Below are 71,386 nucleotides of genomic sequence, written 5' to 3' on the forward strand. Positions count from 1 at the left end.
AAGGATTTTATACATTAGCAACAGCATCAAAATTCTGACAGTCTCGAGTGGGATGGTAATGCTTGGGCTTGAGGTTACAGGACACAGTGTCAAAATTTTCAGATGGCACCAAACTCTCCCTCCCTCTCTCTCTCTCTACCTATCCCTTTATTCTATCACTCTGTTCCTCCCTGGATGCTGTCAATCTGCAATATCCCCACAGCAAACCAAGGGCTCTCTGTGACCAATTTTACTTCCTGTACGGATACACACTGACCAGTCACCATTTCTTGCTCATTTACAGCTCCTCCCTGGCAAATCACATTGCTGTTAGAGCCTCCCTGACAACTCACATAACTGTTCATTAACAGACCCTCCTTGAACTGTCCCAATTCTCCTCCATTTATAGATGATCTCTGACCAGTTCCAATTTCTTCCCCATTTACATGTGCTCCATAATCAGTCAAAAATTTTCCTTGATGTGTATGCACGAGAACAGTTTTAAAGGAGTAGCGGATCAGAGAGTAAAGTGGCGGGTGATTCCAGCCAACAATTTGTCTCAGTAAATCAGTAGGTTTGACAGTCCAGTGTCAGCAATTTAAATACCATTTTAAGAAATGCAAGCTGATCAGATTCTCTGTTCTCAACTGCATAGAGTCATAGAGTTTCAAAGCACAGGAAGAGGCAATTGGGCCATCGTGCCCACGCTGGTCATCAAGACCATATGTACACTAATCCCATTTTCCAGCACTTGGCCACAGCCTTGTGTGTTATGGTGTTTCAAGTGTTCATTTTACTTTTTAAATGTTGTGAGAGCTCCCACCTCTACCACCCTTTCATGCAGTGAATTCCAGATATCCACCATCCTCTGGGGAAAAAATCCTGAAATCCCCTCTGAGCCTCTTGCCCCTTACCTTAAATCTATGCCCCCTGGTTATTGACCCCTCCATTATTGATGATATGTGGGCTTCGCTGGGAAGCAGTGTATTTATTGTCCATCCCTAGATGTCTTTGAGAAGTTGATGGTATGCTGCCTTCTTAAACCACCATTATTATTGAATAATATACTAACAACCATCCGACACCCACCGGAACCTGCAGCTTGGAACTGGGAGTGGGAGAAGCAGGAAGAATGAAGAAAAATAAAATAACCTAACACTCACAGCAACCTCCAAACCACCTCCATTCCCGGGATAGTGAGAGAGTTTAGAAACACTCACCAACATGACTCCAGTGAAACATCCACGAGGAAAAGGGGAGCAGTGATTGTGCCTGCTCTGATATAGCCCCAGACCTGTCACTCAAACCCTCCTAACTCCATCCAGTTCACAGCTCAACCTACCAGCTGGCAACTTTTTGCACCTTCACCCCGCCATGCCCAGGTATGGGACAGCCCAAGGTGAGTCGTTTGTGTAACCACGAGAGTGGAGGAAGGGTGACCTCCCGTGATGTGCTCTGTCCTAAATGGTTCAATTCTCCCCTCCCCCCAGGGCCCTCTAAACACTGCATGCAGACGGCTGATGAACTTTGGGGATCCTCACTGACCAGGTCAGCTACATTATCCTACACCCCACTCCCGATTCACTGTGTGAAGAAGTTGTTTTCCTTTTTGCTGTTACTCTTTCCTGTAAACATCTTGTTTTATACAAATCTTGGTTAAGACTTGTTTAATCTGGCCAAGCCGTTCCAGTACAGCTACAACACTGGCATCTACCCAACTATGTGGAAAATTGACCAGGTATGTCCTGTGCACAAAAAGCAGGTCAAACACAACCCGTCAATTACCGCCCCATCAGTCTATTCTCCATCATCATTTAAGTGATGGAAGGGGTCATCAATAGGGCTATCACGCAGCACTTCCATCGCAATAGCCTGCTCACTGACGCACAGTTTGGGTTCCGCCAGGGCCACTCAGCTCCTGACCTCATTACAGCCTTGGTTCAAACATGAACTCCATAGATGAGGTGAGAGTGAGTGTTCTTGACATTAAAGCCACATTTGACCGAGTGTGGCATTAAGGAGCCCTAGCAAAACTGGAGTCAATTGGAATCGGGGGGAAACCCTCTGTTGGTTGGAGTCATACCTAGCCCAAAGGAAGATGGTTGTCGTTGTTAGAGTTTAGGCATCTCAGCTCCAGGACGTCACTGCAGGAGCTCCCCAGGGGACTGTTCTCGGCCCAACTATCTTGAGCTACTTTATCAACGAGCTTCCTTCCAACATAAGGTCAGAAGTGGGGATGTACGCTGATGATTGCGCAATGTTCAGCACCATTTGCAACTCCTCAGATATTGAAGATATTGATTATTTGTCCAAATGCAGCAAGACCTCGGTAATATCTAGGCTTGGGCTTGACAAGTGGCAAGTAACATTCGCACCATGCAAGTGTCAGGCAATGACCATCTTCAACAAGAGAGAATTCAACCATCGCCCCTTGATGCTCAATGGCATTACCATCACTGAATCCCCCTCTATCAACATCCGGGGAGTTGCCATTGACAAAAAACTGAACTGGACTAGTCATATAAATACTGTGGCTACTAGAGCAGGTCAGAGGCTAGGAATCGTGCAGTGGGTAATTCACCTCTTGACTCCCCAAAGCCTGTCCACCATCTACAAGGCACAAGTCAGGATTATGATGGAATACTCCCCACTTGCCTGGATGAGTGCAGCTCCCACAGCACTCAAGAAGCTTAACACCATCCAGGACAAAGCAGCCCATTTGATTGGCACCGCATCCACAAACATTCACGCACTCCACTGCCAATGCACAGCAGTAGTCTGTACCATCTACAAGATGCACTGCAGGAATTCACCAAGGCTCCTTCAACGGCACCTTCGAAACCCACAATGACTACCATCTAGAAGGACAAGGGCAGCAGATAGATGGGAACATCACCACCTTGAAGTTCCCATCCAAGCCACTCACCATCCTGACTTGGAAATGTATCGCCGTTCCTTCACTGTCCCTGGGTCTAATCCCTGGAAAACCCCTCCTAACATCACTGTGGGTGTACCTACACAACATGGACCGTAGCGGTTCAAGAAGGCAGATCACCACCACCGTCTCAAGGGCAATAGGGATGGGCAATAAATGCTCACCCAGCCAGCGAAGCCCACATCCCGAGAATGAATTAAAAAAGAAAATTATCAGTGCAAAAGATAAAATAAGCGATTGTCCCTTTCTATGTATATCTTAGAACAACAACAACTTATATTAATAAAGCGCCTTTAACCTAATGAAGCATCACAATGCATTCCCCGGGATCATTACATAACAAAGTGTGACACCGAGCCACATTTTCGGTCAGCTGACTAAAAGCTCGGTCAAAGGGGGAGGCTTTAAGGCCTGTCTTAAAGGAGGAAAGTATCGATTTCATGTTCCAGCTAATAGTAATGGTTGAAGAAGTCACTTGTGTTCAACATAAACACAGAGAAATTTGTCTCTGGTGAAGAGATCGGGAGTGGGAAAAAAAGTCAAAAGCAGCCTTCATAAGGCAAACGTCCAGCCTTATTGATGGTTTCCCTGATGTCCAGTGACTGGGAATCAACAGTGAATATGTTGGAGGGTTTTGGAAATTTTAAGTTGCACATGAGCAGTTTGTGGGGCGATTTCATCTCACTGTCGATTTCATGTTCCAGCTCACAGCAACTGTTGTTTTCATTGGCTGAAGAAGTCGTTTGTGTTGGACCTAAACAGGCAGTTTGATGGTGAAGAAAATCTGAAATGGAAAAAAAAGGCAAAAACAGCGTAGTTAAGCCAAATCGAAAAATAGGTTTCAAAGCTTCCCTGGTGGTCGAGTGGTCAGGATTCAGCACTCTCACCACTGCGGCCCGCATTCCATTCCCTGTCAGGGGAATAAGAGTTTTGGTCTTGTGAAATTGTTAAAACGAGTTTTGATTGTTCATTAATTGAAAGCATTTAAAGAATCAATGGAGTTTGAGTTGAATGTGAGTCTCACAGCTGGAATTGTCACACTTGGAACAAATAGAGAACAAACACACAGGCTGGATGAGGGAATGAGAGAAGGGAAGAGCAAATCTCTGACCGCAGAAATGCTGGTGCGAGGTGAAATATGGGTGGGAGAAGGATAAGTGTTGCTGCGTCCTATTTGCACTGGCGCAAATATTACTCCTGATGGATCAACCAATCACAGCTGTTCTTTGAATGCAGACCGAATGGCCTCGTTCTTTGCTGTAACTTTCTATAAGTTTATGTTTCCCAACAGCACGGGACATTCTGCTATTTTCTAACCCACTCGAGCAAGATTTACTTTCTTACCTTGTATTCGGCTCTTTTAAAACCAAAACACGGAGTAAATTCAGTGAGTTTTCTTGTCATTTCTAGCTCGAGATTTTGTCACGAGACTAACTGAGGGACACATTAATGGTGCCAATCCTTCCCTGGAGCTCACCGCATCCAAAGAGCACTGTTACCATCAGCCTGTTCTGTACCTTCTTGCAGAACATCTGCTGAACAATATAAGCTTAACACAGCTCTGCTTTCTTCACACTGAAATCCAGTGTGAAAATATGAACAATTTCAAAGCTGACCAGCGTACACAAGACTGGAAGGAGGGTGTGACTGTCAATAATCGGCACTTTGCACATCCCTGTAATCAGTATCTGGGAGAATCAGAAAGGTGAGATCCTGGTGTCTCTTTACCTTGTTGTCTGCAAACCTTGTGTCTTACATTTCCACGAACTGACAGTGACTGCATCAAGTAGCCCATTGACCCGGGAGCTGGATGGGCAGAGGGAGCTGGAGGCGAGGCAGGGACAGAAGCAGAAAGAGATCCAACATGAAACTGCTTTGAATTTGATGCCTGTTAGTTGTGTTCAATGGTGAATGTCTGCCTTGTACGTTTCACAGGAAGATGTTGTTTTCTTTTTATTGAAAGCAGCACGATTTTAAGTGAGTACAGCACCCAGCATGGGGATCTAATCCACGATCCTAAGCTTAGGATGTTTCATGCTGAACCAACTGAGCTCGCCGGGAATGTGAAAAATACAACTCCATATCCCAACATACATGGAGACAAACTTTGTTTTCCACCTGGTACCTCAGCTTGTTCTGAATTTCAAAGTGTAGAATGTAATCGATCGACAAAAGCCCCTGGGTTGCAATGCATTCCTCTCAATCATCAATAACATCGTTCACATTTTCCTCTTCTTAGCTGCACCTTCTCCAAACAATTCAAACTCTCTCTTGCATCTTTCATCCTGATTTTTTCCTCTGTAACATTTTAATATGAAGCTGCACTACTATTGTGAATAAAGTTTGTGTTGGTAAAAATGTGTTCACCCCCTCGGGAACTGAATTACATTGACACACACTAGAGGAACACGCACAGGCACATACACTGAGAGTGACAGAGGGCACGGGCTTATCTTTAATGAGAGACAAACACTCAAAAAGCAAGCATGAAATAAAGTTTTCTTTCAGTTCCAGCCGCAGGTTTCGTGACTGTTTTCATGGATAAACATAAATAGGAATACTCCCGAGTGTTTGGATGGATTTTATTCAATTTAACCGATAATTAACTCTGTAGATCGATAGTTAAAACCAGTAATAATGAGAAGCGGAAAACCCCCAATGGATTTGGGCTCCATCGCTTAAACCACTCGGCCACGACAACTGGCCCTGTGCACAGGGTAATGTCGTTGGCAAAAAATTATACATGGCTACAGCAGAGGAGGAGAGCATTTGGCCCATTGTGTCTATGCCGGGTTATGGCAAAGGAATTCAACTAATTTGATAACCCTGCCTTTCTTCTGCTGTAATTTATATTTGTATTGCCTTTCCTGGTTCTTCCTATTAAAATGAAGCATGGCATGCATCTATTTTGACAGTGAGCTGGCACCTTTTTGAAAGCTCAATTCTGATAGTGGTGGGACTTAAACACACACCTATATTGAAAACTGGAACCAGAACATAGAGGCTTAGACCTCTCAGCCATACTACAAAACTCATGTTCTGTTTTCCCATCGCCTTGGCTGGTGTTGCTACTGAAACAGAACAGAAGCAAAGCAGCAACAATACGTCATTAGGCCCCACAAGCCTCCTCCGTCACTGAATAAGATCATGGCGGATCCCCAGCCCCAGCACTTGCCTCAGAAGGTGGCGGAGGCGGGGTCATTGAATATTTTTAAGGTAGAGTTAGATAGATTCTTGTTAGGAAAGGGAATAAAAGATTATGCGGGTTAGATGGGATTATGGAAATCAAAACACAAGAAAAGATAGTGTCTCAGAATCATAGAGTTATACAGCACAGAATCAGGCCCTTCAGCCCATCGTGTCTGTGCTGGCCCGTAAGTACCTATTTATTCTAATCCCATTTTCAGGCACTTGGCCTGTAGCCCTGTATGCTATGGCGTTACAAGTGCTCATCTAAATGCTTCTTAAATTTTGTGAGGGTTTCTGTCTCTACCACGCTCTCAGCAGTGTGTTCCAGGCTCCATTCGCCCTCTGGGTGAAACAAAAAAATTCTCAAATCTCCACTAAACCTCCTGCCCCTTACCTGAAATCTATGCCCCCTGGTTAATGACATCCACACTAAGGGGAAAAGTTTCTTTCTATCTATCCCCCTCATCATTTTGTATACCTCTATTAGGTCCCCCAAGATCAGCTATGATCTAATTGAATGGTGGAGCAGGCTCGAGGGGCCGAATGGTCTACTCCTGTTCCTATTTATCATGTTTTTTGGATCTCTCCAACCTCAGCACCAATTTCCCATCTGATCCCGATAGCCGTTCATTCCCTTAGAGTCCAAAAATCATGAGAATTTTTGGATAAAAACATAATACTGTGGATGCAGGAAATAGGAAATAAAAACAGAAAACGCTAGAAAAGCTCAGCAACATCTGTGGAGAGAGAAATAGAGGTAATGTTTCGAGTCTGTATGACTTCTTCAGAGCTAAGGAGGATTTTTGGATTGTTTTTCTTCCTTTGTCGGATAATTCATTCTGTAGACATCTGGTTGAAATCAGTAATAATGAGAACCACAGTCATTAAGATTTGAACCGACCTGGGGAAATCCCATTGGATTTTGAACCATCCATTTAACCACTTGGCCATGATAATTGATTAAGGGCCCAATGCTTTCCACTCAATCATCAATAAGCTCATTCAGAGCTTTCGCTTCTTCATTGAACCTCCTTCCAAACATTGGGATCCATTTTCCTCAGGATTTGTTCCTGGATTTAATATTTACCTGCTTGTGTCTTCATTTTGAAATCAGATTCGCTTCAACATCCAAGACAAATGAGACAAAACTGGACCTAATCTTAGGGAATGAAGTCGGGCAAGTGGTAGAAGTGTCAATGGGGGAGCTTTTCGGGGATAGTGACCATAACTCTGTAAAATTTAAGGTAGTTACGGAATAGGGCAAAGATGGGCCGGAAATAAACGTCCTGAATTTGGGGAAGGCCGATTTCAATAATGATAAGAGAGGATCTGGGATGGTTGGGGTGGGGAGCTGATGGAGGAAGAAGGTAGGAAGAAGCTTTCCCCCTTGGTGTAGGTGTCAATAACCAGGGGCCATAGATTTAAGTTAAGGGGCAGGAGTTTCAGAGTGGATTCCTAATCAAATACCCAGAGTTGTTCTCATTTGGATTTTTCACACAGTGGGGGGTGGTATATGGAACTCACTACCTGAGGGTGTGGTAGAGGCAGGAACCCTCACAACATTTAAGAGTATTTAGATGAGCACTTGAAATGCCACAGCTTTCAGAGCTACGGGCCGAGTGTTGGGAAATGGGATTAGAATAGATAGGTGCCTAATGGCCAGCACAGATGGGCCGAGGGGCCTGTTCCTGTGCTGTATAATTCAATAACTCTCTGGCTCTATGACCTACTGTGTGAAAAAAATGGGAGCTGTGGTTATGATCTGAAATTGTTTAAATGAGTGCTCGGTCTGGAAGGTTGTAAATTGTCTCATCAGGGATGAGCTGCTGTTCCTCGAGCTCCCATTGAGCTTCCTTGAAACAGTGCAATATCTTTCAGGTTAAGCCAATTAAACCAAATCAACAAAATGAGGACAAATCAAGCACAGCCCCTAATTCAGGTCAGCTGTAGAACTAAAGACAAAATTTAAAGGAAACTTACAACTTCACACCAAAATGTGATTAAAGGGGTCAACAAAACACCCCAGTCCCCGCGGTGCCCACCGGGCATGGAAGGCCTCGAGAGTGCCAGCAGACACCGCGTGCTCCCTCTCCAGGGACATCCGGCTGCAAATGTAGCCGTGGAAGATGGACAAACAATCGGGCGGGACTCCCCCATCGATCGCCCACTGCCTGGACCTGTTAATGGCCAACTTGGCCCTTGGAACAGCGCAGGAGGCCGAGGTGGGAGTGGGTGGAAATTAAACTAGTAAATGGTTGGAAGCTCAGGATCATGATTGCAGCCCAAATGGCAATGATCCACAAAGCAGTCACCCAATCGGGATTTAGTTTCCCCAGTGTAGAGTAGATCACATCATGAGCAGCAACTACACAATACAAAAAATCATAAAGTGTAAGTGAATCACTGTGTCACCTGGAAAGTGTGTTTGGGGTTCTGGAATGTGGGAAGGGAGGGGCTGAAATGGTGGGTGCTGCATCTGCTGTGCTTGAATGGAAATGATTCTTTGTGATATTCAAAAGAACACAAGAAACTGGAGCGGGGTAGACCATCCGGCCTCTTGAGCCTGGTCCGCCATTGAATGATCTTCCACCTCCACTCTACTCTAATTTATACTCAAAATGGAGATCAATAGATTCAATTGAAGTTTTAATCTGGAAAATGCACAAACAAGGTGCACATGAATTGCAAATTCACTTCCTCACTGCTTGGAAATCACATTAACTGTACTTTCCACTGGCCCCATGCTGAAATCTAGTCATTATGAGATTGTTTAAAAATAAAAGGTCACCCATTTAAAACGGAGATGAGACAATTTTTTTAATCTCAGAGAATCGTGATTATTTGGAACTCTCTTCCTGAAAAGGTGGTGGAAGCAGAGTCTTTGAATATTTTTAAGGCAGAGGTGGATGGATTCTTGATAAGCGATGGGGTGACAGGTTATCGGGGTGGGCAGGATGCAGATTTGTGCTTAATTTCAGATCATCCATGAACTTATTAAATGGCGGAGGATGCACGAGGGGCTGAATAGCCTTCTCCTGCTCCTTGTTCATTTGCGCATATGTTCACATGTTACTGACAAGACAGAATTTCAATATTCTGTGTATGGGAAGAAAAATCATTTTTTCACATCACCTAGTGAGACTCCAGTGAGCTCACCTCTAACTGTAGAGGGTTGTTCTGCGGTTATTTACACCTGGGACAGAACTATGGCAGAGGGCCCATGAACTTTGTTTGTCATATCATAGAGTCATCGAGGTCTACAGCACAGAAAAAGGCCCTTCAGCCCATTGAGTCTGTGCCGGTCAAACAAGCACCTCACTATTCTAATCCCATTTCCAGCACTAGGCCCATAGCCTTGTATGCCATGGCATCACAAGTGCACTTCCAAATACTTCTTAAATGTTATGAGAGTTTCTGCCTCTACTACCCTTTCAGGCAGAGTTCCTGATTCCCACCACCCTCTGGGTGAAAAAATTCTTCCTCACATCCCCTCTAAACCTCCTGCCCCTTACCTTAAATCTATCCCCCTTGGTTATTGATCCCTCCACCAAGGGGAAAAGTTCCTTCCTGTCTACCCCATCTAAGCCCCTAATAATTTGATACACTTCAATCATGACGCCCCTCAATCTTCTTTGCTCCAGATAAATAACCCCAGTCGATCCAATCTCTCCTCGTATCAATTCACTTCATAACGTTATATCTTGGCCCTGGGCTCCAATCACCATCGGATCACAAATCATGATATTCTGTTTAAAAAAATTGGCCTTCAATGGCAGCCGCGCTACCCAGCATTCAAAGAGGTGCAGAATGTGCTCCATCTTCACAGCAGCTCCCCCGCACATGCGCATTACGATGTATATTTGAGGCATGCGCATTGCGTTCTGTTCTATGAGCATGCGCAGTGCTGGTCTGTGACTGAAGCTGCTCAGAGCGGTTGAGAGAATGTCGAGCGGAGCAAACTAACAGAGTTAGTGGGTGTGTGAGGAGGAATGGAGCCAGCGGAGTGGGCAGAGAGCTTCACAAAGACACAGTGCAGGCTGCTGACCCCCAAATAACAAGGTACCGGTCTTGTGTTTACAGAGAACGGGCTGGAAAAATCTGGATTTCTCCCTTCGCCAGGCCCAGTGTAACGGTCGCCATCTTTATAGGGGGCAATGTGCAGCAGGGCGCATGCGCAGTCATCTGGTCCAGATAGCAGGAGGAGAGAATGTTGTGAATTTCTATCCTGTACTGACAGGGATGGATTTTGGAATCCAGCTCAAACTCAAACCAAGAGAAATGTTTGTCTGTTCTCAATTTCTAATCTTGCACTGACAGTGATGGCTTTTAAACTCCTTTTACAAGGGGGTTGTAAAACTGAACACAGCCAGAGCAGAGGGAGATAGAAAACTAGGAGAGGAACAAAGAATTGCCGGAGATTTATGATGGGTTTGGATTTCATCACAGAGAGGAGAGAGAGTTTGTGACACTGTGATTTACAGCTTGGGGCGGGAGGGCGAGATGAGAGGAAGAAATATTCCACGGCAAGTGGATTTGTCAACTATTAATTTCCATGCTGGACTGACAGTGATTACTTTTGTTAACCCCTTTTACAGGGTATTGGACGGGAAGGATTTTCAGATCCAAACATCATGAAGTATTAAGATTTGTAGATTCGAAACTCAAACCAAACATCACACCAAGATCAGACAGTCACTCGATTCATCAGGACCTAAATATCATTGGCCTTTGGATGTGGAAGGAGAAATGTTTGACTGTTCTGTCTGTGGGAAAAAATTTCAAACATCAGTGTTCCTCCAAGTGAGACTGTTCCTGTGAACTCACTGCAGAAAGAGCTTTACACAACCTGAATAAACATTGCACCATTCACAGTGGGGAGAAACTATACACGTGTTCTATGTATGGATGAGAAAATGTGAAAATGGTGTGAAGCTATTCAGTTAAAAATCCCAGCTGGAAATTCATTGACGCACTCACATTGGGGCCAGCACCATGGTGAAACCGTGGAAATATGGGGATTGTGGGAAAGGATTCAATTATCCAACTCTGCTGAGAAGCCATCGACATATTCACCCTGGAGAGAAGCCGTTCACCTGCTTGTGTGGGGGAAGGGATTTACTCAGTCATCCACTCTGCTGACACATCAGTGAGGTCACACTGAGGAGAGGCCGTTCAGCTGCACTTACTGTGGGAAAAGGTTCAGGTCTTCATCCCACCTGAGTGGACACCAGTGATTTCACACTGGGGAGAGGCCGTTCACCTGGTCCGTGTGTGGAAAGGGATTCACTGTGTCCTCCAACCTGCTAAAACACCTACAAATTCACGCTGAGGAGAGGCCATTCAGCTGCAGTTCCTGTGGAAAGATGTTCAGGCATTCCTCCGACCTCACTGCACACCAGTGAGTTCACACCAGGGAGAAACCATTCACCTGCTCTGTGTGCGCGAAGGGATTCACTCAAGTCAGCCAGCCTTCATTCACACCAGCGAGTTCACACTGGGGAGAAGTCATTCATCTGCTCTGTGTGCGCGAAGGGATTTACTCAGTCAGCCAGCCTTCAGTCACACCAGCGAGTTCACACTGGGGAGAAACCATTCATCTGCTCTGTGTGTGCAAAGGGGTTCACTCAGTCAGCCAGCCTTAAGTCACACCAGCGAGTTCACACGGGGGAGAAGCCATTCATCTGCTGTGTGTGTGCAAAGGGATTCACTCAGTCAGCCAGCCTTCAGTCACACAAGCGAGTTCACACTGGGGAGAGGCCGTACACCTGCTCCGTGTGTGGGAAGGGATTCACTCAGTCAGCCAACCTGCTGTCACACCAGCAAATTCACAAGTGACTGCAGGGATTGGATTTTGCTGTTATTGCTGCTGTTAGTCACATCCAGGACTGATAGTTAGATAGTATCAGCTTTGATTCTGCTGATATTTACAACCCTATAACTGGCTGGAGTTTAATTTTCTGGATCTGTCACTGATTATCTGAGCTGCAGTGTCCCTTTTTAAAAGCACCATCTGTGATCTTTCCTCTTAATTCAAGAACTCTCAACAGGAACTTGATTACAATAAAATTATGAATTTTTACTTCAATCCTAAATTGATCTTTGCAGCAAAGTCTACAATTCAGTGTCTGAGAGGGTCAACTGATTAACATCTCCAGTTAGAGAATACTGATTAATCCTTGCTGATAATTCTTACTGACTTGTACATTCCACACAGAGATACCTCCATGATGAAATTAATTTATCAAGGAACATAAAACAGTAAAATATTTTACAGGCACATCAATAAAAGCTTCATCAGTCAATGTTGATATTGCTGAATCTTGGAAGTGGCTGAGTTCAATCATTTCTGATACAGCAGCAGCAACATTTGGGAAAGGTGGAACCCACAACAAAGTCTGGTTTGTGACCTACTCAGCAGAGATGAATCTGTCATTGAAGCAAAAAGCAAAGCCTGCCTGATTACAACATAAACCCAACAACTAGAACACTGTGTAACTTGAAAGTAGCTGAGACAGTTGTGTAAAAGACAGGGAGATACTGTGTAAATAAACACTGGATCAGCCCACGTCAAGAAATCCAAACTGCCTGTGACAATGGAAATCTACCTGCTATATATGATGGGATCAGGAGGGCGTTTGGTCCAACCATCACCAAATGGAGGGTGAAGTTCTCACTGACAGACGTAAACAGATGTCCCACTGGGTTGAAACTGCTGTGAGCTGTACTCCCATGAGAATGACATCTCCCAGTCTCTGTTTGACTCTCTCCTGCAGCTTCCTGTCATGGTTGGATTGGACGAGGACCCCTCATCACTTGAGCTCGAAAAGGCGATTGACTCCTTAGCAAGCGTAAAGACACCTGGCAAGGATGGAATTCCAGCTGAACTGCTTAAGCCCAGAAAGACCCATCTACTGTCACAGCTTCGTGACCTCCTCCTTCTCTGTTGGGAGGTAGGATCCATTCCACAGGACACGTGTGTGATTGAAGAATGATCACAATATACTAAAATAAAGGTGACAGAGGAGATTGCAGCAACTACAGGGACATCTCACTCCTCAGCATCACAGGGACGACCTTCACTAGGGTCAGGCTTAAAAGATTCCATCCTCCATCTACTTGCAGACCGAGTGTATCCAGAAGCACAGTGCGGTTTCTGTGCTGGCAGATCTACAGTGGACTTGATCTTCTCCATACACCAGCTACAAGAGAAGTTTACGATTGGGATTGAATCTAAAATGCTGCAAGCTTCTGTGCTGAGAAAAGTGGAAGGTTATAATGACTGAGTGAAAGTGAACCTTTTAAGTATGAATTACAATGAACTTGTACAATTGTAAAAGGCATCGAAAAGTTTGATTCCCTAAAGATAAGCTTCAGCTTTGAGGTTCTGATCTGGAGCTCACAAGCTGTGGGAAGCTCCACCCTCTTTAACTCTTTTCAGTCTCAGAAGATTGAAACTCCTTTTGCCTGTGAAAGTGAACTTTTTCAGTTTTATTTTTCTTCAGTTTTATTACAGTCATTTGGACAGGTGCCTGAAGGAAGAAGACAAAAATAACATTTGTGAAAAGCTGAGAAAAATACCAAGAGAATTGGAAAAACAAAGATTGAAATGGGGTTTGGTTCATCCTTGATCTGAAAATGAAGTTACATAAAGTTGACACAAGTGTGCACATTTGAGAATGTTTCTTCAGCCCCTTTGCTAACAAGCTGAGAAGTTAACCCTTTCCACTGACAGCACGGTGACAATTTAAACAAAAGGCTTTGCTTTTTAAACATTTGGCTTCATCCCATTTGTTATCATTCAAGACAAAGTGCCTGAGAACAGGAGATATGGGAGTGATCTACAATCTGATTGCAAGTCTCTGTACTTCTGTCTCTGATCTGCAAACACCATATTATGTGAGTATTAAATGGGACAATATAGTTCCTCCAGTGCTCCTGAATGAGATAGAATAGTAATTCATGAAATGATGCATTTAGAATAAAAGATAGAGAAAATCACACCACCAGTTGGGAAATGGAATAATTCACCTGGGTATAGTTCAATGGAATAGTTCAATCTAATGTACATGTCCATTCTAGTTAAAGTCAGGAAAGTGTAGATGAGAACAGTAAACAGATTTCTCTTGGTGATGTTTGTGTCTTTGCCTCTGTATTAAAAGAAACAGAATTTCATAGTCTGGCCACTATCCAAGGCATCAAAATCATGCAGGGTTAGCTCAGTAAAGATCTTCAGACAGACATCCCATTGATATTTTGATAAGATCACCTGAAAGGCCAAGATTAGTTTGCATAGGTTCACACATGATAATGGGATACAGCGTGAGTGTGCAGATGTGATATGTTCCATGTGGTGTAATTAACATGTGGAAATGCATGGTGACCCTGCACTGAAGAACAGGTCCCAGACATGCTCAGCTACTTGACAACAGAACATGAAGTGATTATTGTGAAAAATTGAATGAGACATTTTAAATCATCAGGACATTAACTCACACTTCATAGTGAAACCAAATATAAAACAATCAGCATTGAATTAAACACACTGGTACCTATCAGAGGGAATGAAGTTAAATTGAAGAAGGAAATAGAATCTGGATTTAGAAAATATCCACAAGGTGGACGCAAGTGAACAGAGAGCTGGAGAATCTTTAAAGTCCATGCATGAACTTTTGTTTGAACCAGATGTATTTATGACATGCCAATAATTTAGAATTGTGTGAGATAATCAGCAGGCGGGGAGGATGAATCTAAGTCGATAGTTATCAGATTTTAGTGGAAAAGTTTTGACATTTATTCTTGGTGGCAGCTCAAGGGTTTGTGTTACTGATTCTGATCATTCTAGTAACTTTAGTATGTTATCTACAGTTTGTCATCAAGAAATTAGGAAAACAAGCTCGGAGCTTAGAAATAGTGAGGTTAGTCAGAAATTAGTTGTGAGAAATCAATAAGGATATTCCCTTCTCAAGCTGGAGAGATCTGTAAGAAATCAATGTCCAATCACTTTATAAAATCTCCTGTAATGTACTGAATATTATAGGAATAGCTCTCTCCCTCTCACTTAGGTATAAAGATTTGTGGCTTTGCAAACAAAGAACAACATATCCCAATGTTACCTCATAAGGATGGACTGGGTAGTTAGGGAACGGAATTTGTAGCGGTGACTGAAGACAATGGCTTTGGTCTTCCCAATTTTTAAAAGGAGCAAATTTCTGCTCATCCTGTACGGGATGTGGGATAAACAGTTTGATAATTTAGTAACAATGGAGGAATGGAGAGGGATGGTGGTGAGGTAGAGCTGGGCATTTTACATGTGAAAACTAACACGGTGTTTTTTGGATGATGTCACCTCATGACTGCACTTGTGTCGAATAAGGTCCCTTGATGGCCTGAACCCAGTCCCACAGTGACAACATCTGAACGCTCTCTCGTCAGTGTGAACATGTTGATGGGACATCAGTTTTACAGCACGGAAAGAGGCCTTTCGGCCCATCGTATCCACTCTGGTCATCAAGCCCTGATCTACTCTCATCCCATTTTCCAGCACTTGGCTGGTAGCCCTGTAAGCTGAGGTGTTTCAAGTGTTCTTCTAAATAGTCCTTAAATGTTGTGAGGGTTCCTGCCTCTCCCACCCTTTCAGGCAGTGAGTTCCAGAGTTCCACCCTCTTGGTGAAAAATATGTTCTTCAAATCCCCTCTAAAACTCCTGCCCCTTACTTTAAATCTATGCCCCCTGATTATTGACCCCTCCACTAAGGGGAAAAGTTTCTTCCTATCCACCCTATCTATGCACTTCATAATTTTTTACACCTCTATCAGGTCCCCACTCTGCCTTCTCTGCTGTAAGGAAAACAACCCCAGCCTATCTAGTCTCTCTTCACAACTGAAACGCTCCAGCTCAGGCAATATCCTGTGCACCCTCTCCAGTGAAATCACATCCTATAGTGTGGCGACCAGAACTGCACACAGTATTCCAGATGTAGCCTAAGTAATGTCTTATACAGCTCTATCATAACTTCCCTGCTATATATTCAGTGCCTTGGCTAATAAAGGCAAGAATCCCATATGCCTTCTTAACCACCTTATCTGCCTGTCCTGCTTTCAAGGATCTATGGACATCATCTGCGAACTTACTGATCATACCTCCTACATTCGTGTCTAGATCATTAATGTACACTACAAACAACAAGGGACCCAGCACCGAATCCTGCAGTACACCACTGGACACAGGCTTCCAGTCACAAAAACAACCTTTGACCATCACCCTCTGCCTCCTGACACTGAGACAATTTGCCAAATTGCCCTGGATTCCATGGGCTCTTAACTTCTTGACCAGTCTCCCATGCGAGACCTTGTCAAAAGCCTTACAGAATTCCATGTAGACAACGTCAATTGAACTACCCTCATCTACACACCGAGTCACCTCCTCGAAAAATTCAAATTGATTAGACATGATCTCTCACTGACAAAGCCATGCTGACTATCCTTGATTAATTCTTGCCTCTACAAGTGTCCCTCAGAATGTGTTCCAAAAGTTTCCCTACCACTGATGTTAGACTCACTGGCTGATAGTTCCCTGGTTTATCCCTACCACTCTTCTTGAATAATGGTACCACAGTAGCTGTCCTCCAGTCCTCTGGCACCTCTCCTGTGGCCAGAGAGGATTTGAAAATTAATGTCAGGGCCCCTGCAATCTCCTCCCTTGCCTCCCACAGCACCTGGGATACATCTCATCTGGGCCTGGGGATTAATCCACTTTTAAGGCCCAATAAAACCGTTAATACCTCCTCCCTCTCAATGCTAAGTTGTTCAAGTGTATCACAGTCCCCCTCCCTGATTTCTATATCTACATCGTCCTTCTGTATAGTTAATACAGATGCAAAGTACTCATTTAAAACCTCACCTACATCTTCTGGCTCCTCACTCAGATTGCCATTTTGGTCCCTTATGGGCCCTACTCTTTCCCTGGTTATCCTCTTGTCCCGAATATACTTACAAAATGCCTTTGGACTTTAACTTATTCTACCCAGCAGTGTTTTTCATGTTCCCTCTTCGCTCTCCTAATTATTTTTTTAAGTAGCCCCCTGCACTTTCTATACTCCTCAAGGGCTCCTGCTGTTTTGAGCCCTCGGTATCTACCATAAGCTTCCCTTTACTTTCCTTATCTAACTTCTAAATTCCTCAACATCCAGGTTTCTCTGGACTTGTTGGTCCCACCCTTCACCTTTACAGAAACATGTTGGCCCTGCACTCCCTCTATTTCCTTTTTGAATGACTCCTACTGCTCTGATGTAGATTTTCCTACAAGTAGCTGCTCCCAATCCTCTTTGGCCAGATCCTGTCTTATATTAAAACTGGCCTTCCCCCAATTCAGACCCTTTATTTCCGGTCAATTTTGTCCTTTTTCATAACTATCTTAAACATTACTGAGTTATGGTCACTATCACCGAAATGCTCCCCAACTGACATTTCAACCACTTGCCCAGCTTTGTTCCTGAAAAGCAGGCCCTGCACCGCCCCCTCTCTTGTAGGGCTTTCTAAGTGCTGGCTTAAAATGCTCTCCTGGATACATTTTAAGATTTCAGCCCCCTCTAAACCTTTCACACTTTGTCTATCCCAGTTAATATTGGGGAAGTTGAAATACCCTAGTATTATCACTCTATTATTTTTACACTTCTCTGAGATTTGCCTACATATTTGGCCTTCTATCTCTCCCTGACTGTTTGGGGGTCGATAGTACACTCCCAACAATGTGATTGCCCCCTTTTTGTTTTTAGGTTCTACCCACATGGCCTCATTTGAGGAACCTTCTAAGATACCATCCCTCCTTACTGCAGTAATTGATTCCTTGATCAATATTGTGACACAACCACCTCTTTTACAACCCCCCGTGCCCCCCCCTTCTCCTCCCCTCCTGTCTCGCCTGAAGATTCTATACCCTGGAATATTAAGCTACAAGTCCTGCCCCTCCCTCAACCATGTCTCCGTGATAGCAATGATATCATATCCGCATGTGTTAATCAGCATCTGCAACTCAACTGCCTTACTCGCAACACTCCTTACATTAAAATAAATGCCATCCAGCCTTGCTATGTTCCCTTGTGCCTTAACTTTTTATGTACACTCTACCTTCCAGACTGACTTGTTTTTTCTTATATACCTGTCTGTACATCACCCCCTACAATACCTTGACTCGGTATCCCACCCTGGTGCCAAATTAGTTAAAACTCCCACCAACAGCACTAGCAAACCTCCCCGCAAGGTTCCCCACACCTTTCAAAGCACTTCTCACACCCTGGTCCTTCAAAAGGTTTCTCGCCAGTGTGAATGGTGTCCCAGCAGGTGGGATGATGTCCTGAACCTTTTACCACACTGTGAGCAACTGAATGGCCTCTCCCCAGTGTGAATTCACTGTGTTTCAGCAGGTCAGTCCAAAGAGACAAATATTTCTCTTGAACAAAAACAAAAATACCTGGAAAAACTCAGCAGGTCTAACAGCATCTGCGGAGAGGAACACAGTTAATGTTTCGAGTCCGTATGACTCTTCATCAGAACTAAGGAAAAATAGAAAAGAGGTGAAATATAAGCTTGTTTAAGGGTGGGTGGGACAGGTAGAGCTGGATAGAGGGCCAGTGATAGGTGGAGATTGCCACAATTTCACCAAGCTGGAATCTGGGTTTTATATCTTTTGGCAATCTCCACCTATCACTGGCCCTCTATCCAGCTCTACCTGTCCCACTCCTCCACCCTCCTCCCTCCTGCCCCCCTCCTCCCTCCTCCCCCACCTCTCCCCGTCCTCCCTCCTCTGACCCTCCTCCCTCCTACCCCCGTAAACCAGCTTATATTTCACCTCTTTTCTATTTTTCCTTAGTTCTGATGAAGAGTCATTCGGACTTGAAACGTTAACTGTGCTCCTCTCTGCAGATGCTGTCAAACCTGCTGAGTTTTTCCAGGTATTTTTGTTTTTGTTCTAGATTTCCAGCATCCGCAGTATTTTGCTTTTAACGTTTGGTTTGAGTTTGCTGTGTGTAAATCCTCCCCTTCTAAACCCCCTGGAAAAGGAGTTTCCAAACACTCGGTGTAAACTGGGCTCCAGGAGTTTCTAATCTGGATAAAAGCAAAAAACTGCGGATGCTGGAAATCCAAAACAAAAACAAAAATACCTGGAAAAACTCAGCAGGTCTGGCAGCATCTGCGGAGAGGGACACAGTTAACGTTTCAAATCCGTATGACTCTTCAACAGAACTAAGGAAAAATAGAAAAGAGGTGAAATATAAGCTGGTTTAAGACGGGTGGGACAGGTAGAGCTGGATAGAGGGCCAGTGATAGGTGGAGATAAAATTGTTGAACTCAATATTCAGTCTGGAAGGCTGTAAAGTGCCTGGTCAGAAGATGAGGTGCTGTTCCTCCAGTTTGCGTTGAGCTTCACTGGAACATTGCAGCAGGCCAAGGACGGACATGTGGGCATGAGAGCAGGGTGGAGTTTTGAAATGGCAAGCGACAGGGAGGTCTGGGTCATGAGACTGTGACTGGCTTCAATAAGATGATTACATATATTTTTTTAAGTGGAAAGATTTGAAATGAAGCCAGGGGCAGTGCCTCAGAACTCATTGGACAGAGGAGCCCACTTCATCAATGCTGCTACCATAGGACCTGATCCCCATCTCCCTCACCACTGCTCCATTCATGTCTGCAGGATATGTGGCCTATGAGGGTGACCAAGGACAGACTATGTGGAGTGGAGGGTCCAGCAGCAGAACTGAGGGAAATCTGAGCACAAAACAGTGCTCAGGGGGAAGGAGTTAGGGGATGTTTCTCAGATGGAAGAAAGTGAGAAGTGATGTCCTGCAGGGATCCATGCTGGGAGCATCTGCTGTTCATCACTTGGAATTGGAAATATCTTTATGTAATTTACAGGTGATAACAGTTGGGTTAATAATGGGGAGTCCCTCACAAAAATCTAGGAAGATGGAAACAGACTGGCAAACTGGACAGATCAATGGGAAATAAAATTCAATCTGGTGAAATGTGAGGAGGTTCATTTTGGGAGGAGCAATAAAGAGGCAGTTTTTGGTTAGAATGTAAGAAATTAAATGGGGTAGACGATCAAAGAGTTCGGGAAATAAAATACACCCACATAAATCACTAAAGAAACAACAGAATTGATAAGAGAACAAAGATAGAGCTGATGTTCATTTCTAGAGGAGTTTAGTCCAACAGCAGTGAGGGAATCTTAAATTTCCAGAGGATATTGGTGAACTTGAAGGACTGTGTGCAGTTCCAGACTCCATATGGAAAGGATACTTAAGCACTGAAGAAAATGCTGAATAGATTTAAACATACTCTGTAGGATATGTATCAGTGCCTTGATTATTTAACATGTTGCCTCATTCTACTGTCCACATTAATCCCTCAATGTTGTTCTGTTGTTGAGTAGCTGAGCATGTCTGGGAAATGTTCTTCAATGCAGACTCACCCCTGTCTTTCCACATGTTCATTAAGTCACAGGTAACAAATCACATCTGCACGCTCACACCGGTATCCCAATATCATATTAAATATGCCATCTGATACAAGCAAAAAATGAAACGACCCCCAGAAAGGCTGTAACTACCAACAACTTATAAGCTATAAAGCACCTTTAATGTAATAAAATGACAAAAGACGCTTCATACTCACATTAGAAAACAAAATACGACACGTAAAGAGATATTCAGTCAGATGATCAAAAGTTCAGTTGAAGAGGCAGGTTTTAAGGAGCATCTTCCAGGAGGAAAGACAGCGAGAGAGGTGGAGATAAAAGCAAAATACTGCGGATGCTGGAAATCTGAAACAAAAACAAAAATAGCTGGAAAGGTTCAGCAGGTCTGACAGCATCTGTGGAGAGGAAAACAGTTAACGTTTCGAGTCCATATAACTTCATCAGAACCCTGTTGAAGAGTCATATGGACTCGAAACATTAACTGTTTTCCTCTCCACAGATGCTGTCAGACCTGCTGAGCTTTTCCAGGTATTTTTGTTTTTGTGAGAGAGGTGGAAGTATTTGGGAGAGGATGTAAGAGACTGGGGCCTAGGCAGCTGAAGGCGTGGCCACTAGTGATGGAGAGATTAAAATCAGGAATACTCAAAGGACCAGAATTAGATGAGTGTAGAACCCTCGAGTTAACAGAGATGCCAGAGTTAGGGAAGGGTGAAGCCAAGGAGGGATTAGCAAACAATGATGAGAATTTCCAAATCAAGATGGGAGTCAGTGTAAGTGAGTGAGTGGGTGAAAGGTGACTGAGACTTTGTCCGAGGCAGGGTCTGGGCAGCAGAGTTCTGGGTGACCTCGAGTTTAGGGAGAGTGCAACATGGGAGGCTGGCTCAGACTGTGTTAGGATTGTCAAGTCTAGAGGTGACACAGGAATGAAGGAGGTTTTCAGCAACAGACGAACTGAGACAGGGTGAGGAAAGCTGATGTTCCGGAGGTGGATATAGGTGGTCTTTGTGATGGTGCAGGTATGCGATTGGAAGCTCATCTCCGTGTCAAATATGACAATAATGTTGGGAAAAGTCTGGTTTAGTCTCAGACCTTTGCAAGTGAGAAGGATGGAGTCAGTAGCTGGGAAACAATGGATTCAATTTTCACAATGTTTAATTCAATGACATTTCTGCTCATCCAGTGCTGAAAGTTTCATAACTTGTCTGATAATTTAGCCGAAGTGCTTAAGTCGAGGGAAATGATGGTGAGATAGAGCCGCTTCTCATCAAATGTTCATGTGAAAACTGATGCTGTGTTTCAGTTGGGGACATTACTGGACAGCAAGTAATGAGGAATAGGACGGGGTCAAGGATATATCCTTGGGATCACCAGAGGTAACTGTGAGAATGAGAAGGGAAAACATTGCAAGTGGTTCTCTGACTATGATTAGATAGAGCAGAATGGAACCAGGAGAGAGCAGCCCCACCCAGCTGGACGACAGTGGAGAGGTGTTGGAGCAGAATGGTGTGGTCAACCTTGTCAAAGGCTGCAGACAGGTCGAGGAGGACAAGAAGGGATAGTTTACCTTTGTCACAGTCACATAGGATGTCACTGGTGGCTTTGATCAGAGCTGTTTCAGTCCAGTGGCAGGGGCAGAAACCTGAATGGAGGGATTCAAACAGGGAGTTCTGGCAAAGATGGGCACGGATTTGGGAGATTACAGAACTTTTTAAGGATTTTAGACAGGAAAGTGAGGTGGCAGATGGGGCAGTAGTTTGCAAAGACGGAGAGTTGAGGGTTTGCTTTATTGTTTTGAGGACAGGGGTAATGATAGATTCAAAGGAAAGCGGAGTGGTACCTGAAGAGAGAGAACTATTAGCAATATCAGTGAACATGGGGAAGTTGGGTGATCAGAGATTTAGTGGAAATAGGGTCAATGGAGCAGGGAGTGGGTCTCATGGACAAGATGAGAACTGAGGGGAGCTGGGAGAGAAACTAAAGAAAGACGTGGGTTCAGGACTCGGACAAGGAGGAACTTTAGAGACAGTTTGTCCTGGTGGGTTAGTGGAAGGGAGGGAAGCAGCAGAGGCAACTGATCAGATTGTCTCAATCTTAGTGACAAAGAAGCTCCATGGAGGTGAGGATGGAGGAGACAGGGGAGAGGGAGAGCCCTTCAAAAGGAACTAACTTGTCTTAGAGATATTAAAGGCTCAACACACTGTGTCTAACACAAAACTGATTTATCTGAATTTTATCCAGAATTTTAACCCCTATAACTGGGTTGGAGTTTATTAACATCAGCAAAAACAGATCAGATAGATAGGTTCTTGATTGGTAAGGGGATCAAATGTTACGGGGAGAAGGCGGGAGAATGGGGTTGAGAAACTTATCAGCCATGATTGAATGGCGGAGCAGACTCGATGGGCTGATTGGCCTAATTTCTGCTCCTATGTCTTATGGTCTTATGATCCCAATGAACATGGATGTGATTAACAGCAAAATCCCATCACTGTAGTTCCTTGTGAACTTGCTGATGTCTCAGCAGGGTGGATGAGTGAGCAAATTCCTTCTTACACTTGGTACAGCTGAATGGCCTCTCCCCAGTGTGAACTCGCTGGTGCTCCAGCAGGTTGGTTGAAGTAGTGAACCCCTTCCCACACTTGGAGCAGGTGTATGGCCTCTCCCCAGTGTGAACTCGCTGGTGTGTGAGCAGAGTGGATGATTGAGCAAACCTCTTTCCACAATCAGGGCAGGTGAATGGTCTCTCCCCAGTGTGAATTCGCTGGTGAACAGTGAGATCAGACGATCGCTTGAACCCAGTCCCACAGTGAAAGCACTTGAATGGTCTCTCATCAGTGTGAACACGTTGATGGCGCATCAGTTCCCTGGAACTTTTATAGCACTTCTCACAGTTTTGGCACTTAAAAGGTCGCTCGTCAGTGTGAACCCGTTGGTGAGCTAACAGGTTGGATGACTGAGTGAATCCCTTCCCACACTCAAAGCAGGTGAACAGCCTCTCCCCAGTGTGACTGCGTCGATGAGTTTCCAGCTCAACTGGAGAATCAAATCCCTTCCCACACTCTCCGCATTTCCACGGTTTCTCCCCGTTGTGACTGCATTTATGTTTCGACAGGCCAGATGATCGGCTGAAGCCTCGTCCACACACAGAACACGTGTACGGTTTCTCTCCACGGTGAATGGTGCTTTTTCCTTCCATGTTCAAAAGCCGATTATAAGGTTACAATAAATTGGGCAACTCTGTCAGATCGTGCGGTGATATTTGGTTTCTGTGTTTCAACTGCGAATCCTCCTCTTCTAACACCCTGTGAAATTGATTTAAAAAAGAAAAAGGGAGTGAGAGAGAACCCACAAATACACTAAGGCAGGTTGTGATTGAATTGAATTGAGCTGAATGAATCTGGGAATTTGTGGGGCCGGCACAAGGAAAAGTGACCACGAAAACTTCTGGATTGTTATAAAAACCCAACTGGTTCACTAATGTCCTTCAGGGAAGGGAACCTGCCACCTGGTCTGGGCCTACACAAAACTCTGGCCTCTATGAGTGCAGAGAGAGATTGAGGGAACAAGAACATGAGACACATAATCTTTCAAACCCTCAACCTCCCACCTAGAAGGGCCAGGGTAGCAGGTGCATGTGTACACCATCAACTCCAAATTACCCTCCAAGTTACACATTGTCCTGACTTGTTGGACATCCAGTTCTGGATGAACAGAAATTTCCTCTATTTAAATATTGGGAAGACTGAATATATTGTCCTCACTGACCCACACAGGCTCCCGGTGAAGCAGTTCCTCCATTTAAAATTCTCATCCTTGTTTTCAAATCTTCCTCTTCCTTATTTCCAGTCACACAAATGTTTGAATCTTTTTCCACAGGCAAACATACCTTCAGGTTCTGATGAATCAACTGACTCTGTCAGGTTTTGATCTCATGTTTGGTTTGAGTCTTCCACCTTCAAATCCTGTTCTTCTAATATCCTGTGAAAGAAAAATCATTATCAGTCTTATATAGAAATTGAGAAGAGACAATGAGTTTGCTGTGTGTAAATCCTCCACTTCTAATATTTTGCAAAAGAAATTTACAAGACCTATATCAGAAGAGACAAACATTTCTCTTGGTTTGAGTTTGCTGTGTGTAAATCCTCCCCTTCTAACCCCCTGTAAAAGGAGTTTCCAAAATCCATCTCTGTCAGTCCAGGATAGAAATTCACAACATTCTCTCCTCCTGCAACCTGGACCAGCATTACCGCGCATGCGCCCTGCTGCACATAGCCTCCTATAAAGATGGCGGCCGCTAATTCCGGCCACCAACCTGGTGATGCAATCGCGCAGCTGTTGACGTCTGGTTCTTGTGCAAACGCGGAACCAGAAATTTCTTATTCGGATTTTAAGATTCCACCAGATGTTTATGAATCCTCCCCATTCAGTCCGCGTCCTCCATTACTTTCCTATAATTGGCCGTTTCGCATCGTTTGCACAGTCAAGATGACTACCTCGGGACAGCTGCAGCACCCACACTGCGTATGCGCCGGCTGTCTCCCTCAATGCGCATGCTTCATTTACAGCCCGTCAATGCGCTTGCGCAGGATGCTCCTGCCGTGAGGATAGAGCACATTCCTGTTCGCTATGAATCCTGGGTAAGCGCCCCGCCATTGAACATTGGTATTTTAGATTAGAAAATTATCCTTTATGATCCGATTTATGATTGCAGCCATACCGCGAAGATATAAACTTATTAAATCAATGAATGCAGCAGCCATTAACAGGAGGACAAAGCCCTATAGTTAGATGTGAACTCATTGGAGTCTCAGTAGGTGCGCTAACAAGTGATTATTTTTGTCTTTGGAACATTTAAAACGCATTTTGTTAGTAGTAATGCAAAAGCATGAAACCCTTTGAACTTTTAGAGCTGGACTGTTCACAGATATGGAAGCTGAGTAAATCCCATTGTGCACATGAAGTACCTGAATGGTCTCTCTCCAGTGTTGCTTTGTTTTCATTTTTTATTCACGGGATATGCGCTTCACTGGCTTGGCAAGCATTTATTGCCCATCCCTAGTTGCCCTTGAGAAGTGCGATGAACTTCCTTCTTGAACCGCTGCAGTCCATGTGGTGTAGGTACACCCACAGTCTTGTTAGGGAGGAAGTTCCAGGATTTTGACCCAGCGACAGTGAAGAAACGACGATATATTTCCAAGTCAGGATGGTGGGTGTCTTGGAGGGGAACTTCCAGGTGATGCTGTTCCCATCTATCTGCTGCCCTTGCCTTTCTTGGTGGTAGTGGTCCTGGGTTTGGAAGGTGCTATCCATGGAAACTTGGTGAATTCCTGTAGTACATCTTGTAGATGCTACACACTGCTGCTACTGTGCGTCGGTAGTGGAGGGAGTGAATGTTTGTAGATATATGCTAATCAAGCAAGCTGCTTTGTCCTGGATGGTGTCAAGCTTCTTGAGTGGGAGCTGCATTCATCCAGGCAAGTGGGGAGCATTTCCTCAGTCTGCCTTGCAGATGGCGGACTGGCTTTGGGGAGTCAGGAGGTGAGTTAATCTTTGCACTATTCCCAGCCTTTGACCTGCTCTTGAAGCCACTCTCAGTCTGACCTCCCTGTCTTTGGCCTTCCACATTATTCCTTTGGAGTTCAACGGAAGCTCAGAGAACAGAACCTCATCTGTCACTCAGAAACTCAAGCATGAGATGCTCACCTTTGATCAGACACTTTACAATCTTCCAGATTTAACATTCATTTCAATGATTACAATTCGGAACTACCACTCCCTTTATTTCAGACAGCAGGTGTTTGTAATCGTTTTGCTGTTACCATTTATTCCCCTTGGGGCATGTCTGTTGTTTCTTCTCTTATTAATTAGTTTTCTGTCTTGTCACAGTTCTGTCATCATCATACTGTTTGTCATTTAGTCATTCTTGCCTTCCAACCTATGATAATGTTTATTGCTGATCTTGGTCTCTATTTCTCCTGACTCTGTACTTGTTTGTAAACTATTAAATCTCTAAATTCTTCCAGTTTGGATAAAAGGTCACTGACCTGAAACAGTCACTTCATTTCACTCTCCATGGAATCTTTTTGACCTGCTGAGTATTTCCAACATTTTCTGTTGGAAATCAAACAGGGAATTGCATATGTCAAGGAATCGGTATGACTACTGCACTATGGAAAGCAGTGTCAAACCACCCTGGACTGATGGGAACTGAACCATACATCTCTCACTCCAATTCACAAATGGAAAAAAACTGGAAATACTCAGCAGATCAATTGGAGACTGTGGAGAGCAAAACAGTTAATGGTTCAGGTCTCTGAGCTTCCATCAGAACTGGAATTAAAGGTGAGAGATGCAACAGATTTTCAGAGTTCATAGACAAGGAAAGGGAGAGAGGGAAAGGACAGAAGAGAAGGTTTATGACAGGTTGGGAGGCAGGTGAGTTTACTTAACACAAGGGATGAGGTTGTAAGGTAAAACTGATGGTGACGGAACTAGGAAAGAAACTAAAGGTGGCAGAGCTATTCTGTAACTACCATCTATTTTGGCTCTGATTGGAAATGTGTTGCTTCTCTTTTGACCCATTTCACTTGTGTCCAACGTTGAAAACTCTCAATCCTTCTTTACTGTAACCTTTTACAAACAGGGGAGGTGATGGTGTAGTGGTATTGTGGCTGAACTAGTAATCCAGAGACCCAGAATAATGTTCGAATTCTGCTATGGCGATGGTGGAATTTGAATTCAATGGCAATCTGGAATTGAAAGTCTATTGATGACCATGAAACCATTGTCGATTTTTATAAAATCCCACCTGGCTCACTAATGTCCTTACCTGGTCTGGCCTACATGTGATTCCAGACCCGCAATGTAATTGACTCTGAATTGCCCTCTGAGACCACTCAGTTGTATCAAACCACTACAAATTCTCAAAAAAGGAATGAAACCGGGTGGACCACCCAGCATCGACCTAGGCACCGGAAATTACAACGGCAATCTCAGCCTTGTCAACCCTGCAAAGTCCTCCTTACTAACATCTGGGGCCGAGTGCCAGAATTAGGAAAGCAGTCTCACAGACTAGTGAAGCAACAGCCTGATATAGTCATCCTCACGGAATCAGTCCTTACAGATAATGTCCCAGACTCCACCATCACCATCCCTGGATATGTCCTGTCCCCCCGGCAGGACAGGCCCAGCAGAGGTGGCAGCACAGTGGTATACAGTCGGGAGGGAGTTGCCCTGGAAGTCCTCAACATCAGTTCCAGACCTCATGAAGTCTCATGGCATCAGGTCAAACATGGGCAAGGAACCTCCGGCCGATTACCACGTACCATCCTCCCTCAGCTGATGAATCAGTGCTCCTCAATGTTGAACACCACTTGGAGGAAGCACTGATGGTGGCAAGGGCACAGAATGTACTCTGGGTGGGGGACTTCAATGTCCATCACCAAGGGTGGCTCGGTAGCACCACTACTGACCAAGCTGGCCGATTCCAAAAGGATATAGCAACCAGACTGGGTCTGCAGCTGGTGGTGAGGGAACCAACAAGAGGGAAAAACATACTTGACCTCATCCTCACCAACCTGCCTGTTGCAGATGCATCTGTCCATGACAGTATCGGTAGGAGTGATCACCGCACAGTCCACGTGGCGACGAACTCTCACCTTCACATTGAGGATACCTTCCATCGTTTTGTGTGGCACTGCCACTGTGCTAAATGGGATAGCAGCTCAAGACTGGGCATCCATGAGGCACTGTGGTCCACCATCAGCAGCAGAATTGTACACAAACAATCTGTAACTTCATGGCCTGACATATCCACCACTCTACCATTACCACCAAGCCAGGGGATCAACCCTGGTTTAGTGAAGAGTGCAGGAGGTCATTCCAGGAGCAGCACCAGGCATACCTAAAAAGTGAGGTGTCAACCTGGTGAAGCTATAACACAGGATTACTTGTATGCCAAACAGCATAAGCAGCAAATGACAGACAGAGCTAAGCGATCCCACAACCAACGGGTCAGAACTAAGCTCTGCAGTCCCGCCACATCCAGTCGTGTATGGCAGCTCACTGAAGGAGGAGGCTTCACAAATATCCCCATCCTCAATGATGGAGGAGCCCAGCACAAGAGTGCAAAAGATAAGGCTGAAGCATTCGCAACAACCTTCAGCCAGAAGCGCCGAGTGGATGATCCATCTCGGCCTCCTCCGGACATCCCCAGTATCACAGTTGCCAGTCTTCAGCCAATTCAATTCATGCCACGTGATATCAAGAAATGGCTGAAGGTGCTGGATACTGCAAAGATTATGGGTCCTGACAATATCCTGGCAACATTACTGAAGACTTGTGCTCCAGAACTTGCCCCGCCCCTAGCCAAGCTGTTCCAATACAGCTACAACACTGGCATCTACCCGGCTATGTGGAAAATTGCCCAGGTATGTCCTGTACACAAAAAGCAGGAGAAATCCAACCAAGCCAATTACCGCCCCATCAGTCCACTCTCGATCATCAGTAAGGTAATGGAAGGGGTCATCAACAGTGCTATCAAGCGGTACTTGCTTAGCAATAACCTGCTCAGAGAATGCCAATTTGGGTTCTGCCAGGGCCACTCAGCTCCTGACCTCATTACAGCCTTGGTTAAATGAGCTGAACTCCAGAGGTGAGGTTAGAATGACTGCCCTTGACATGAAGGCAGCATTTAACCGAGTGTGGCATCAAGGAGCCCTAGCAAAACTGCAGTCAGTGGGAATCAGGGGGAAAATTCTCCACTGGTTGGAGTTATACTGAGCACAAAGGAAGATGGTTGTGGTTGTTGGAGGTCAGTCACCTCACTGCAGGACTTCCTCAGGGTAGTGTCCTAGGCCCAATCATCTTCAGCTGCTTCACCAATGACCTTCCTTCCATCATAAGGTCAGAAGTGAGGATGTTCGCTGATGATTGCACAATGTTCAGCACCATTCGTGACTCCTCAGATACTGAAGCAGTCTGTGTCCAAATGTAGCAAGACCTGGGCAATATCCAGGCTTGGGCTGACAAGTCGCAAGCAACATTCACACCACATAATTGTCAGACAATGACCATCTCAAACAATAGAGAATCCAACCATCACCCCTTGATGTTCAATGCCATTACAATCGCTGAATCCCCCACTATCAACATCCTGGGGGTCACCATTGACCAGAAACTGAACTGGACCAGCCATATAAATACTGTGGCTACAAGAGCAGGTCAGAGGCTACGAATCCTGCGACCAGTAACTCATCTCCTGACTCCCCAAAGCCTGTCCACTATCTACAAGACACTAGTCAGGAGTGTGATGGAATACTCCCCGCTTGCCTGGATGAGTGCAGCCCCTGCAACACTGAAGAAGCTGGACACTGTCCAGGGCAAAGCAGCCCACTTGATTGACACCACATCCACAAACATTCACTCCCTGCACCACCGACACATAGTCTGTGCCATTACAAGATGCAATTCAGGAATTCACCAAGGCTCCTTCAACAGCACCTTTCAAAGCTACAACCACTACCATCTAGAAGGACAAGGGCAGCAGATAGATGGGAACACCACCACCTGGAAGTTGCCCTCCAAGTCACTCACCATCCTGACTTGGAAATCTTTTACTGTTCCTTCACTGTCGCTGGGTCAAAATCCTGGAACTCCCTTCCTAACAGCACTGTGGGTGTACCAACACCACAGGGACTGCAGCGGTTCAAGAAGACTGCTCAACACCACCAAGGGCAACTAGGGATAAGCAATAAATGCTGGCCCAGCCAGCAAAGCCCATATCCGGAGAATGAATTTTTAAAAAGTATCAGCGTGAAAGATAAAACGGGAGATTGGCCCTTTCTACGTATATCCTACAACTAGCAACTTATATTAATAAAGCGTCTTTAACCTGTTGAAACGTCACAATGCATTCCCCGTGAGCATTATATAACAAAGTGTGACACTGAGCCTCATATTCGGTCAGGTGACTAAACCTCGGTCAAAGGGGGAGGCTTTAAGAACTGTCTTAAAGGGGGAAAGTATCGATTTCATGTTCCAGCTAGCAGCAATGGTTCTTCTCATTGGTGAAGAAGTCGCTTGTGTTCAACCCAAACAGACCATTTGGTCGGAGAAACTTGTCTCTGGTGAAAGAGATCGGGAATGAAAAAAAAGACAAAACTAGCCTCCATAAGCCAAATGTCAAACATTCTCGGTAGTTTACTGATGTCCAATTATTCAAATTAGGCGCTTTCATCGGACCATCAGCGAATAGGGTGGAGGGCTTTGGAAATTGAAAGTTGCAAATGAGCAGCTAGTGGGGCTATTTCACCTCATTGTCAATTTCATGTTCCAGCTCACAGCAACTGTTGTTTTCAATGGCTGAAGAAGTCGTTTGTATTTCACTTAAACAAGCAGTTTTGTGATGAAAAAGATCTGAAATGAAAAAATATACTGGCAAAAGCAGTGTAGATAAGCCAAATCAAAATGCTCTTTTACAGTTCCCCTGGTGGTCTAGTGCTTAGGATTCGGCGCTTTCACCACCACGGCCCGGGTTCGATTCCTGGTCAAAGAAGGAAATTTTATTGGTCCTGTGAAATTGTTAAAACGAGCATAAATTGATTGAAAATATTTAACAGCTCGACCAGAATCAATGGGGTGAGAGTTGAAGTTTCGCCTCAGAGCTGGAAACATCGCACTTGGAACAAGTCGAGAACGAACACAGAGGCGGAGTGAGGGAATGAAAGGAGAGGAGAAGAGAAGTCGGTTTGCAAAGTTCTGACCATAGGAATGTTGGTGTGAGGCAAAATATGGGTGGGAGAAGGATAAATGTTGCTGCCTCCTGTTTGCACTGGCACAAATATCACTCCTGATGGACCAACAAATCACAAGTGCTCTTTGAAAGCAGCGCACCCGGCCGAATGGCCTCTTTCTGTGCTGTAACTTTCTATAATTTTATGTTTCCCAACAGCACGGGTCATTCTGCCATTTTATAACCCACTCGAGTGAGATGTCCTTTCTTATCTTGTATTTGGCTCCTTTGAAACCAAAACACGGAGTAAATTCAATGAGTTTTCTTATCGTTTCCAGCACAACATTAGTCACGAGACTAAATGAGGGACACATTAATGGTGCCAATCCTTCACTGGAGCTCACCGTGTCCAGAGAGCACTGTTATCATCAACCTGTTATGAACCTTCTTGCAGTACATCTGTTGAACAAATATAAGTTTATCACAGCTCTGCTTTCTTCACATTGAAATCCAGTGTGAAAATATGAACAATTTCAAAGCTGAACAAGGTACACAAGACTGGAAGGAGAATGTGACTGTGGATAATCGGCACTGTGCACATTCTTGTAATCAGTATCTGGGAGAATCAGGAAGATGAGATCCTGGTGCCTGTTGTCTGCAAGCCTTACATTCTTACAAGTCTTACATTCGCACGAACTGACTTTGTCTGCATCAAGCAGCTAATTGACCCGGGAGCTGGAGGCAAGGCAGAGATAGGAGCAGAAAGAGATGCGACAGGAAAGTGCCTTGGATTTGATGTATGTCAGTTGCTTTCAGTGGTGAATGTCTGCCTTGCAGCAATTAGTTGGTGTTTTTTTTTAATCAGCAAGATTTTAGAAATATTGCAGTGCCCAACATGGGGATCAAACCCACGATCCTGCGCTTAAAAGTGTCCTGCTGAGCTAGCCAGTCATGTAAACAAAACAATTCCAATATCCCAACACACCTGTTGCTTTCCACTTGATACCTCAGCTTGTTCTAAATTTCAAACTGTCGAAGGTAATCGATGTACAAAAGCCCCAAGGCTGCAATGCATTCCTCTCAATCATCAATAACATTATTCATATCTTCCACTTCTTAGCTGCAGCTCCTTCCAAACATTGTGATCCATTTTCCTCAGGATTTGTTCCTGGGTTTAATATTTATCTGCTTTGTGACCTCATTTTTAAATGAGATTCGCTTCAGTATCCAAAACAATTTGAATTGCAAACCTGACGGACAAACAATGGAAAACAAATCACTCGGTAACACAAATCCCATGGTGCTCAGTTTCAGATTCACAACAGTCGGCTTTTCAATAAAATGAAGGAATTTTACAGTGAAATGATATAGAAAGTTGGTGTGACTTTTATTTGTGACTCACTCACTCAGGTATTCTGTAAAAGCTGCTCAGAGGTTTAGTGAGCGTGATATAATCTACCTGTGTTTTCCTGAGCCTGTGCTCGGTGTATTGGGAGGTTTGGCCTGGGTTGGAGTATCTCGTGTCCCAGGGATGGGCAGTAACCCGCTGATTGAAGCTGCAGTCGCTGCTTTCTGCTGGTAGCGGGTGATTGGAGAATGCGGGGTCAGAATATTACTGCTTTTCTGCTTTTCCCTGTCTCACTCACTGTGGAGCTGAGGAAGAGATAATAATTGATGGGTTTGTTTGAATCCAATATTTTCATAGACTTCTAATGAGTTAGAAGTTGGTCCAAATCTTTACTCACTATATTTGACCGAAAAATAATTTTTAAAAAAAGCGGTGTGTTTGGGAGCTCACTAGATAACAATAGATCTGGCACCGTTTTGGGGCGATTATTTTACAGCCCAAGTACCCAATGACAACCTGGAACTGTGTGACAATGAATACTGATGGGGGTAAAACACTAAAAGCTTCACCCTTAGATGGTTTTGAATCAATAAACCTTTCAGTTAATAGACAAACTGACCAATTGCACCACAGAGACTTACGCAGAGACTTATACAAGTTTGGTCTACAAGGTATCCTAACCAGGGTGTCAGTGAGACTAATCTTTAGATTCTTACTACCCAGATGATCATCAGTTTTCATCTTCTAAAATAAAGGTTGGAGCATTCACTGTGGATACATGGAAACAGTCTGATCCCACCCACTGCAGACACATGCATATCACCGGGAACCAGCTCTCCTACAACTGGTGCTGTCTCCCTTTTTGAGCCTTTCAGCATCTTGTCTGTTTCCAAGTATTCTGATTGTCTTGAAGCTGATGTTATGTTTGAATTCCTGATGTGCAGAAATGAGATTCCTTTCAATATCTCAGATCAGTTAATTTCACTGATAACATCAGATTCAATGCTCCAGCGTCTTAAAGAAGGGAAAGGTGCCTTGACTGTCTCTGGTCAGTCGGACAGTTCACCCTTCTTTCTCCTCGGATTCCATTCCTCAAAGGGGATTTTCTTTTTCTTCTTGAGTTCCCTGACCACATCTGGTAGCATCTTTGGATTGAGAGGCGTAATTAACAATTCAGATGCAGTACAGTTCTGACGAAAGGTTACAGACCTGAAATGAAAACGATGCTTCTCTCTCCACAGTCACTACCAGATCTGCTGAGAATTCCAGCATTTTCTGTTTTTAATTTCAGATAGCCAGCATCTGCAGTATTTTGCTTTTCTTCACCTGATTTCTGAAACATATAAGATCCTGAGAGTACCTGACAGGGCCGATGTGGAGAGGATGTTGCCTCTTGTGGGAGAATCTAGAACTCGGGATCGCTGTTTAAAAATTAGGGGTCACCCATTTAAAACAGAGATGAGTAATTTTTTTTATCTCAGGGGGTCGTGAAACTTTGGAACTCTCTTCCTGAAAAGGCTGTGGAAGCAGGGTCTTTGAATATTTTTAAGGCAGAGGTGGATATATTCTTGATAAGCAAGAGGGTGATAGGTTATTGGGCGTTTGCGGGATACAGATTTTAGGTTACTATCAGATCAGCCATGACCTTTTTAAATGGCAGAGCAGGCTTGAGGGGCCTAATGGCCTACTCCTGCTCCTTGTTCTTTCGTAGTGCTAAGAATGTGGATCCCATTACCAGTAAATTCGAGATCCATGTCTGAGCTGAAAATGTGTATGAAATCTCACACTGTAAACAGATTGTTCATCAGCTGGAAATGGAATGGGATTCGCTCTATCATCCTACTTACTGACACAGCAACAGAGCCTCGCCGGTGGGAGACGATTCAGATACTTCACGTGTGCAAAGGGCTTTATTCAATTTGACCACATGTTAACACCCCAACTTTAAAAGTTCAAAGGATTTGATCCACAATCACAGCATTGCTACTCACAAGATACGGTTTAAATGTCCCATGTATAGGAGTGGGCGGAGAAGTCACTTGCTCACCACATCTGCTGAGACTCCACTGAGTTCAGATCGAACTGTAGGGGGTGAGCTACAGTTCATTACATTCAGGAGAGAATTGTGGTTGAGTTCAGAGCAATGTGGCCGTTGCATCAATTGATTTAACAATTTTATCTCTTGTCCCTATGACACCTGTCATAATCTGATTACAGGGTACAAATATTCTACAATTTGGCCTTTCAATGGCGGAGTGGTCACCCAGCTTTCACTACAGGACAGAATGTGCCCTATCCTCACAACAGAAACTCCCTGCGCATGCGCGTTTCTGTGTGTGTGTGTGTGTGCGCGCGCGCGCGTGCGCGCGCGCTGGGGCATGCACATTGCGGTCTGTTGCATGAGCATGCGCAGTGCAGATCTGTGACTGAAACTGCTCAGAGCTGGTGAGAGAATGTCGAACGGAGCAAACTAACAGAGTTAGTGGGTGGGTGAGGAGGAATGGAGCCAGCGAAGTGGTCAGGGAGTCTTCATAAAGATACAGTGCAGGCCGCAGACCCGAAATAACAAGGTACCGGTCTTGTGTTTACAGAAAACGGGCCGGAAAAGTCTGGATTTCTCCCTTCGCCGGGCCCAGGGTAACAGCCGCCATCTTTATAGGGGGCAATGTGCAGCAGGGCGCATGCGCGGTCATCCTGATCCAGGTAGCAGGAGGAGAGAATGTTGTGAATTTCTATCCTGGAATGACAGGGATGGATATTGGAAACTCCTTTTCCAGGGGCTTAGAAGGGGAGGGTTTACACACAGCAAACTCAGACCAAGAGAAAAGCTTGTCGCTTCTCAATTTCTACCCTGGACTGAGAGTTTTGGCTTTTATAACTCATTTTTACAGGGTAAAGGAGGGGGATGCTCAGACAGGAAACTTAAATGAAACCTCACTTCAAAGTCTGACAGAATCACTCAATTCATCAGGACCTGGATATTATCGGACTCTGAGTGTAAGCATTGAATTCCAGGTCATTACCACTCAGTGTGTGAAATGTCTCCCTCACATCCCCCCAGTAGATCTTGCCCTAAATCTTAAATCTGTGTCTGTAATCCTTTTACGATCAGCAAATGAGAACAGCTTTTCTATAACTACCTATATAAACCAGTCATAATCTTGTACACCTCTATCAACTCTTCCCTCAATCTACTTTGCTACAAGGAGAACAACCCCAGTTTCTCCAACCTAACTTCGCAACTAAAATCCCTCATCCCTTGAACCATTCTGGTAAATCTCCTCTGCCCCCTCTCAAGGACCCTCCACATCCTTCATAATGTGTGGTGATCACTGGTTTGCACAGACCCAGATGTTCTGTTTGTGTCTGTGACATCATCACACTTCGACAATTACACTGTGACATCATCACACATCAACAATTACACTGTGACATCATCACACATCGACAATTCCCCCTTGTCCAAGTCAGGAACTCACAGCTCTCTTTATTTTCTCCCCTATCTCCTCTCATACCTGAAATAGAAGCAAAATACTGCAGATGCTGGAAATCTAAATAAAAACAGAAAATGCTGGAAAAACTCAACAGGCCTGGTAGCATCTACGGAGACACTAACAGAGTTTAACGTTTTGTGTCTTGAGCAGTCTTGACAGGGTAGATGTGGAGAGAATGTTTCCACTTGTGGGAGATTCGAGAACCAGTTGTCACTGTTTAAAAATGAGGGGTCACCCATTTAAGACAGATGAAGAGAATTTGTCTTTCTCTCAGAGGGTTGTGAGTCTTTGGAACTCTCTTCCTCAAAAGGTGTTTGAAGCAGAGTCTTTCGATATTTTTAAGGCAAAGGTAGATAGATTCTTGCTTAACAAGGGGGTGAAAGGTTATTGTGTGTAGGCAGGAATGTGGGGTTGAGATTACAATTAAATCAGCCATGATCTTATTAAATAGTGGAACAGGCTCGAGGGGCCGAGTGGCCTATTCCTACTCCTAATTCGTCATATGTTCGTATGATTCTTCTTCAGAGCTGAAGAGGTCAAAATGTGATGGAATTTATGCTGCTGAAAATGGGGGCGGTGGGGGGATGGGGTGGGTTACTGGAACAAAATAGAAGGTCAAGGATTGGTTGGAGGTCAGGAGTGAGTAAATGACAAAGATGACATGGACAGAACACAAAGGGAGTGATAATGATACTATTAAAGACTAACGCAGGTGTTAATAGCAGCATATAGATCAATCATGTCTGAAAGCAAGTTAGCAGAATGTGTTAATGGCAGAACAAGGGTCAGCATTTTCTGAAAGAAAAACATGAGAACAAGGTACAGACTGGTACTTGGCAGGAGCAGGTGGGTGGAAAGAAAATCAGCATGAAGGACAGGGTTCATGGTCTGAAATTGTTGAACTCAATGTTAAGTCCAGAACACTGTAAAGTGCCTGATCAAAAAATACCCTCCCTTTCCTCCAGTTTGTGTTTAGCTTCACTGGAACATTGTAGCTGGCTTAGGCTGAAGGCTTGTTCTCATGCTCATGTTTCTGTCCTCGGCCTGCTGCACTGTCCCAGTAAAGATTGTGACATGATGTCTGGTTTGAGTTTCCTGTCTGAAAATCTTCCCTTTCAAATATCCTATAAAAGGAGTTTACAAAAGCCAGTAAAGGGTATAAATTCAGAGCAGACAATTCTAGTTTCTTTCCTTTTATAATTTTGACATGGGATGCGGGCGTGACTGGCGAGGCCAGTATTTGTTGTCCCATCTCTAATTGCACTTGGGAAGATGTGGCGAGACACATTCTTGAGTTGCTGCAGTCCACAGGTTCACACTGGGGAGAGGCCATTCACCTGCTCCGAGTGTGGGAAGGGATTCATTCAATCATCCCACCTGCTGAGACACCAGGGAGTTCGCAAGTGGCTGCTAGGAAAGAAATTCCAGGATGTTGATTCAGTGATTGAAGGAATGCCGATATATTTCAGACTCTGACTTATGATGGAAGAACGGAGATTGATGAAGCAGCTGAAGATGGTTTGGCCGAGGACACTACCCTGAGGAACTCCTGAAATGGTTGACCTCCAACAACCACAACCATCTTCCTTTGAGTGAGGTGTCACTCCAGAGTTTCCCATCCTGATTCCCATTGAGTACAATTTTACTGGGGAATTCGGAATTCAGCTCTTTGGTCCATGTCTGTAATGAAATCTGGAGCTGTGTGGCCCTGCTGGAGCCCAAACTGAACATCAGTGAGTAGGGTTTTGGTGAGTAAGAAACCAGAATTAGAACGAACAGTGAGTTTTTAAAATCAAAGATTGATACAGTTCTTAAGGAGGCCATTCGGCCCATCATGTCTGTGCTGGCTCCACTTTCCTGCCCTCCTAGGTGTGCAATATTTTCCAATTGAAGAATTTATCAGTTTTGAAATTTGCTTCCACCACCATTTCAGGTATTGCAATGCAGACCATAAGAAATCAGTGCAGAATGATATATCTCATGTCATATCTTCTTATTTTGTCAATTACCTCAAGCTTGAGCTCCCTCCTTACCAATCCCTCTGGCACTGGAAATAGTCTCTCCTTTTTAAGAGGGTTGGAGACTAGCAGAAGTTCACAGAGATAGGGGTGGGCGAGGTAGTGGAGAGAATTGAACAGAAGAATGAGAATTTTAAAGGCTTCACCTGACAGACACCACCCCCAGTGCACAGTGTGCTTCACCACTAACAGAACAGATGCCCTTTTAAACAATGAATGTGCAGAAGGGTGAGAGTTTGTTCATCTAAATATCACAAATGGATGCAGAGTGAGGGGATCAATCTCGGTATCTTTAATTAACAGCAACATGGAAAGCGGGCAATGAATGATCTTTAAAAACCTGATCCACTTGGTACTGAAGTGTCTAAAACTCCAGAAAAAGCAAAATACTGACAAATGTTGAACTGATTTATTAATAAAAGAAATCTCGAGTTAATTTTGAAAAGATAAATTTCTTTCCCAGGGGTTCAGACTGACTCACTTGATTGGTCAACTCAGGTCCATCCCTCCAGGCCCGCGATTTGTTCCAGAACTCGCTGCTCCCTCAGTCCGCCAGCCTCTGAGTTTCTCTTCCTGTTGGTTTGCATCACAATCTAACCCCTCTCAGCAACATTACACTGTCAGATGGAGCTCAGGGATTGGAAGGAAGAAAATAATTGAGACAATGAACCTGAGTTAGGAAAATGTAAAGAGATAAAAATGACTTTTTTTTCAAAGAAACCCATTCCAATATAATCAAATTAATTATCACGATTAATATATTCATTTTGCGAGAGACCAGGAGGGAGTGGGAGTGGATAATGTTCACTGCTTTATAACATTCTACTTTTCTGTGATTATGACCAATGAACTTCCTCTACATATATTAAATTGTATAAGATAAATGGTGATCAACCTACCCAGAATACGCCGAGGGGGTAAATAAGGCCGAGCACCATCAGAACAGCAGAACTGCACAGGCGTGGGAAGGCCCCCCACCCAACCACACCCCCCTCACCCCACCCTGGTCGCTGGCTGTATGCCTGGAGCATTTGTAGTTCAGCTTCAGGAAGATGAGCGGGGGTGAGCACAGACTCAGTATCAGTGAATAAATAATTATAAACACAAAATACTGCGGATGCTGGAAATCTGAAATACGTACAGTAATACGGACTCAAAAGGTTAACTCTGTTTCTCTCTTCACAAATGCTATCAGACCTGCTGAGTTTTTCCAGCATTTTCTCTGGTTATATTGTATATTACATGTTAGTAATAATTATAAACGATTGGGGAGTTCCAATGGCGGGGATCTTACCCAGCATTCGCCGCGATGGAAAACGTCCCCTATCCCCACAGCAGGGGGATTGTGCGCATGCGCAGCCCAGTGTTCTGAGCATGCGCAGCGTGAGTGATGACGATAGTGAGACGCTTGTTTGTCGCTCGGCAGCCAGTAAGAGGTGGGTGGAGGGGGAAGGTTCATTAACACCCGCAAACCCCAATAAAATCCTGCAGCTCCGAGGCTTTTAACCGGGAGCTGGCCCAGGTTAGCGGCCGCCATCTTGTTCCAGAGGGGATCAGGGAGCATGCGCGGTTGTCTTGGTGACGCAACAGAGAGTGGGCGGGGCCTCATGGTCCCAGTGACCAGGGGGAGAAATGATTGATTCAGGCAAAATACTGCAGATGCTGGAAACCTGACACAAAAACAAAAAATGCTGGAAAAACTCAACAGGTCTGACAGCATCTGTGGAGAGAAGGACAGAGTTAATGTTTAGAGTCCATATCAGAGAAATGATTGATTCTTTGATTTTATTCTCACTCTTCACACAGGGGCTGGAGAACTGAACCCAGCTACAGTAGAAGGAGGGAACAATCTCGGAGTGGAGGAAATAAATGGTTGAGATGATGTGATGTGTTTGGATTTCAGCACAGGAGAAGCAACTGTGTGTGGGACAGCTTTGGGGGAGCAAAGGAGGAGAAATGTTGGATGAAAATTGGAATTGTTTGTTCAGAATTTATAGCCTGTGATGACTTTTGTAAACACGTTTTACAGGGTAATTTGAAGGGGAGGATTTACAGATGGGAAACTCAAGCCAAACATGACATCCACATCTGACAGAGTCACTCGATTCATCAGGACCTGAATCAGCCTTTGATTGTGTAAGGAGAACTGTTTGTCTATTCTGTCGGAGGGAAAATATTTCAAACATCAGTCAGTGTGACTGGAAAGGCAACAAGACACACATGCACACTGGAGTGAATTGACTGTGGAAAATGCTTTAACCAGTTACACAGCCTGAAGAAACATCACATCATTAACAGCAGGGAGAAACCGTGCATATGTTTTGTGTGTGGATAAGGCTTTAATTGATTATCCAAACTGGAGAAACTAAAGGACACTGGCACCATGAAGAAACTGTGGAAATGTCAGGACTGTGGGAAGGGATTCAATTATCCATCCTTGTTGAGAAGCCATCAATGCATTCACACAGGGGAGAAGCCATTCACCTGTTCCATGTGTGGGAAGGGATTCACTCAGTCATCCAGCCTCATGATACACCAGCGAATTCACACTGAAGAGAGACCATTCACCTGCTCTGTGTGTGGGAAGAGATTCACTCAGTCATCCAATCTGTTAACTCACCAGCGAATTCACACTGAAGAGAGACCATTCACCTGCTCTGTGAGTGGGAAGGGATTCACTCGGTCAGTCAGGCTTATGTTACACCAGCAAGTTCACTCTGAGGACCGACCATTCAGCTGCACTTCCTGTGGAAAGAGGTTCACATCTCCATTTAATCTCAGTGCACACAAACGTGTTCACACTGGGGAGAGGCCATTCACCTGCTCCATGTGTGGGAAGAGATTGACTTAGTCATCCAGTCTGCGGAGACACCAGCGAGGTCACATTGAGGGGAAGCTGTTCAGCTGCACTTCCAGTGGAAAGAGGTTCCAGCCTTCTTCTGTCCTCAGTGCACACCAATGAGTTCACACTGGGAAAAGTCCGATCACCTACTCTGGGTGTGGGAAGGAATTCACTCAGGCATGATATTTGCTCAGAAAGCGAATTTACAAGTGACTGCAGGTGTTGGATTCTGCTATTAATCATGTCCAGGATTGATGGTCTGACAATATTATTACTGCCGCACCTTCATGACCTCCTCCTTCTCTGTTGGGAGGTAGGATCCATTCCACAGGACACAGATGATTGAAGACTGATCACAATGTACAAAAAGAAAGGTGACAGAGGAGATTGCCACAGCTACAGAGACATCTCACTCCTCAGCATCACAGTGACGATCTTCACTAGGGTCAGGTCAGGCTTGAAAGACTCCATCTACTTGCAGACCAAGTGTATCCAGAAGCACAGTGCGGTTTCTGTGCTGGCAGATCTACATGGACATGATCTTCTCCATATGCCAGCTACAAGAGAAGTGTAGGGATAAACCTCTTTACCTTACTTTACTAGATCTCACTAAAGAATTCAACTCCGTCAGCAGGGCAGGACTGTAGAAGACATTAGAAAAACTTGACTGTCCACCAAAGCTGCTCAGTATCATCCACTCCTTTCATGACAACAGGCTGTGTACTGTACAGGTTGATGGCAGAATTTCTGTCAGTCTCAGGTTGAAGAATGAAGTGAAACAGACATTGAGAACAAGAACCCACAATGAGACCTGATCAACACGAATAATAATAACTTCTGTCAGGGATTTAGAACAGGGAGATGTGACATTGAATGATGAGATAAGTAATGAGATCTGTGCATTTAAAGTCGAGAAAGGGATTGAATTAAATCAGTGCTTCCCAAAATTTTTCCCAGTGTGATCCCATTTTAATGACTCAGCTTCATGTGACCCCAGATTGAAATTTGTTGAGGGGTGTGAAAATTGTTGAGCAGGAGGTGGGTGCGAGGGGCTGGGGGTGATTAATGTGTTTGGACTCTAATTATCAATATACTAGCATCCTGATTATTAAGTTTATTGAATCATGATTATTGACACAATTAGCAAATGACTATAATGCAATTGGAACCTGATTATTGATTCAATAGGAATCTGATAGTTCATTGAAATAATTCTGATTATTAATGTATTTGCATCCTGATTATTGCTGCAAAAGGCAGCCTAATTGTTAATGCAGTTGGAATCATGTTATTAATGTAATTAGATGCTGATTATTAATGTAAAAGGACTCTGATTATTGTCATAAGACATTGATTATTAATGTAATATGATGCTGATTCTTTATGTAATAGGTCACTGATTATTAATGTAATAGGACACTGCCTATGAATGTAATCAGGCACTGATTATTCATGTCATTAGATCCTGATTATTAATATAATAGGACACTGATTATACATGCAACTGGATGTTGTTAGTATATATCTGAAAACTGATGTGGTGCTTTTGGATGATGTCACTGAGTGGCAGCATGTAGATGAGAAATAGGAGTGGCCAAGGATAGATCCTTGGGGGCACCAAGTACAAGGACTTTGGAGAGGAAAGGGAGGTTGGAGATGGGGCGGTAGTTTGCAAAGGCAGTGGGGTCAAAATTGTTTTTATTAGGATGGTTGATGGTGATGGATTTAAAGGTGAGAGGGACAGCACCAAAAGAGAAAGAACCATTAACAATCTCAGCTAACATGGAGAAGTTGGGTGATCCACAGTTTAGTGGGAATAGGGTCAATGGAGCAGAAGTTGGGCCTCATCGACAAGATGAGCATTGAGAGGGCATGAGGGAGATGGGAGAGAAACTGGAGAAAGGTGTAGATTCTGGGCTAGGACAAGGGGGATCTTTACAGACAGTTTGTCCCGGTGGGTTAGTGGGAGGGAGGGAAGCAGCAGAGGCAGCTGATCGGATTGTCTCAATCTTAGTGACAAAGAAGCTCCATGAGCTCCTCACACTTGTTGGAGGTGAGGATGGAGGAGACAGGGGAGAGGGAGAGCCCTTCAAAAGGAACTTACTTGTCTAAGAGACATCAAAAAGATTTGACACACAGTATATTTCATGTAAAACTGATTTATTTAACTTTTATCCAGCACATTAACCCCTATAACTGGGCTGGAGTTTATTAACATCAGCAGAAACAGACCCCAATGAATATGGTTCAGTCCTGGATGTGATTAACAGCAAAACCCAATCAGTGTAGTTACTTGTGAATCGCTGGAGTCTCGTTAGGTGGGATGAGGTAGTGAATCCTTTTCCACACATGGAGCAGGTGAACGGTCTCTCCCTAGAGTAAACTCGCTGGAGTCTCAGCAGGTGGGATGATTGAGTGAATCCCTTCCCACACTCAGAGTAGGTAAACGGTCTCTCCTGGTGTGAACGCGTTGATGGTTCCTCAGTTCCCTGAATGTTTATAACACTTCCCGCAGTCTGGACATTTAAAACGTCTCTCTTCAGTGTTAGAATCTTGGTGGGACATCATTTCCCCAGAACCTTTATAGCACTTCCCACACTGGATGCAGGTGAACGGTCTCTCCCCAGTGTGAACTCGCTGGTCTCTCAGCAGTAGAGATGAATGAGTGAATCCCTTCCCACACTCAGAGCAGGTGAATAGTCTCACCCCAGTGTGACTGTGTCGATGAATTTCCAGCTGGGATGGGTAATTGAATCCTTTCCCACACTCCCTGCATTTCAACAGTTTCTCCCCAGAGTGACTGCACTTGTGTCTCGACAGGCCAGATGATGGGCTGAAGCTGATTTATTTGGCTTTTAGCCGGAATATTAAGGTCTATAACTGGGCCGGAGATTGTTAACATCAGCAGAATCAGACCCCAATGCACATGGTTCAGTCCTGGATGTGATTAACAGCAAAATCCAATCACTGTCGTTACTCATGAACTTGCTGGTGTGTCAGCAGGGTGGAGGAATCAGTGAATCTCACCCCACACTGAGGGCAGGTGAACGGCCTCTCCTCAGTGTGAGTGCGCTGGTGTGCAGTGAGTTGAGATGACCACCTGAACCCAGTTCCAAATTGAGAGCAGCTGAATGGTCTCTCATCAGTGTGAACACGCTGATGGGACATCAGATCCCATGAGCTTTTATAGCACGTTCCACAGTCTAGGCATTTGAAAGGTCTCTCCCCAGTGTGAACTCGCTGGTGTTTCAGGAGTTTGGATGAATGAGTGAATCCCTTCCCACACTCGGAGCAGGTGAACGGTCTCTCCCCAGTGTGACTGCGCCGATGAGTTTCCAGCTCAGACGGGGTTCTGAATCCCTTCCCACACTCCCCACATTTCCACGGACTCTCCCCAGTGTGACTGTGCTTGTGTCTCGACAGGCCAGATGATCGGCTGAAGCCTCGTCCACACACAGAACACGTGTACGGTTTCTCCCCACTGTGAACGGTGCTTTTTCCTTCCATGTTCAAAATCCGATGATATTTAGGTTACGATAAATTGGGCGACTCCATCAGATCCTGATGTGATGTTTGGTTTCAGTTTCTCGAATGCAAATCGTCCTCTTCTAATACTCTGTGAAATTGATTTAAAACAGAAAAAAGGGAGTGAGAGAGAACCCACAAAAACACAAAGGCAGGTTGTGAAATTGAGCTGAATGAATCTGGGAATTTGTGGGGCCGGCACGAGGAAAAAGTGACCATGAAAACTGCTGGATTGTCATAAAAACCCAACTGGTTCACTAATGTCCTTCAGGGAAGAGAACCTGCCGCCCAGTCTGGGCCTACACAAGACTCTGGCCTCTATAAGAACTGAAGAAATAGAAACAAGAGAAGTCCTAACACCCCGTCGATCCTGCTCCACCATTCAATACAATCGTGGCTGATCTTGGGCTTCAACTGCACTTTCCCACCCACTCCCCATATCCCTCGACTCCCTGACAGACCAAAAATCTCTCCATCTCAGCCTGAAATATATTCAATGATGGAGCATCCACAACTCATTGGGCTGTAGAATTCTATGTGACAAAGAGAGAGACAGAAAAAGAGAGAGGGGAGTGGGAGAGGCAGAGAGAGAAGGTTAGTGAACAAAGCACAGGATGTCAATAAACAGAATTCGAGCACAAGGGATTGGGGTAATGTACGGCTACGCATTTAGAATTGGTGAACAGACAGAAAACAGAGAATCAGAATAAACGTCTCATTCTCAGGATGGCAGACAATTACGTGTGGGGTACTGTACGTGTAAGGCTCAGTGCTTGGCCCACAGCCATTCACAGTGTCGCACAGTGCAGAAGGGGGTCCTTCGGCCCATCGAGTCTGCACCGTCTCGTAAGAAACACCTGACCTACCTACCCAATCCCATTTACAAGCACTTGGCCCATAGCCTTGAATGTTATGATGTGCCAAGTGCTCATCCAGGTACTTTTTAAAGGATGTGAGGCAACCCGCCTCCACCACCCTCCCAGGCAGTGCATTCCAGACCGTCACCACCCTCTGGGTAAAAAGGTTTTTCCTTACATCCCCCCTAAACCTCCTGCCCCTCACCTTGAACGTGTGTCCCCTCATGACTCACCCTTCAACTAAGGGGAACAGCTGCTCCCTAACCACCCTGTCCATGCCCCTCATAATCTTGTACACCTTGATCAGGTCGCCCCTCAGTCTTCTCTGCTCCAATGAAAACAACCCAAGTCTATCCAACCTCTCTTCATAACTTAAATGTTTCATCCCAGGGAACATCCTGGTGAATCTCCTCTGCACCCCCTCCAGTGTAATCACATCCTTCCTATAATGTGGCAATCAGAATTGCACACAGTACTCCAGCCTCACCAAGGTTCTATATAACTCCAACATGACCTCCCTATTTTTGTAATCTATGCCTCGAATGATAAAGGCAAGATTCCCATATGCCTTTTTCACCACCCCACTAACCTGCACCCCCGCCTTCAGAGATCTATGGACACACGCTTCAAGGTCCCTTTGTTCCTCAGAACTTCCTAGTGTCATGCCGTTCATTAAATACTTCCTTGTCAAATTACTCCTTGCAAAGTGTATCACCTCACACCTTTCAGGGTTAAATTCCATCTGCCACTTATCTGCTCATTTGACCATCCCATCTATAACTTCCTGTAGCCCAAGACACTCAACCTCACTGTTAGCCACCCGGCCAATCTTGGTGTCATTCCCAAACTTACTAATCCTACCCCCCAGATAGTCATCTATGTCATTTATATAAATGATAAATAATAGGGGACCCAGCACAGATCCCTGTGGTTCACCACTGGACACAGGCTTCCAGTCACTAAACCATTCTTCTGTCATCACCCTGTGTCTCCTACAAATAAGCGAATTTTGAATCCACCTTATCCAATTACCGGTATCCCATGTGCATTTGCCTTCTTTATAAGTCTCCCATGTGGGACCTTGTCAAAGGTTTTGCTGAAATCCATATAAACTATAACAACTGCACTACCCTCATCTACACACCTGGTCACCTCCTCAAAAAATTCAATCAAATTTGTTAGGCATGACCTCCCTCTGACAAAGCCATGCTGACTATCCCTGATCAAACCTTGCCTCTCCAAGTGGAGATAGGTTCTCTCCCTTCAGAATTTTCTACCACTGCCTTGAGACTCACAGGCCTGTAGTTCCCTGGCTTATCTCTACAACCCTTCTTAAATAGCGGAATCACATTAGCTGTTCTCCAATCCTCTGGCACCACTGCCGTGGCCAGAGAGGAATTAGAAATTTAGGTCAGAGCCCCTGCAATCTCCTCCCTTGCCTCCCTCAGCAGTCTGGGACACAAATCATTTGGACCTGGAGATTTGTCCACTTTTAAGCCTGCCAACACCTTATCATTCCCTATATCAACTTGCTCAAGAACCTCGCTGTCTCTCTCCCCAATTTCCATACCTTCATCCTCATTCTCTTTGGTGAAGATTGATGTGAAGTATTCATTCAACACTACCGATATCCTCTGGCTTCACTCATAGATTGCCCACTTGGTCCCTAATGGGCCTTACTCTTCGCATTGATATACTTATAGAATATCTTGGGATTTTCCCTACTTTTACCACAAACTATAGAGATGATTTGAAGGCACCCATTTCAGAGACACCTAAATTTTCACATTCTCATCCTTGTTTTCCTCCACGGTTGGGATCATTCCTATCTCTGTAGCCTCTTCCAGCCTCACAATCACCCCTGAGATATCTGCGCTCCTCAAATTCCGACTTCCTGAGAATTCCTGATTTTAATCACTGCATCACTGATTACCATCTTGTCAGTTTCCAAGGCACAAGCTCTGGAATTCCCTCCCTAAATCTCTCCACCTCATTAGCATCATTTAGGATACTCCTTAAAACTGACCTCTTTGACCAAACTATTGGTCACCAGCCTGAATATCTCCTTATGTGGCTCAGGGTCAAACCTGGTTTTCTAACATTTCTGTGAAATGTCTTGGAGAACTGCATATCATTAAAGGTGCGATATAAAAACAAATTGTTGTTGTTGTTTTGGAACATATATCACTGTTCTTTCATCATCGCTGGGTGAATAACCTGTAACTCCTTACCTAACAGCATTGTGGGAGCACCTTCACCACATGGACTGCAGCGGTTCAAGAAGGTCAAACATCATCTTCTTCACAGGCAGCTGGGAATTGGCAATATTTGCTGGTATCTGTGGAGAATGAAAGAGTTAATGTTTCAGGGGGGTGCAGAATGAATTACGGGGAATAAAAATGATGCCGAATCTGATGATCAATATAAGCTCAGAAGTGGAGCAGAAATGGACTATAGTGCAGGAAAAATTCCTGACTATGAAAGATACTGTGGGAAGATAAAGCTGGTAAGACAGCAGCACATGGTCAGGGGATGGACAGCAGTGGAAAACTCATTTAGACACAGTTGGCAGAAGTAACATTAAAATCCTAAACAGAGCTATAATACACCCATTATTAGAGACAGAGTAAGTTAAACAATGGCAGAGAGGTGATCGGGAGGGCAGAGGTGAAACAGGGCAATAGAGGGACATGGATTCAGATCCACAGTAAAAGAGTCACACCAGCCCCAGGGCCGTGAAACCTTTCACAGATGACAGAACATTAACTAAAAGTTCAAAGTTGTAGCTAAATGGTGAAAAATAGTCACCTCTAGAACAATTTCAGTTTTCAATTTTAAACTCTCCTGCTGGAGCCTGAAAGATATCAGAAGCACTGGAGTCAGAGAAAAATCTCCCAGTTGAGGAAATACCCGGGGATGTCACCGTGTAATTGTCGATGTGTGATGATATCACAGTGTAATTGTCAACGTATGATGATGTAACAGACACGGATGCAGAACATCTGGGTCTGTACAAACCAGTGATCACCACACATTATGAAGGATGTGAGGGGGTTGAGGTTTATGTGAGGTAGTTAAAAAAAAACTGTTTCCATTAACTGATCGTAAAAAGACCATGGGACAAAGTTTAAAGATTTTGGGAAAGATATACAGGGGGGACGTGAGGAACAAATTTTACACGCTGAGCGGTGTCAATGCTTACACTGAAAAGACCGATAATATCCAGGTCCTGATGAATCGAGTGATTCTTGCAGACTCTGATGTGATGTTTCGTTTGAATTTCCCATCTGCAAAACCTCATCTTCTGATAGCCTGTGAAGGGAGTTTACAAAATCCATCATTGTCAGTCCAGGATAGAAATTGGGAGGGACAAACATTACTCCTGGGTTGAGTTTGCTGTGTGTAAATTCTCCCCTTCTAACCCCCTGCAAAAGGAGTTTCGAAAATCCATCCCTGTCAGTCCAGGATAGAAATTCACAACATTCTCTCCTCCTGCTACCTGGACCAGGATGACCGCGCATGCGCCCTGCTGCACATTGCCCCTATAAAGATGGCGGCCGTTACCCCGGGCTTAGCGGAGGGAGAAATCCAGACCTTTTCGGTCCGTTTTCTGTAAACACAAGACCGGTACCTTGTTATTTGGGATCTGAGGCCTGCACTGTGTCTTTATGAAGCCTCCCTGCCCAGTCCGCTGGATCCATTCCTCCTCACACACCAACTGACTCTGTTAGTTTGCTCCACTCGACATTCACTTACCCGCTCTGAGCAGCTTCAGTCACAGACCAGCACTGCGCATGTACAGGGAGCTCCTGTTATGAGGATAGGGCACATTCTGGCCCCTATTGAAGGCTGGGTAATCAGGCTGCCATTGAGAGGTCGTTTTTTTGAATAGAAAATTATGTTTTGTGATCCGATGATGAACGAAGCCCAAGGCCAATGTATAAAATTATTTAGTCAATTGGTACAACAAATGAAGTGCATGGGGTTCTCTGCCATAATACTGTCCCGGGTGTAAATAACTGCAGTAAAACCCCCTACATTTAGATGTGAACTCACTGGAGTCTCAGTCGGCGGTGTGAACGATTATTTTTTCTTCCCATACACAGAACATTTAAACTCCGTCTTGTCAGTAAGAACATCACAATTCAGCCAGTGATGACACTTCCCTTCCCTTCCTTGACCTCTCTGTCTCAATCTCTGGTGATAGACTGTCCACCAATATCCATTACAAACCCACCAACTCTCACAGCTATCTCGACTACAGCTCCTCACACCCCGCTTCCTGTAAGGACTCCATCCCATTCTCTCAGTTCCTTCGCCTCCGTCGCATCTGTTCCGATGATGCTACATTCAAAAACAGTTCCTCTGACATGTCCTCCTTCTTCCTTAACCGAGGTTTTCCACCCACGGTCGTTGACAGGGCCCTCAACCGTGTCCGGCCCATCTCCCGCGCATCCACCCTCACGCCTTCTCCTCCCTCCCAGAAACATGATAGGGTCCCCCTTGTCCTCACTTATCACCCCACCAGCCTCCGCATTCAAAGGATCATCCTCCGCCATTTCCGCCAACTCCAGCATGATGCCACCACCAAACACATCTTCCCTTCACCCCCCTTATCGGCATTCCGTAGGGATCGCTCCCTCTGGGACACCCTGGTCCACTCCTCCATCACCCCCTACTCCTCAACCCCCTCCTATGGCACAACCCCATGCCCACGCAAAAGATGCAACACCTGCCCCTTCACTTCCTCTCTCCTCACCGTCCAAGGACCCAAACACTCCTTTCAAGTGAAGCAGCATTTCACTTGCATTTCCCCCAAATTAGTCTACTGCATTCGTTGCTCCCAATGTGGTCTCCTCTACATTGGAGAGACCAAACGTAAACTGGGCGACCGCTTTGCAGAACACCTGCGGTCTGTCCGCAAGAATGACTCAAACCTCCCTGTCGCTTGCCATTTTAACACTCCACCCTGCTCTCTTGCCCATATGTCTGTCCTTGGCTTGCTACATTGTTCCAGTGAAGCTCAACGCAAACTGGAGGAACAACACCTCATCTTCCGACTAGGGACTTTACAGCCTTCCGGAATGAATATTGAATTCAACAACTTTAGGTCGTGAGCTCCCTCCCCCATCCCCACCCCCTTTCTGTTTCCCCCTTCCTTTTTTTTTCCAATAAATTATAAAGATTTTCCTTTTCCCACCTATTTCCATTATACAAAAAAAACCCCACTAGAGCTATACCTTGAGTGCCCTACCATCCATTCTTAATTAGCACATTCGTTTAGATAATATCACCAACTTTAACTTTAACACCTATGTGTTCTATTGTACTATTGTCGTTGACATCTTTTGATGATCTGCTTCTATCACTGCTTGTTTGTCCCTACAACCACACCGCCCCCCCCCCCACCACCTCTCTGTCTCTCTATCTCTCCGCTCCCCACACACACACCTTAAACCAGCTTATATTTCAGCTCTTTCCTGGACTCGAACTCAAGTTCTGTCGAAGGGTCATGAGGACTCGAAACGTCAACTCTTTTCTTCTCCGCTGATGCTGCCAGACCTGCTGAGTTTTTCCAGGTAATTCTGTTTTTGTTTTGGATTTCCAGCATCCGCAGTTTTTTTGTTTTTAATCCTTTCACAATGTCATTTAACCCTTAGTTCCAGGACCATTGTGCATGGATTTGGGAGGTAAGCAGGATTTTGGAGACGGAAGAGTGGTCGGAGATTGGTTGCGAATTGCAAGGATGTCGGGGTTAAGGACGTACTCGTGGGAGGGAGAGAAGCAGCAGAGGCAGCTGATTGGATTGTCTCAATCTTAGTGACAAAGAAGCTCCATGAGCTCCTCACACTTGTTGGAGGTGTGGATGCAGGAGACAGGGGAGAGGGAGAGTCCGAAACAAGGACTAACTTGTGTTAGAGATGTTTTTAAAAAATCAACATCCTCTGTGTTTGACAGAATGTTGATTTATTTGACCTTTATCCAGAATATTAACCTTATAACTGGGCTGGAGTTTATTAACATCAGCTGAAACAGACCCCAATGGGTATAGTTCATTCTTGTACATTATTAACAGCAAAATCCAATCACTGTAGTTCGCTGTGAACTCGTTGGTGTCTCAGCAGGTGGGATGACTGAATGCATATCTTCTCACACTCGGTGCAGGTGTACAGCCTCTCCCCAGTGTGAGAGCGCTTGTGTAGAGAGAGTTGGGATGATTCCCTGAATCCAGTCCCACAAAGAAGGCGTCTGAACGGTCTCTCAGCAGTATGAATACATTGCTGGTGGATCAGTTCCTGAGAACTTGTAAAGCACTTTCCACAGTCTTGAAATTTAAAAGCTCTCTTTGATGTGCAATCATGTTGGATAAATTAATGAATCTCTTTCCACACAGCGCAGATAAATGGCCTCTCCCCAGTGAGAACTCACTGGTGTGTCTGCAGGTGGGATAACGGAGTGAATCCCTTCTGACACTTTAAGGAGGTCAATGGCCTCTCCCCAGTGTGAACGCTCCGATGAGTTTCCAATTTTGATGGGTAAATGAATCCTTTCCCATTGTAAACATTTGCACAACTGCTTTCAGTTGTGACTGCATTTATGTTTTGACCAGGCCAAATGATTGGCTAAAACCTCATCCACACGCAGAACACTGTGAACGGTGCTTTCTTCTCCCATTTTCAAAATCCCATAATTCTCTGTGGCCCAGAAACCACTCTGTCCAATAGAGATGCCCTCTGAAGAAGGGTCATAGAGACTTGAAACTGCTGTCAGGCATCGCAAGGGCCAGGGGCATAAAAGTTCATTCACAAATGTTCCAAAAACAGATAGGTTATAATCACCAGGAAAGGCTAAACAGCCTGAAGCTCTTTTCTCTAAAAAAGAGAAGGCTGAGAAATAGAATAAAGAATGGAGTTGGTAGCTCAGGAATGAAAACAATGGCTTCAATCTTCCCAAAATTTAATTGGAGAATATTTCTGCACATCCACAGTCTGATAATTTAACAAAAGTGGAGAAAGGTGGTGGTGAGGTAGAGCTGGGCACTGTCAGTGTCTATGTGATAACTGACACTGTGTTTTCAGATGATGTCACTGTGGGGAGAATGTTGATGAGAAATAAGAGGGGGCCAAGGCTGTATCCTGTGGGGACACCAGAGGTAACTGTGGGAGTGGGAAGGGAAGACATTCCACGTGATTCTCTGACAATGATTAGATAGAGAAGAATGGAACCAGGAGAGAGCAGCCCCACCCAGCTGGAGAGGTGTTGGAGCAGAATGGTGTGGTCAACCTTGTCAAAGCAGGTCGAGAAAGGAGGGTTTCCCTTTGTCACTGTCACATAGGATGTCATTGGTGGCTTTGATTTGAGCTGTTTCAGTGCAGTGGCGGGGCAGAAACCTGATTGGAGGGATTCTGAGAGGGAGTTCTGGGAAAGATGGAGATGGATTTGGGAGGTGTGAACACTTTTCAGGAGTTCAGAGAGGAACTGAGGGTTGAAGATGGGTCAATAGTTTGCAAGGACAGTAGAGTTAAGTAATTTTTTTTGAGGAAAGTGTGATGATTTGAAGGAGAGAGGGATAGTAGCAGAAGAGAGAGAACTGTGAACAATGTCAGTCAACATGGGGAAGTTGGGCAATCAGCAGTTTAGTGGAAATAGGGTCGATGGAGCAGGAGGTGGGTCTCATAGACAAGATGACCACTGAGAGGGCAGGAAGGGAGATGGGAGAGAAGATAATGAAAGATGTGGGTTCACGGCTTGGACAAGGTGGAACATTAAAGAGACAGTTTGTCCCAGGTGGGCTAGTGGGAGGGAGGGAAGCAGCAGAGGCAGCTGATCGGATTGTCTCAATCTTAGTGACAAAGAAGCTCCATGAGCTCCTCACACTTGTTGTTGGAGGTGAGGATGAGGAGAGAGGGGAGAGGGAGGGTCCTTCCAGAGAAACTAACTTGTGTTCGAGATATTAACAAGACTCAATATGCTATATTGAACACAGAGATATTTTATTTGTCCTTATCCAGAATATTAACCCCAATAACTGGGCTAGAGTTTATTAACATCAGCAGAAACAGACTCCAATGAACAAGGTTCAGTCCTGGATGTGATTAACAGCAACATCCTGTTCGTTATTTGTGAACTCGCTGGTGTCTCATCAGTTGGGATGACCAGGTGAATCCCTTCCAACACTCAGGGCAGCTGAACGGCCTCTCCTCAGTGTGAATTCGCTGATGCTTCAGCAGGTCAGAGGACACAGTGAATCCCTTCCCACATACAGGGCAGATGAACGGCCTCTCTCCAGTATCAATTCGCTGATGTCTCAGCAAGTGGGATGACTGTGTGAAGCCCTTCCCACAGTGGGAGCAGATGAACTGTCTCTCCCCAGTGTGAATTCGCTGGTGTCTCAACAGAACGGATAAATGAGCAAATCCCTTTCCACACTCGGAGCAGATAAATGGTCTCTCCCCAGTGTGAACTCGTAGGTGTGTCAGCAGGTTGGATAACTGAGTGAATCCCTTCCCACACTCGGAGCAGGTGAACAGCCTCTCTCCAGAGTGAACTCTCTGGTGTATCAGCAGGTTTGATGACCGATTGAATCTCTTCCCACACTCGGAGCAGGTGAACGGTTTCTCCCCAGAGTGAACTCTCTGGTGTGTCAGCAGGTGGGATGACTGACTGAATCCCTTCCCACACTCAGAGCAGGTAAATGGCCTCTCACCAGTGTGAGCTCGCTGGTGTGTCAGCAGGTTGGATAACTGAGTGAAGGCCTTCAAACACTCGGAGCAGGTAAATGGCCTCTCCCCAGTGTGAACTCTCTGGTGTGTCAACAGGTAGGATAACTGAATGAATCCCTTCCCACACTCGGAGCAGGTGAATGGTCTCCCCCCAGAGTGAATTCGCTGGTGCCTCAGCAGGTTGGATGCCCGAGTGAATCCCTTTCCACACACGGAGCAGGTGAACGGCCTCTCTTCAGTGTGAATGAGCTGGTGTCTCAGGAGGGTGGATGAATCAACAAATCCCTTCTCACATACAGAACAAGTGAAAGGCCTCTCCCCAGTGTGAATGCGCCGGTGAGTATCCAGCCTGGATGGATAATTGAATCCTTTCCCACAGTCCCCACATTTCCATTGTTTCTCCCCAGTGTGACTGTGCTTGTGTTTCAATAGGTCAGATGATCGGCTGAAGCCTCGTCCATACGCAGAACACGTGTATGGTTTCTCCCCACGGTGAAAAGCACTTTTATCTTTCATGCTTAAAATCTGATGAAATTCAGTTCATGACTAATTGTGCAACACCGTCAGATTCTGATGAAATATTGGGTTTCCCAATTGAAAATTCTGGGGAAATAGTTTAAACAGACGAAAGTGAATGAGAGAGAACCCACAATAAAATAAAAACAGGTTGTGAAATTGAGCTGAATGAATCTGGGAATTTGTGGGGCCGGTACCAGGAAAAAAGTGACATGAAAACTGCTGGATTGTCATAAAAAACCCAACTGGTTCACTAATGTCCTTCAGGGAAGGGAACCTGCCAACTGGTCAGGGACTATACAAAACACCAGCATCTATCGGGGGGAATAGAGAGGGAGATGGGAGAGGCAGGGGGTGAAGGAAAGGGGTTTATGCATCTGCAATTCAACCACCATCTCCCAAACCCTCAACCTCCATCCCCTAGAAGGACCAGGGTAGATGTATGTGAACACCATCACCTCCACGTTCCCCTCCAAGTCACACCATCCTGACTTGTCTAACATCCAGTGTTGGATGAACAGAAATTTCCTCCATTTAAATATTGGGAAGACTGAAGCCATTGTCTTCAGTCCCTGCTACAAACTCCACTCCCTAACCATCAATGCCATCCATCTCTCTGACAACTCTGAGGCTGAACCAGACTGTTCACAATCTTGGTGTCATATTTCACCCTCAGCTGAGCTTCTGACTACATATCACTATTTCCACCTCTGTAACTTTGCCTAACTTCGCTCCTGCCTCAGCTCATCTGCTGCTGAAACTCACCCATTCCTTTGTTCCCGCTAAACTGGACTATTCCTAGCCGCCCACATAAAGATGAGGTCATTAAAAACTCTGCTTCCCATGTCCTTGCTCTGCACGGCTGGATCTGAAATTTAAAAGATAAAACACTGAAAATATTGAACAGGTCAGGCTGCATCAATCGAGTGAGAAACAGAGCTTGGCCGTGAGACTGTCAGAAAAATCTCAGCGACAGTCGCTGACTAATGGTGGCCATAGTTCCCACAATTCTATGCATCCAAGGGACTGCTCTATCTAAAAGTTATTCATCATTTGCGAATTGAATGTCGGTTGTCGGAATCTGCAGATGACAACAATCCTGTAATTCCAGCTAAGAAGGTGAAGAACTGCAGCAAAATACAGGAAGACATAAACAGACTGGCTGATTGCAGGGATAAATGGAAAATTAAATTCAAAATAGTAGAATGAGGGCGGACTGGGCTCCTGTATTTGAGACAGACCATATTCTACCTCTCAGAGCATTCTGGGTAGCATCACCCACCATTACTGCAGAACAAGAAGCCTTCCTTCTGCGCTTGCGCACCCACACCAGGGCTGGGACTAACAACCGTCCCGCATCCAGAATCACCGGGACCTGCAGCCTGGAACTGGGAGTGGGAGAAGCGGGAAGAATGAGGAGAAACAATATAATCCAACACTCACAGCAACCTCCAATCCACCTCTAATCCCGGGATAGTGAGACAGAGTTTAGAAACACTCACCAACACGATTCCAGTGAAACTTCCACGAGGAAAAGGGGGAGCAGTGACTGTGCTGCTCTGATATAGCCCCAGACCTGTCACTCAAACCCCCCAACCCCGCCCAGTTCACAGCTCAACCAACCAGCTTGCAGCTTCCTGCACCTTGACCCCGCCCGGCCCAGGTGTGGGACAGTCCAAGGTGAGTCGTTTGTGTAACCAGGACAGTGGGGGAGGGGTGACCTCCTGCCCTTTGTTTTCTCCCAAATGGTTCCATCCTCCCCTCCCCCAGGGCCCTCTACACACTGCATGCAAAACGGCTGATGGACCTTGGAGATCTTCACTGACCTGTACAGGTACATTATCCTGTACCCCACTCATGAATCACTCTGTGAACAAGTTGTTTTACTTTTTTTCTGCTACCCCTTTGCATAAACATCTTGTTTCACACAAACCTTGTTCAATCTTGGATAATCACAGGCTCTGGGAAAAGGGAGGGAGGTGGCGCCAGGTAAATTGTTCCTTCAGTGGGCCAACACAGACATGACCCACTGAGCGGTCTCCTCTGTGCTGTAACCATTCTATGATTCTCTGATGTGTCTTTATCCCGCTGTGATTCCCATCTTCTGCTATTGTTCCTGGCTTCCTGTTTAACCAAGTAGTTCCTCCCCTTTCCCCCGCTCACCCTCTGCAGTGTGTGTGTGTCAGATTTCCTCTGGACCTCTCCCCCCACAACCACCCTGGCCCCTTTAACCACCAGCAGCTTCCTGCTTGTCTGCTTTTAATCTAAATTTACAAAATTGCAGGATTAACCTTCAAACTCACCTTCACTGAATGCAGCAAATCTGAAAATGTTTGTCCCCTCACACAAGGATAGATTATTTTGTTAAAAACCAGGATCCAAAATGCAGTTACTGTCCTCCAGCTTCTCCTTCTGATGCACACAAGACCTGAATATAAAACAGTGAACATTATCCCCCAGACCCGAATATAAAACAGTGAACATTATCCCCCAGACCCGAATATAAAACAGTGAACATTATCCCCCAGACCCGAATATAAAACAGTGAACATTATCCCCCAGACCCGAATATAAAACAGTGAACATTATCCCCCAGACCCGAATATAAAACAGTGAACATTATCCCTCCAGACCCGAATATAAAACAGTGAATATTATCCCCCAGACCCAAATATAACACAGTGAACATTATCCCCCAGGCCCGAATATAAAACAGTGAACATTATCCCCCAGACCCGAATATAAAACAGTGAACATTATTCCTCCAGACCCGAATATAAAACAGTGAACATTATCCCCCAGACCCAAATATAAAACAGTGAACATTATCCCCCAGACCCGAATATAAAATAGTGAACATTATCCCCCAGACCCGAATATAAAACAGTGAACATTATCCCCCCAGACCCGAATATAAAACAGTGAACATTATACCTCAGATCCGAATATAAAACAGGGAACATTATCCCCCAGACCCGAATATAAAACAATGAACATTATCCCCCAGACTCAAATATAAAACAGTGAAATTAATGCCCTCAGGAGGTCAAGCCTGCATCTGTGGAGAGAGGAAGAGAGTTAATGTGACAGCTCTGTGACCTTTCACCTGAACTGAGAACAGATAGAAATGTAATAATTTATTACGAAGTGAAAAATGGGACACTCTTACAGCCTTCAGCAATTGAGCTCATCTATTTAGTATCATAATCTCTGCCCCTTGTTTTTCTTTGTGTTTCATTGTGTCTTTGTTTTCCTTCCCTCGTTTCTCTCTTATTTCCTTCCTTTGCATTAGAAAGTTGTTTCTGTGCCATTCACACCTCATCTAGACACATTTTCTGTGTTTTTGCTTGTCTGTTTCCCAGTCCCTTTCACCTTAGGGAGCTGGTGGCACAGTGCTATTGTCACTGGACAATTCCAGAGATCCACTGTAATGATCTGTGGACCCGTGTTCGGATAGTGAAATTTGAGTTCAATGAAAATCTGGAATTAAAAGTCTAATGAAGACCACAAAACCATTGTCAATTGTCATAAAAACCCATCTGGGTCACTAATGTCCTTTAGGGAAGCAAATCTGCTGTCCTTACCTGGACTGGCCGACATGACCAGACCCACGCTAATGTGATTGACTCTTAAATGCCAGGAGAACAAGGGCAATTAGGATGGGCAATAAACGCTGGCCTAGCCAGCGACACTCACATCCCATGAATGAATAAAAAAAACCCTTTGGTCAGTTAGCCTCTCCCGACCTGCAGCCTTTCAGACCTTTCCTTCTGTACTTCTTCCCACCTCCCCTCTTTCACTTGCTCACAGACCTGAAACGTTAATTCTGTCTCTATCTCCATGGATTCTTCCAGATCTGCTGAGAGTTTCCAGTTTCTACTGTTTTTATTTCAGATTTTAGTAATCCAGATTTATAATAATTGACACTACCCCTCTCTGTGGCAATTGTCTGAGACTGAACCAGGCTGTTCACAACCATGGTGAAATATTTCACCCTAAGATGAGCTTCCAGCCACATATCCACATCATCACCAAGACTGCTTATTTCCACCTCAGTAACATCGCCCGACTCCAGCCCAGTCTCAGCTCATCTGCTGCAGAAACTCTCATCCATTACTTTGTTGAGACTTAACTATCCTAACACACTCCTGGCCGGCCTCCTACATTCAACCTCACTGTAATATTGAGCTCATCCAAAACTCTGCTGCCTGTGTGCTTACTCATGCCAAGTCTTGTTCACCCATCACCCCTGTGCTCACTGACCTACAAAAGTTCCTGGTTTATAACACACTTGTGAATCTCGTTGGAAAGGTCTAGTACATGAAAATATTCCATACAAATGCAATTTTTTGTTGTTGATTTGGACATATTTCACTGATCCTTCATCATTTCTAGGGGAATAACCTGTAACTCCTTACCTAACAGCATTGCAGAAGCACGTTCATCATACCACATGGACTGCAGCGGTTCAAGAAGGTCAAACATCACCTTGACAGGCAACAGGGGATTGGCAATATTTGTTGGTCTTGTTAGAGAAAGTGCAAGGGAGGGACTAACTGCTTTGGTCTTGCAGAGAGCCGGCACGGACATGACAGGATTAATGGTCTCCATCTGCATTGTAATCATTCAATGATTATATGACTTGATGAGGAAGAACCTACATAGGAGGCCAGGGACCAACTTCTGTAACCAACACCCACCCTGATACAAACCAGCTCTTAATTGGTCCGTCTGTGTTTCTAGACTCAGGTTCTGTAAGCAACGCCTGCAACAAAATAATAGCAAAATACTGCAGCTGCTGGAAATCTGAAATAAAAAGAGAAAATGCTGGAAACACTCAGCAGGTCAGGCACTATCTGCAGAGAGATAAACAGTTAACATTTCAGGGGGTGCAGATGAACTACAGGGAATAAAAATGATACAGAATCTGATGATCAATATAAGCTCAGAGGTAGAAGAGAGATGGACTATATCGCAGGAAAAACAATTCCTGACTATGAAAGACATGGTGGGAAGCTATAGCTGGTAAGCCTGCAGCACATGGTCAGGGCAGCAGTTGGCAGAAGTAACAGGAAAATACTAAACAGAGCTAAAATACACCCACTATTAGAGACAGAGGAAGTTAGACAACAGCAGAGAGCTGATCAGGAAGGGCAGAGGTGAAACAGAGCAATGGATGGACACAGAATCAGATCTCAGTAAAGGAGTCACACCAGCCGTAGAGCTGTCAGACCTCACACAGATAACAGAGCAGAGGACTAAAGGCTCCAAATTGTAGATGAATGATCAAAACTACTCATCTCTGAAACAATTTAACTCTTTTCAGCTTTGGAAACTCCTGCTGAACTCTGCAGCTGGAAAGATATCAGAAGCACTGGAGTCAGAGAAAAATCTCCCAGTTGAGGAAATACCCGGGGAGTGGGGTGATGTCACCATGTAATTGTCAGTGTGTGATGATGTCATAGTGTAATTGTCGATCTGTGATGATGTCACACACAAATACAGAACATCTGGGTCTGTACAAACCAGTGATCACCACACATGATAAAGGATGTGAGGGTCCTTGAGAGGGTGTGGAGGAGACTTACCAATGGTTCAAGGGGTGAAGGATTTTAGATTAGTTTGGAAAAACTGGTGTTGTTCTCCTTGGAGCAAAGTAGATTGAGGGGAAATTTGATAGAAGTGTACAAGTTTATGATTGGTTTATATGAGGTAGTTAAAAAAAAGCTGTTCATATTATCTGATCATAAAAGGGTTATGGGACACAGATTTAAGATATGAGGCAAGATTTACAGGGGGGTGGGTGACCAAAAATTTTACACAATGAGTGATAATGACCTGAAACTCATTACTTACTCTCAAAGACTGATGAATCAAATGAGTCTGTCAGATCCTGATCTGATGTTTGGTTTGAGTTTCCCGTCTGCAAATCATTCCCATGTGATATCCTATGAGAAGATTACAAAACAATCAATCTCTATCAGTCAAGGACAGAAATTGAGAAACACTTCTCTTGGTTTGAGTTTGCTGTGGGTAAATCCTCCCCTTCTAACCCCCTGTAAAAGGAGTTTCCAATATCCATCCCTGTCAGTCCAGGATAGAAATTCACAACATTCTCTCCTCCTGCTACCTGGACAAGGATGACCGCGCATGCGCCCTGCTGCACAGCGGCTCTCCCGGGCCCAGCAGAGGGAGAGACCCAAACATTGCTGGTCTGTTCGCTGCAAACGCGGGGCCGGTAGTTTCTTATTAAGACTCTGCGGCCTGCACCAAGTGTTTATAAAGCCTCCCTACCCACTCCGCTAGCTCCATTCCTCCCTCCACCCACTAATTATGTTATTCCGCTGCAGTCGCCATTTTCTTACGCACTCTGCGGCTCCAGTCACAAGACAACACTGCGCATGCTCGGACAGCAGACCGCAATGCGCAGGTGCCAATCACACTCCGCAAAGCGCATGCGTAAGGCCCTGGCGCTCTGGATAGGGCACATTCTGTCCCGCATTGAATGCTGGGTGGATGTAATTGCTTTTTCCAATAAATTTTTATGATCCGATGGTAATTGCAGCTTTAAGGTCAAGATATAAAATTATACAATCAATTGATATAATTAATTGCATCGGCCTCTACCATACTTCTGTCCTGGGTGTAATTAACAACAGAACAAACCCCTGCAGTTAGATGTGAGTTCACTAGATTCTTCGCAGGTGAGGTGAAGAAGTGATTTCTCCTTCCATACACCAAACATTTAAACTCCGTTTTGTCAGTCAGAATGCGCCTATTGCGGAGCAAATCCTTTGAACTTTTATAGCTGGATTGTTCGCTGGTGGCCAAACTGAGTAAATGCCTTCGACACATGAAATCACTGAATTTTCTCCATCAGATGTGACTGCTGCTGTGTCAACTAATCAGATGATCACGTAAACCTTTTTTCCATAATTAGCTGCTGAATGATGTTTTCACAGTGTGACTTTACCTAGGCGTGTCCAGCACAGACTTGGATCTCTAATCCTCCTGGCAATGGGCTCTACATTCTCATCTGAAGAAAAAAGGAAAAGTGATGCTGTAAATCTGAAATAAAAACAGAACATTTTCGAATTCTAAACAGGTCTGGTAGCGTCTGTGGAGAGAGACATAGTTTTCATTTCAGGTCTGTGACTTGTCAGTGGAACTGTACTGAATCAGTGCACAGATCTGAAAATATAATTCTGGTTCTCAATCCACAGAAATTCCAAGATTTTCTGAGTATTCCCTTCATTTTCTGCTTTTATCTCTGATTAAAGACGTTGCTTCTGAATTGGACATTGGAGTTCCTGGTGACCAACTTTTATTTATTCTTGTCTATCTGCAAGGAGAAGTATCTTCCAAACCCTTTCCGAATATTAAAGCCTTCGATCAGGTCATCCCTCACCCTGTTTTCTAGAGAAAACCTGTTTAATCAGTTCAATCGTTGTTGAATGTTAAAAGTTTTTAGTTCTAACATCACTCCAGTAAATCTGTATTGTACCTTCTCCAGTGCTTTTAGATCCATCTTATAATATGGAGACGGAGCTAATCTGAGTATCAAACTGATAATTGCCCCCAAATGCCTGTAAATTGGAAGGATCAGCATTGCAGTGGGAGAGAGGAACATGGTTCCAAGCTGTTATTCACCAATCTCTATTTTGGCCATTTTTCCATCTGCAGAACTTAAAATGAAATGAACACGTCCAATAAAAAGATTTATAAAGTTGGTGTTACTTTTGTTTGTGACTCATTCCCTCGGGTATTCAGTAAATGCTGCTCGGAGGTTAGGGACCGGGATGTAAACTACCTGTGTTTCCTTGAGCCTGTGTTCGGTGAATTGGGAGGTTTGGCCCGGGTTGCAGTGTCTTGTGTCCCAGGGATGGGCAGTAACCCGCTCATTGAAGCTGCAGTCTCTGCTTTCTGCTGGCAGCGGGTGATTGGAGAGTGCAGGGCCAGAATATTGCTGCTTTTCTGCTTTTCCCTGTCTCACTCACAGTGGAGCTGAGGAAGAGAGAATGATTGATGGGTTTGTTTGAATCCAATAATTCTCTAGATTTCAAATGGGCTAGATGTCGGCCAAAATGTTTTTTTTCATTATATTGCAGATTAATATTCGTGAACATTGACCAGGACACGTGGCTGTGAGATCAAGCACCTCCTCGTTTTTCTCAGTCGAAATATATAATCTAATATATCTTGCTGTACAACCTGTTACAGACTTTGTTATAGAAAAGAGTTGCTACAGCTATACAAAACCCAGGTTAGATCAAACCTGGAGGACTGTGTATAGTTCTGGGAGCGGCCCCTTTTAAGGATCAATATTTACCTTGAAAGTTTCAGAGGAGCCGCATTGATTAGGTTGGTGGGTTTTGGAAATTGGAAGTGGTACATCCGCAGCTGGTGGCACTTTTTCACCTCACTGTTCACTTCCTGTTCATGTCTAACACACTCGATGCTGTTATTGGCTGAACAACTCTTCTGTGTTTTAACTAAACGTGCTATTATTTTGTAGGAAGAACGAGGAGAGACAGTATAAATTGCAGGGTTCTGGAGGAAAGGTCGGGTAATGGTAATGACAGGATGGGCAGAAGGCCCACTTTCCCTGCTGTAACCATTCTATGATTTCAACCAAATAATATTAGCATGCTAGCAAGTTCTGTAGTTGTGGCCCAGTGTTTTAGGTGAATGGATTGAAAATCCATTGGGGCCTCCCACCATCAGTTCGAATCTTGCTGACTGTGCTTCTCGTTGTTTCTGCTTGCCTGTAGAATTAATCCTCACTCAAATGGAAGAAAAACCATCCAAACAAATCCATTTCTGTGTCAGTCATCTGCAAGTCTCCAGTCGGATATGAAACAAAAACTGAGCCAAGTTGGAGACATCTTGTTTTCTGGTGTTTGTCGCTCCTGAGGCCTTTGTCACTCTCGGTGTATATGTCTGTGTGTGTTCCTCTGTGTGTGTCAATGTGCTTCAGTTCCCTGAGGGGTTGAACACATTTTACCAGCGCAAACTTTATTTACTTTCGTTGTGCAACTTCATACTAAAATGTTACAAGGAAAAACTCTCAGTGTAAAAGATGCAAGAGGAGTTTGTCTATTTCTCTGTATGTTAAATTACAACGAAAATTTATATTTATAAAGCGCCTTTAACCCAATGAAACGTCACAAGGTGTTCCCCGTGGTCATTATATAACAAAGTGTGAAACTGGGCCACATATTCGGTCAGATGACTAAAAGCTTGGTCAAAGGTGAAGAACTGTCTTAAAGGAGGAAACTATCGATTTCATGTTCCAGATAACAGCAATGGTCCTTCTCATTGGCCCATTGTGTTCAACCTGAACAGACCATTTGGTCGGAGAAATTTATCTCTGGTGAAAGGGATCTGGAATGAAAAAACTGCCAAAATCAGCATCCATGAGCCACATTTCCAGCCCTGTTAGCAGCTTCCCTGATGGCTGACTGGTTAGGGTTCAGCACTTACACTGCATCGCCCCAGGTTTGATTCCCTGTCAGGGAATTGAGATTTACTGCTCTTGGGCGAACTGCTAAAGCCAACATTATTGTTTTCCAGGCTGAAAACAACACAGAACAGCTCTGTCAGAGTCAGGGGAGTGAGAGTTAAAGTTTCACATCAGAGCTGGAAATGTCACAAGGGCAAAACTCGGGAACAAATGCAGAGTCCGAGTGAGGGAGTGAAAATAAGAGAATGGCTGTAATAGGTTACAAAACACTGACTATAGAGCTGGTGGTGCACGGCAGAATATTGTTCCTGTGTTACCCATGTTACTTGCAGCTCTAATTTCCTGATTTATTACAGTGCCCAACATTACCACTGCAGTTTGGTGACCAATAAACAACTCCCACCAATGTTTGCTGCCACTTGCTGTTTCTTAGCTCCACCAAAATTGATTCTACACCGTGATCCTTCAATCTAAGATCCTCTCTCACTAATGTACTGATCTTGTCGTTATTAAGAGCGCAACCCCACCTCCTTTCCCTTTTTGCCTATCCTTCCTAAATGACGAATATCCTTGAATATTCAGATCAATCAATCACACTGCTCTTTGAAAGCAGCACACAGGGCCCAATGGCCTTCTTATTTGCTGTAACATTCTGTCATTTTGTGTTTCCTAACACCCCTGTTGTATCTAAGTTATTCTGCCATTTCATAACTTAATCTAGCGAGATATACATCCTGCCCTTCTATCTGACAATTTGAATTCCAGACACTAAACAGATTCAGCGAGTTTTCTTCTTATTTCCAGCACTGAATTTGAAACCAGACTACTACAATTGCATAGGTGACCTGAACCATTCACTTGAGTTTCAAACACGCAGTGTTTGCACATGAGCATGTACCTTCATGTACATCTGCTGAACAACATAAGCTCATTCCGCTTCTTCACATTGAAAATCAGTTCAAAATAATTTCAAGGTTTAACAACATATGTAAGACTGTGGATAATTGATACTGTGCACATTCCTATAATCAGCGTCTGGGACAATCAGTTCCTGTGAACCCTTCTCATGTCTGATATTCCCATTCCCTGCTTTCCATAGAAAGATTGGGTTCATAAACTGGATGGGTGGGCAGTCCCTGGCGAGGTCAGCCCTCTTCCAGAGTTTTTGCTGGGACAGCAGATTTTCGTCTCTCCTGCCATTAGTGATGATCACAAGATTTTTATTGAAAACAAATTTTAACATATGCTATGGTGAGAATCGATCCCCAGAGTACTCTAGAATCCCAAAGCAGTGAAAGTACCACTGTGCCACAGCCTCCTACCAAGGTAAATGCGTTTAGAATTCGATGTGTGTCAGTTACTTTCAGTGATGAATGTCTGCTGTGAGTTCCCTTGTCAGTTTCACAGGGGCCGCAGTGATGAGGTTGGTGGGTTTTGGAAATTGAAAGTTGTACATGAGCAGCTCGAACGGCAGGTTGAACAAGTGCCAGCTCAAATGGAATTGTACGGTTTGTGTGCGGTATTTCATTTTAACAGGAAGGACGAGGAGAGACAGGTTCAAAATAAATTGTTGTGAGGAAAAAGGTGGGATTATGGAATTAGTTAAATTGCTCTTCCAGAAAGCCGGAATGGACAAGAATGTTCTCCCCTTCTCTGCTGTAGCCACCCATGATTTCATACTAACAGCATCACCCTATGCATTGAGTCAGTCATGGGGACTGAGTGGTGAAGGCGATGGAGTCCAAATCCACTTGGGTTCCCCACTTCTCATTATTCCTGCTTTTAACTCTGTGTTTACAGAGTTAATTATCGGTTACATTGAATAAAATCCATCCAAAACACTCGGGCGTTTTCCTAATTCTGTTCATTCATGAAAATATTCATGAAACTTGCAGTCAGCAATGGAACAAAAATGGAGCCAGGTTGGTATCATGTTTCCTTTCTGAGTGTTTGGCGCTCCTCAGAAACAACCCCTTGCCCTCTGTCACTCTCGGTGTCTATGTCTGTGTGTGTTCCTCTGTGTGTGTCAATGTGGTTCAGTTCCTCATTTTTACCATCCAAACATGTTCACCTTAGTCCTGCGGCTTCATATTAAGATGCTGCAGAGAAAACAAAAGCGCTGTTTTAAAAGATGCAAAAGGACATTACTTTTTGTTTCTTTTTGAGCTACTAAATGCCCGGATGTTACAAAGTGGAGGATGACTGAAGTTTTCACATGATCTTATGAAGTAGCTGAGAATGCTCGAGGGGCCGAATGGTCTATTCCTGATCATATTTTGCCCATATCAATGCCAGTCCAGGCAATGGTTGTTTCTGCTCTAAGTTGTACTGAGTCGCTGAATGGGCTAAGATGCTGGCCCAGGCTTTCCTGCTTTGGGCTCCAGTCCCACGGCTGCTAAACTTTCCGGTGGTTTGTTGTTTGAGACGCTTCCAAAAAATCCTCCGTGTGCCCAGGGGACGGATGAACCTGTGCAGTGTTGCATTTTGGTTGGGAGAATGGGGAGAGGTGGTTGGGTCAATGGCACAAACTGAAAATCTTTTTTCTCTGTTACTCCCTGCCTCCATTCTATTATTTTATACAAACAATAGTGAACTTTCACTAGGTATCGTGGCGAATTGGTTAAACCGATGGACTGGAAATCGGCTGGAGTTTTCTCACGCAGCTTCTTATCATTCCTGATTTTAACTGACGGTCTGTGGAATTAATTATCGGTTAAATTGAATAAAAAAAACAGCCGAATAGCCCGTGTTTCTTATTTCTGTTCATTTGCAAACATTCCCTAAATTCGCAGTGGGAAATGGAAGAGTAATTGACCACTCTTGATCAACCAATCACAACTGCTCTTTGACAGCAGCGCACCACGCCAGTGGCCTCTTTCTTTGCTGTAAATTTGTATAATTTTATGTTTCCCAACAGCACGGATGCTCTTTCCCAGTCATTCTGCCATTTTCTAACACATTCTATCGAAATGTACTTTGTTACCTTGTGACCTGTCCTTCTGAAGTCAAGACCCGGAGTGAATTCAGTGAGAAGTTTCCTTGTCATTTCCAGCAGGAGGTTTGGAGCCAGACCAGTTGAATGACAACTGGTGCCAACCCTTCACTGCAGCTCATTGTGTTTTTGAGTGGAGATGATTTCTGTTTGTTATGAAGTGCAGGATGATCTGATTAATGGATGGAGCAGGTTTGAAGTTCTGAATGATCTATTCCTACTCTGAAACAAAAACAAAAAATGCTGGAAAAACTCAGCAGGTCTGACAGCATCTGTGGAGAGAAAGACAGAGTTAATGTTTCGAGTCCATATGACTCTTCTTCAGAACTAAAGGGAAGCAGGGACTTCATATTTCTACTTCCTTTAGCTCTGAAGAAGAGTCATACGGACTCTAAACGTTAATTCTGTCTCTCTCTCCACAGATGCTGTTAGACCTGCTGAGTTTTTCCAGCAGTTTTTGCTTTTGTTTAAGATTTCCAGCATCCGCAGTATTTTGCCTATTCCTACTCTATTGCTTTTGTTCTGTTTCATTGACAAAACTTGTGAAGGAAATGATTCACAGATTTTGCCCATGTGATAGTGTGGCTGAATGGGCTAAAGTGCTGGATTAAGGTGTCCACATTGTCGTGAGTTCACGTCCCACTGCTGCTAAACAATTAAACAGCCCCATTAGGACAAGCAGATGCCACCTCATGTTGAATGCCCGGTGTTGTATTTTGACAGGAAGAACGAGGAGAGTTGCTGTGGGGAAAAGGCGGGGTCTGAGATTACAGTAGTTGAGTTGCTCTTCCAGAGAGTCATCTATGATTTTATACAAACAGCAGTGATGTCAGTGTCGGTCCTGTGTTCACGGCGGAGTGGATAAGGGGATGGAGTTGGAATCCTGTGGGGTCTCCTCACAGATATACAGATCCTACGAGCTCCAGTTCTCATCATTCCTGATTTTGATAAGGTGCCCGTACAATTAATTATTGGATAAACAGAATCAACACCACGCAAACACTCCCGTGGTTTCTTCCTTCCGTTCATCTATGCGAGTGTCAATGTGGTTCAGTTCCCCAAGGGAATGGACAGATTTTTAACAGAACAAACTTTATTCACATTCGTTGTGCAACTTCAGATCAAAAAATATCAGGGTGAAAGGTACAAGAAGAGTCTGTCTCCTTCTCTATATGCCCCATTACAACAACAGCTTACATTTAGATAGTGCCTTTAACGTAATGAAACCTCCAAAGATGGTTGACAGGATCATTATGTAACAGAGTCTGACACTGACACACAGAAGGAGATGACACTGACACACAGACAAACAAAAGCTTGGTCAGAGAGGTAGGTTTTAAGAAGAGTCTTAAAGGAGGAAAGTGAGGTAGAGGCAGAGAGGTTTAGGGAGGGAATTCCAGAACTTGGGGCCTCAGTAACTGAAACCACGGTCACCAATGGTGGAGCGATTCTGATTGGGAATGTACAAGAAGCCAGAATTAGGGGAGCAGAGATATCTCAGAGACATGTGGGGTTCGAGGAAATTACAGAGATAGGGAGGGTCGAGAACAAGGAGGGATTTGAACACAAGGCGAAGAAAGTTTGAGGTAAATGCATTATTTGACCGGAAGCCAATGTCGGTCAGCGACTAGAGGGTGATAGGGGAATGGGACTTGCTGTGAGTGAAGACACGGGCAGCAGTTTTGGATGACCTCAATTTACAGAGGGGAGAATTTCCACTTACATTCCAGAACTGACATTCTGCTGGATCAGCACTGCCCGGTTTCCAAGACCAATATTGATCCTTTATAAGGTGTCATTCCCAGAACTACACACAGTCCTCCAGGTGTGATCTAATCAGGGCTTTGTATAGCTGTAGCAAACCTTTCCCTCTTTTCTACAACAGCCTCTGGAACAGATTGTACAGCAAGGGGAATTAGATTGTATATATCGACTGAGAAAAATGAGGAGGTGCTTGGTCAGAATAAACTTCATTTAAATATTCAATAGGAAATCAACTGCATAAATAAATATTCCTCTTCATTTCGAAGACAACATATGAATCCCCAGTTCAACTCTCCATGTCATTGGGTCAGGAAAACTTTGTTAATTTTCACACACTGTGCATGGACACTGCAGAAGTTCCTGCACCTCTTTCAATATTGCTTTTCTTAACTCAGAGTTTTCAAAAGGGGATTGGGTAATTATTTGAAATGGAAAAAAACCTGCAAGGTTATGAATGAAGGGAATGATATTGGAACTAAGTGGATAGCTCTTTGAAGAAAGCACATACTGATGGGTCGAATGGCCTTCTAATGAGCTGTGTCAATTTACAATTAGATCAATTTCTCTGCAGAATTCCAAAATGTCCCATCCCAGTTCTATTCCTCTGAAACAGGATCTTGAAGTGCAGCAGGTCTACACAGTTTGAAATTCTATCCAAGTCCCTTTGGCTTTTTCTTGCACATAGTTTCTGTGGTGTAGCAGCCTCGCCAGCGATGTCCATATCCCATAAATGAACAAATAAACAAGTAGTGTTTATCACATTCACTTGAAAGCTGGCAAAAACATTATCAAAACTGAATCATCTAAATGTGAGAACTTGTACAATTCCTGTTTCTTGCTAAGCAATAGCCGAATACATTATCTCACAGCGACGTGACACTGGCACTTCATCAGGCTTTGAATGATTTTCTGCAAAAGGCACGGTTATGAGAAAGAGACATAAAAGAGATAAATTACAGTAAGATAGTTCACACATGTGTGAAGTGTTGAATAACCCGCTGATGTGCTCTGTCATTTTATGATTCTAATGTTAGATCAATTTCTCTGCCACATCGCTATGTTTTTCAGCCAAATTGTACTTCCAAAAAACAGGGTCTGGAAGTGCAGTGAGACTGCACAGTTTGATATTCTAAGTCAGTCCCTGTGGTTCTGCCCATTCTGCCAATTGGTTATCACGTCCATGCAAAGGTCCCCTGTCTGGAAATAGGTAGACACATTATCGAAATTTACACATCCAAATGTGAGGGAATGCTCCATAATTCATATTTGTTGTTGAATATTAACTGAATATAGTATCTTGCTGCCACATTAAATTTGCCCTTCGCCAAGCTGCAAAAAGCATTCTCAAAACCAGGAGGGATGAAACTGACTAGGCACAAGAAACTAACAGTTCCTTTCATCAACAACAGAAATGAATGAGTTTACAATTACAAATTCACAGTTACTTACTGGCTGAAAGATGACTGGCAGTGTGATCCAAAGACTAGTGTCTTCCTAAAGAGAGACACAACTGATATTGTGATTGAACATGAGGGAATAGGAGAGATGGTACAAAATTACTCTCTATCGTGCTTCTTCATGGATCTTCATTCTTTCATGAGCATCGTTCGCCAGCATTTTTGCACTTTGAGCTATGTAACTTGTTAAACCATCTCAAAGGTTAGTTGAGAATCAACCACATCACTGTGGGTCTGGTGTTACATGCAAGTTAGACCAGGTAAGAACGACTGATTGAATTCCCTAAAGGACTGGTGAACCACATGGATTTGTATGGCAATCAGTGATAGTTTCATGGTCATCATGACTGAGAAAATACTGAGGACATGTCAGATCAGAATTAACATCTTTTGTAAGTTCATCATGAAATGAATTACATAAATAATTTATGTTAATATCGAAAACTGCAGATAGAACCCTGGTCCAACTCTTAATTTCATTGCGTAAAGGAAATGTTCATTAAGGCAAACTGCATGGATTTTATGAAACTGCTTCTTTGAAAAAGAAGTTGGCAATGGTTGAAAGGGAGAAAATTCTGATTCATGGAAAGAGAGAAGGAAATTGGGACTAATTGGCAAGATTTTTGTAAAAGGCTGGTTATAAATAGAAGGGTGGAAAGTCCTCTTACTGAGCTGTGCCATTTGATGATGACATTGTTGATCAGTCTGTCTCCAGCATTCCTAATGAGAACAGCCGAATTCCATTTCTTCAAAACAAAGACCCAAAGTGCTGCTGCATGACGTCACCATTTAACATTCCAGACAGCTCCATTGGGATCTGTACAGCGCAGGGTTTATGTAGGGCAATGAGGGTCACGGTCACCTCATACACGAATGGTTCTCTGTTTGAAACCAGAAAGCAGGATTATCAAAATACAGAGTGGGGAAAAGTTGCATCGTTGCTGTTTTTTGTGAAATAGTCAATGACTGTATTATCTCACAGCCATGTAACATTTATAGTTCCCAGGTTTTTAATGATATTCTGAAAAATGCACTGTCCTTAAGGAATAGAGAAGGATAGGGGCCGAACTGCAC

At 44.3% G+C, this 71,386-nt stretch overlaps 1 protein-coding gene and 1 long non-coding RNA gene across 4 annotated transcripts; both read right to left on the reverse strand.

Annotated features, from left to right (window-relative positions):
* Nucleotides 1-24,530: 24,530 nt before the first annotated feature.
* LOC121292964 lies at nucleotides 24,531-49,083 on the reverse strand. Of its 2 annotated transcripts, XR_005946400.1 has the most exons (4): nucleotides 49,029-49,083; nucleotides 47,629-47,735; nucleotides 40,794-40,918; nucleotides 24,531-24,559 (listed from the first exon to the last, which is right to left on the reverse strand). It is a non-coding gene; the product is annotated as an uncharacterized LOC121292964 (long non-coding RNA). The 2 variants fall into 2 exon arrangements; XR_005946399.1 differs by lacking the exons at nucleotides 24,531-24,559; nucleotides 40,794-40,918 and adding an exon at nucleotides 38,673-38,843.
* A 4,323-nt stretch (nucleotides 49,084-53,406) lies between these two features.
* LOC121292939 (zinc finger protein 239-like) lies at nucleotides 53,407-57,079 on the reverse strand. 2 transcript variants are annotated; one of them, XM_041215446.1, is made up of 2 exons: nucleotides 56,940-57,079; nucleotides 53,407-54,723 (listed from the first exon to the last, which is right to left on the reverse strand). In XM_041215446.1, the coding sequence occupies exon 2, from the start codon at nucleotides 54,634-54,636 to the stop codon at nucleotides 53,515-53,517; it is 1,122 nt and encodes a 373-aa protein (XP_041071380.1). In that variant the 5' UTR covers nucleotides 54,637-54,723; nucleotides 56,940-57,079; the 3' UTR covers nucleotides 53,407-53,514. The 2 variants fall into 2 exon arrangements, 1 of the variants encoding a protein (XP_041071380.1); XR_005946383.1 differs by lacking the exon at nucleotides 53,407-54,723 and adding an exon at nucleotides 55,225-55,504 and having other exon boundaries at nucleotides 56,940-57,058.
* Nucleotides 57,080-71,386: the final 14,307 nt, after the last annotated feature.

Source organism: Carcharodon carcharias, chromosome 21 (assembly GCF_017639515.1).
Source record: "Carcharodon carcharias isolate sCarCar2 chromosome 21, sCarCar2.pri, whole genome shotgun sequence".
NCBI classification, from domain to species: Eukaryota; Metazoa; Chordata; class Chondrichthyes; order Lamniformes; family Lamnidae; genus Carcharodon; species Carcharodon carcharias.

Coding starts and splice junctions, on each gene's coding strand:
- LOC121292939 (XM_041215446.1), bottom strand. CDS start 54,636: ATGAAAGATAAAAGTGCTTTTCACCGTGGGGAGAAACCATACACGTGT.